The sequence below is a fragment of the Plectropomus leopardus genome, chromosome 21, assembly GCF_026936395.1.
Source record: "Plectropomus leopardus strain MGB_pleo_1.0 chromosome 21, ASM2693639v1, whole genome shotgun sequence".
NCBI lineage: Eukaryota > Metazoa > Chordata > Actinopteri > Perciformes > Serranidae > Plectropomus > Plectropomus leopardus.
Genome location: NC_142196.1, coordinates 1,744,715 through 1,816,803, shown reverse-complemented (window position 1 = coordinate 1,816,803; position 72,089 = coordinate 1,744,715). Strand labels below are relative to the sequence as shown.

At 40.0% G+C, this 72,089-nt stretch overlaps 1 protein-coding gene and 1 long non-coding RNA gene across 2 annotated transcripts; one reads left to right on the top strand and one right to left on the bottom strand.

The window, feature by feature from the left end:
• Positions 1 to 21,730: 21,730 nt before the first annotated feature.
• Positions 21,731 to 24,237, bottom strand: LOC148185976 (uncharacterized). Its single transcript, XR_015775416.1, has 3 exons — positions 23,902 to 24,237; positions 22,057 to 22,195; positions 21,731 to 21,951 (listed from the first exon to the last, which is right to left on the bottom strand). It is a non-coding gene; the product is annotated as an uncharacterized LOC148185976 (long non-coding RNA).
• Positions 24,238 to 25,411: 1,174 nt separating this feature from the next.
• On the top strand, positions 25,412 to 71,888 carry snx7 (sorting nexin 7). Its single transcript, XM_042510254.2, has 9 exons — positions 25,412 to 25,595; positions 34,297 to 34,485; positions 34,626 to 34,736; positions 36,704 to 36,862; positions 39,237 to 39,435; positions 40,191 to 40,390; positions 42,777 to 42,863; positions 49,435 to 49,587; positions 69,671 to 71,888. The coding sequence occupies exons 1-9, from the start codon at positions 25,512 to 25,514 to the stop codon at positions 69,749 to 69,751; spliced, it is 1,263 nt and encodes a 420-aa protein (XP_042366188.2). The 5' UTR covers positions 25,412 to 25,511; the 3' UTR covers positions 69,752 to 71,888.
• Positions 71,889 to 72,089: the final 201 nt, after the last annotated feature.

Here is a 72,089-nt window from a genome sequence, read left to right as displayed (position 1 = left end):
AGACAAAACAACCCGTTTGGCTGTGGCAAGTCACAAGCCACGCTGCAACGCGACACTTCAAAATAAGAGTCTAAACACATTTTTAAGCTGTGTTTAAATAAAAATAAAAATACCATGAATTTACATGTTTTTAATCCTAAATTAAATATTATATCATGAAATATACATTGCTGACGATCTTTATGATTTTTTAACTATGTTAATCTATTTATTGTCTATTTATCACTTGTAATGTATTTCTGATTGGCTGTTTTTATTAACAGGCTTTTATTTAGTGAGGCTTTGTAACCCAGGTTACAGTTGCTCATCAACTCTATGACTTTCTCCAAGATAATAGTTTTTTTCGAGGACTTTCAGCCAGGCTTCAGAGTTCATCATAGTACAGAGACGGCACTTGCAAAAATTAATAACGACTTATTTATCGCTTCTGACACAGGTCTGGTCTCTGTTTTAATCCTATTAGATCTCAGTGCCACATTTGACACCATTGACCATCAAATCTTACTGCACAGACTGGAAAACTTAATTGGCCATAAAGGAACGTCACTAGCCTGGTTTATGTCATACTTATCAGATCGTTCCCAATTTGTTCACATCAACAATCAACCCTCCGCACACACCAAGGTCTGCTTTGGAGTGCCACAGGGTTCTGTGCTTGGACCAAAACATTTTAACTTCATATATGCTTCCTCTAGGCAACATAATTAGAAAACAATCTATAAATTTCCATTGTTATGCTGACGATACGCAATTATATCTATCTATGAAACCAGATGAAACTGATCAGCTATCTAGACTTCAAACATGTTTTAAGGATGTAAAAGCCTGGATGAGCTGTAATTTCCTGATGTTGAATTCAGACAAAACTGAAGTTATTGTTCTTGGCCCCAAACACCTCAGAAGCCCCTTTTCCAACAATGTAATTTCTCTAGATGGCATTACCTTGGCCTCTAGCACAACTGTAAGGAACTTCAGAGTTTTATTTGATCAAGATTTATCTTTTGCCTCCCATATAAAACAAACTTCAAGGACGGCTTTCTTTCACTTGCGTAACATCGTAAAAATTAGACATATCCTGTCCCAAGCAGATGCTGAAAAACTAGTACATGCATTTGTCACCTCTAGGCTGGATTACTGTAACTCCCTATTATTTGGTTGCCCCAACAAATCTCTTAGGTCTCTCCAACTGGTGCAGAACGCTGCTGCTCGTGTTCTAACGGGAAGCAAGAAAAGGGATCATATTTCTCCTGTTTTAGCTTCTTTGCACTGGCTTCCTGTGAAATCCAGGATTGAATTTAAAATCCTCCTCCTTACTTACAAAGCTCTAAATGGTCAGGCTCCATCCTATCTGTCGCAGCTCATAGTTCCTTACCAACCCTCAAAATCACTGCGCTCTGAAAATGCAGGGTTACTTGTGGTTCCCAAAGTTTCAAAAAGTAGGATAGGAACCAGAGCCTTCAGCTACCACGCTCCTCTCCTATGGAAGCATCTTCCAGTTTCGGTCAGGGAGGCAGACACCGTTTCAACTTTTAAGGGTAGACTTAAGAGCTTCCTCTTTGATAAAGCTTATAATTAGGGCTGGCTCAGGTTGCCTGGACCAGCCCATAGTTAGGCTGACATAGGTTTAACCTGCTGGGTGACTTTCTATGATACGCTGAGCTCCTTTTCCTTCTCTCAATGCCGCCATCAGAAAATCATGCATGTCTGTTAACTGCATTGCCATTTGCAAGCTTAGCTTAGCCTCAGTAGTTTAGCTTAGCCTTACATCTGTAATTGCCATGTGGTACTGTCACCACCTGGGGCTCGCGATTACGGAGCCTGGGTCTGTTGGACTGCACTACACTAATCCCGTTGCCTCTCGGGAGCATTCCTCCTCCCTTGTTTCCTAGTTTTCCCGGATCCTGGCCCTAACTGTGTGAACCTTTGGTTGTGCTCGTGCTGTGGCTGTACTGATACTGTGCCCCCCGCTCGCCCTGATCGTGGTCTGGTCCTGGTTGCACCAATGCTGTGATCTTGCCTTTGGGCATCACGTCAACATCATCATGGACTGCAATTAATAGTTTCACACCTATCGTTATTGTAATATGACATGCATCTGTTTCTATTATTGCTGTGCCTCTCTCTTTCTCTTTCCTTTTTGCCATGATTGTATTTCATTTGTTATTTACGACAGCTATTGCTCGTCTGTTCGTCCTGGAAGAGGGATCCCTCATGATTCTCTACCACTCTTCCTGAGGTTTCGTCCTTTTTTTTTCCCCCGTTACAGGGGTTCTTTTTCGGGAGTTTTTCCTTGGGTGATGTGAGGGTCTAAGGGCAGAGGGATGTCGTACACTGTAAAGCCCTCCGAGGCAAACCATGTTTTGTGATAATGGGCTCTATAAATAAAATCGACTTGACTTGACTTAAAATAGCACAGCTTTGTAAGTGTTTTGGTGTCCGCTTTAAACGCTGCTGGATGGTGTCAGATGAAAGCCCCACCAGACAGAACCATAGTATAAATTTAAGATTATGTTACTGCACTGCCTATTTCTCTCCTAAAATAATTTCAGAAACATATTTTAATGCCCTTTTTAGCTGGTCGCCATACTGCTTCCTGCACAGTGAAAACAGCTTAAAAATTTAGATCGATTAAACGATTAAACTAAGCTGTGCTGATCAAATCTAAAAAGTCGGACATTTCCCATCTCAAAATTTTTTCAGAAACATGTCTTAGCTTACTGTTTTACTATAATACTATAGCACTGGCCACCATTGCCTCACACAGACCAGTCCACATTACGTCACCCATCAGCAGGTGCGTTATTTTTGGTCTGGTGCATCTGCACCAGACCAAGTTTTATGTGAATTTTTACATTTGCGAAATGCTTCTTTAAATATGCACTTATCTGATGAGGTAATGATGTGCAGGTGGGACAAGCGGCAAGGGGGTTGGAGGACTGTGGAGTGGCTAGCAGCTAATTCTTGTCTCATGTGATTTTAAACAGAAATAGAGAGCAGGTAAAGGAGGGGCCGCGCAAACGTGTTCTACAATGCACAATGATTTTTTGATTTTTTAATTTCCTTTTCCAGATTTCGGTCTACCCCATCTTTAACACTTTCCCCACCAGAGTGTTTTTATTAAGTGGCCAAGATCCCTAGAATATTTTGTGTTTTTAATTTATCAACGATGAATACACAAAATGAAGAACTGATCTTCTGATTGCATTCTAGCTTATTTCATTCCTTTTTAATCAACTCCTGCCTTTGTGAATTTTTTATTGCCCCCCCCCCCATAATTTTTTTATTACCCCCCCAAATTTTTTTTTTCTTGCCCCCACCCCAAAAAAAATTTTTTTTGCCCCTCCGGGCTTCCGCAGTTGGAGGTATAGTTGAACCATAAAGTGGAACATTACCCAAAATTTCAGCAGAACCGCAATCTTTAGATCAGCTCCTAAGCAAGGGCTTTGTGGCAAACTTTTAAAAAAATGACTAAGAGGCTCTGAAAAGCTGCTAAATACTGATAAAATTGGCAAGTTTATGGAGGAATATTGCTTTATTGTACAACATCCTTAACAGTGCCCCCTACAGTATAACAGTCAAAACACCTCATGTTCATCCTTTTTGTCTATGCATAAAACAGCTAAATAAAAAAAGAAATTATTACTATCTTTCTAAACTTAAATAGCTGCATCAGTCTCAAAAACCCTCTGTAGTTAATAAAATGACACTTTATGGGATAGAATCAAAAACCACATGCAGCCCAGTAAAGCACTAATTTCTTATAGTGAGACAGGTCCAAGAAAATGAGCTGGCGCTGTTTATAAGCCAGCAGAGGATGTGATGTGTTTAATTCAGCAGCTGCAGGCCTGCACCACACAAAGCAACCATTTGGCTGCAGAACACTTTTATTCAGCTTCACACACATTTGATCTATGAATACAATATTTGTCATTTTATTAGCCTTCAAATATTTAAAGTTAGGCTGAACATTATAGTTTTAGTAGGCAAGGCCATATCAGCTGTTTTAAAGGGAGCAACAGAGTCAGCAGAGGGGAAATATTTGGGGATGGAGGGACAAGACATTGAAAAAATGAATAAAGGCCAAGTTGACTGGGGATGATAAAAATCTGCAGGTAATCTAAGTCTACAAAGAGCCCCTGAAAACTGGGAGGAATACAATGCCATTTGAAATATATTTTTTCATGAATTCAAGTCTGATAAATGTTAATTGTGCCCGTAAATAGATTTGAGCTGGAGTGAAGAGACAGAGAAAGCTAAATAGAGAGAGAGAGAGACAGATGGAGACAGTGGGTGGGGGGGTTGAGAAACACGATAAATGAAAGAGAGTGAATGTTAATGTGATGGAGTATTGCTGGGTACACAGGTAGCACGTGGACAAGTGGATTGGCCTTAGATGCTTTCAAGCCCAAAGCTAATGCAAGGACTGGGGTTGGGGAGGGTCTCATCAGGGCAACAACAGTAGAAACACTCCTAATCCCCATGCTGCTGCGCTGCTTTGTTTATTCTTCCTCTGAGCTATAAATGCTCTCACATGTTCTGCAGGTACAGAAACTTTTATTGAGGTGTAAAAAATGAAAAAAGTACTGCATCATCTGGAGCTTTCACAGCAGCTGTTTGGTTGAAGGTTACCGTGTGACTTCAACACGTTCTCATCCCAAACTGTCACATCTTTCTGTTTTATAGTGGACTTCCATGTCTACATATTACATTTTCTGTATCTTTCTGTGTCTGCTGTTAACATTACAGCGTTAGGGTTACTGTGATGTCAACAAATGCACATGGCAACCAATGCCGGGACATCAACAAACGCATATGCCGGCACAAATGGTTATGATCAGGGGAAGGACGCATATGCCAAGGTGTAGAATAAAAACAACATTCAGACAGGAAGTGAACACCGAACTCCTGCATGAAAGTCCAGGTTGTGCTGGACCCATCTACCCATAGGTACCAAGTCCCCAGGAAATGCAACAGGCTCTGATGCAAACATTACATAGTGGCCAAAAGTGGAATTATACCATTCAGGTCGGTCACATGATGCACACTGGCCCAGAATGACTTTTCCCCATTGACTTACACTGGGAAAGAGAAGTCTGTAAACCAGTCAATAGTTTTTTTGAGCGTCAAATCCCTGCAAAACATCCTATGTCACTATCAAGATTTAAACCATCCAGTTCAATAGCATTTAGGAAGTCTAAAAGAGCTGCAGGATTACTTCTTTTAGACAGCTATTCAAGCTAGCGAGGCGTTTAATATGGAAGTCGGTTGCTCTTGCTGCTTCATGAACCAATGAGCAGCTCCCATAAGAATGTATGACGCCCCAACCCCATGGCTGTTTCTTCCTACAATACATCCATGATAGGTACCCTCATGCTCCTTACATTAAATTGTTACCAGCAGCGTTTCAACCTGATGTATTTCATGCAGCACTGACGGCTTGGAATGAGAACGTGTTGCCATCTTCCAGGTCTGGACCCAGGTGATGTCCTATCCAGACTCAGATCTATAGCTGATACTTTACTGATAATTATTACATTTTGACAGAGCAATTATATATATATATATATATATATATATATATATATAGACACACACACACACACACACACACACACACATATATATATATATATATATATATATATATATATATATCATCATTATTAGTCATATGAAAAGTTAACAAATAGCTTTCTACACAGACATGATGCAGGAGAGATGGTGATCTCTGGGGGCGACTGTGGCTCAGAGGTAGAGCGGGTTGTCCTCTAATTGGAAGGTCAGCAGTTCAGTCCCCGGCTCCTCCGGGCAACATGTTGAAGTATCCTTGGGCAAGTAACTGAACCCCAAATTGCTCCCAATGCTACGTCATCAGAGAATGAGTGCGTGTGAATGATTACTGAGTAGCAGGTGGCACCTTGTACGGTAGCCTTGGCCACCAATGTGTGAATGTGTGTGTGAGTGGGTGAATGTGACAATGTAGTGTGAAAGCGCTTTGAGTGATCAATAAGACTAGAAAAGCACTATACAAGTACAATCCATTTACCATTTACCACCTCTGGAGTTCTCTTTCTCTGGAGCCACTGCTGACAGCAGCTGCATGTGGATTCAGCACACTAGCATGTCTTCTTCTTCTTCAGTCTTATCTCAGCACTTCAGCCTTGTATCAAACCTCTCTCTTGATTCTTATGTGTCTTATTTCTTACTCATTGATTAGTAAAGCCCATTTGGGTTTGTCTCTACCAAACAAAATCTTGGATTTAATTTGATTCCACAGGTTACAGGCCAACTCTGTGAGAGCACTTGATAATTATACACACTCTGAAATGATGTGTGTCGTTGAAACTGTTCAGAGTTGTAACAGCAGGTTAAGAATGATTATGTTTCAAGTAGTGGACGACTGCAGTCCCATTTATTAGTGTGTGTTGGCAGCAGTGACATTGGGGTCATTCTAAGTGTCCTGTACCATCTGTCTATCCCAACTTCCAATCCCACGCTGCCCTCAGTTAGATTGATGCACTCTGTATCCGGACATGTCTTTTTACACATACTTAGATATTATTTATTTTTTCCATATTGCTATTACACTTTTACAGTGTGTGTTGGGGGTTTTATGACAGCTGCAAGAAGCTGCAGATCACTGGTCGAGACCAAAAAGTCAATGCTGTTTTTTAACTGGTTTTTCAATTGCCAAGCATTGTTTTTTTTTTGTTTTGTTTTTGTTTTGTTTGTTGGTGTTTTTCCAATAATAATAATTATAATAATAATTATAATAATAATTTTGTGAAACATTTATTACCAAGTTTCTCACAGTCTTTTTACTCCATATAGAAAAATAATAATAATTCATTTATCAATTTTTTTTTTATACAGTTTTTTTCTCATATTTTGATTGATTTCTTGCTAATTTTTGAGTATTTTTTTATTTGTTGCTAATTGCCTTCAGCCCATGTTTTGAAAGAAATCTGTCCAACTCGCTTGGCTTTCAAGGGGCCAAATTGAGCTATTGCATACAGATAAAGCTGAAAAAAAATGGGTTCCTTTGTTTGAAACCAGAGCATCCAGAACTACTACTACTACTACTACTACAACTACACAGTAGTCATTCTAATGAGATATTACCAAAGATCTCTGGTAAGAAATATTTCAATATGTGCAAATCTATTCCATGCCCCCACTCCATAACATGCAGTAAGTGGGCGGCCACACCGGCGGCTCAGAAAAGTCTCTGTTGTCTGACGGATAGACTTCAGTCTGCTGGGTTGTTTCTCAAAGTCAATGTGGTGGGCAGAGCAGAAGTACTGCAAAAAGAAAACACTGATGCCCAGACAGCTGTGCTTACTGCAGAGTTTCAAGGAAAACAATGAAAAGAATAGACCACACATCATAAATTACCATGCACTAAATAAATAAGGCTAACAGCCCTTCTAGTGGCCCATCAAGGCTGCAGTATTCACCATAGGAGCTAAAAGATGGAACAAATGACAGACTCACAATTCTAGAGCTTCATCAATGTAAAGCTAAACATGATGCAAAAAAGATCACAGTCGTTAAATCATGTGCTAAGCTTTTCCCATCAGGAATTAACGCAGTTAAATTTTGACATATTTTGAGTACAGAGTTGGTATTTTACCCGATGGTGATTAGCCTGTGGGTCCCTAGAAACACTTGGGAACATTATCTTGGAACCATGCAAATCAAATTTAAGAAAAATCTGAACTATATGTTGTAGTTCCACATATTCTTATTGCTCACCAACTATGCCGACGCCTCCACAAAGAGAATAGAGTTGGATCAAGAGTTACACCCACCCTTTAGGCAGTGCTGATTGAATATAAATCATGATTACATTTCTGCATATTTCTCTCCTAAAATGTTTCCAGAAACGTATTAAAACCCCCCATTTTGCCATAATGGTGAGATTTTCTTAACAGGAATCTGGCGCCATACTGCTTCTTGCACAGTGAAAACAGCAACCAAAAAAATAGAGATCATTCAAAAAACTAGACAGCGCTGATCAAATACAAACCAATATTCTGTCACTGAATTGAATATTTCTGGCTTCATTTTTTTCACAATTTGGCTAACTGTTTAGCTGCGATAAAAGATCCAGCCCACCACCATTGTTTTACACATACAGGTTTGCGTGACACCAGCCACCAGCAGGAGCGTTTATTGGTCTGATCATGTGCGTAGCATTCCAGTAGTTGTCAGTTTTCTACATTTTGAGCAAAAGCTACCTTTCTCTCTGTTTTCTCAGGTCAAATAGCACCAATTTTAAAAACATTTTACACATTTCAATTTTAAAAGCATCTTTCTACTGCAGAGACGGTATAGTTTCATGTGAGGATCGTCTTTATATTGATGAAATGTTTCTATATGATGACTTTAGATCTGATGGTGATGTGGACCTGGTGTGGAAAAGGTCAAAGGCTAATCATGAGTATCTAGCCCGAAGTCATTTAAAGATCTTGCAAAACTCAAAACTATCCCCTTCTGTCTGTTTTTTTTTTTTTTTTTAAACCCTCTACCACTGAGAGGAGATGCACAGACATATCATTGTACATTTGTGCAATGAAAATACAATGTTCTCCTCTATTCTATTCTTTTACCAACTTTTCAATGTTCTTTTGTGTACTATATAAATGCCCATTCTCTGAGAACAGTCAGATGGTGTCAGCTGAGGACGTGACTGGACAAAACCGGTGGCACTGTCAATATGCGGCAGCAAATGGCCGGACGGCATCGGATGCATCCACCTGCAAACCGCACGGGCAGCACCAACCGGGGAACAGGGTCAGACAGAACCGGTCGTGTGGAGAGGGACAGCATCAGGTAAAAACACTGCCGGTGACAAATAACAATAAGAATATAATGATAAGAATAAGAATAAAAATAAGAATAAGAAGGACCGCAAGTATGCTAATAGGGTGGGTGATTGGGGAGATGGATTGGTCCCACAAACAACAGACTTTCATGCAGGAGCCTATTCCAATGTTTTCAAGTCTGGAGTTCACTTAATGTGAGAATGTGACCATCTGCGACTTTTGCCATTTTTTCACCACACCATACCGGTACCAGCTCTTCACTACTATACTGGTATCGGGTATTTTTCATGGGGTCGTTTTCTGATCCAAGCTCCCCAATTTCAACCATGATACACACAGACTCGCACTCGCTGGATACGCTCGTTGGCCAGCAAGGTGAGGAATGTTTGCACCTCCTCGAGCGACCACGGCGTGATCTTTCTGGTTGCCATTCTGGGAAAAAAAATGATAGCTTAGCTTAGCTGTTTGCGCTGTATTCCATGCGTGCCATGCATTGATGACGCAGTGACGTTTCTCTCTGACCAATCAGTGGTCTGCAGTGTGTCCATGTCACCTTTAGTACCTGGTCAGCTGTTTTTGGAACCTCAGGAGGGCAGGTACTAAAAAGCTGGTACTAGGTACCAGGTACCAGGTACTTTTTCCAATGGAAAACCAAAAAAAGGCAAGTAGAGTAGAGCTAGTACCATGTGGTGGAAAAGTGCTTAGTCCCTATCCGAACCATCATGACCTTTCGTGTTGGTTGCCATGTGCACATGTTGTGTAAACATATGACATCATCCCACCATGTGCATTTCTTGACATGATGGTAACAGCATCCCTGAGGCTAAAGAGCTGATGCACAAGGGTACCTAAAACATCATGAGAAGACACAAAAAGTAACCGACAGAGCAGCACCATGTGATGAGTTAGGATGAGAATGTGCAGGGCTAGACCTATATCAGTCTAACTACGGGCTGGTCCAAGGCAAGCCTGAGCCAGCCCTAACTATAAGCTTTATCAAAGAGGAAAGTCTTAAGTCTACTCTTTAATGTGAAGATAGTGTTTGCCTCCCGGACCGAAACTGGAAGATGATTCCACAGAAGAAGAGCTTGATAGCTGAAGGCTCTGGCTCCCATTCTTCTTTTGGAGATTTTATGAACCACAAGTGACCCTGCATTCTCAGAATGCAGCGTTTTGGATGGATTACACAATACTTTTATGAGGAGCCAATGAGTTGTTGCACAAAAAAAATTGCCATGCCACTATCTTTGCCCAGAATATAAAGATTTCTAGAGTCTGAAACGCAGCTTCAGAAAATTGTACACAGCAGGCTATTGGGATATTGTAAATCCCTGAAATCCAATGCACAGGTGTGCATCGCCTTTATATATACATGATGAGGACATAGCAATGATTCCTTCATTATTCTTTTCATGATTTCATACATGTCGCCCTGGGAATGTGAAGTGCTTTTCCTTCTGCAAAAACAAAACTGACTATGTGAAAGTACATTGCATGAAAATGTTGAGACCCAAGTGTCAAGAATATGATGTTTGTCTGACTGTGGGTATTGCTCTTTGCCATTTCTTTTAAATATGAAACATAGTGGTTAAAACAGTCAAAACAAAGCACCCCATCACTTTGACATGATAGACAACATGGCTGCCACCCAAACTGTCAGCCAAAGAGATGAATCCTCACTTCCTGTCATACAGAATGAAAGTGCTGGATCAGGCTTTTAACATCACACTGAGAGTGCTTTTATTTGTTCCCCTGCAACATTTATGTGTTTGTTGGTAACGTACAAGTACCCAAGGTTGATGCTGTAAGAGACACTGAGTACATTTACATGGACCCAAAATATTCTGTTTTTTGGTCTTAGTTCAAAAAAGAAAGAATATTATTTCCAAGATGTTTATATGGCTAATGAAAAAGAATATTCCTAATACTCTTGTTTACATGCAGCCAGACATACTCTAATTAACGTGTACTAACATGTCAAAAAACACAAAAAAGGAGCAGCTTGTCATTTTGCCTCTTTACATCAAAATAGGATTTTTCACAGTTTCCTAATGGATCATGTGTGCTCAGCCAACACTTTCTCATATCAAGCCATCACATGTTGTATCTTTGCAGTGGACTTCCGCATCCACATGTTATACCCTAGGTTCTGCGTCTGCTATTGACTCTCCGGGATGGGGCTACCGTGATGTCAACACAAGCACATGGTGGGATTACAACGCATATGGTTATGTTCAGACTGTTCTAACTCTGAACCCTTCAAATAGTGCCACTCTATGTGCTTTTGGCTTATGAGTGTGATGCCAAAAGTCCCCTTCTGCATCCAATCCGAATGTGGCTAGACAGCGTCAGAAAGAACCAGCAGCGTCGTTATAATATGCTGTCAGACAGCTGAATGGCACCAGTCACGTGCACATGAAACACTGAAGGACACTGTCAGGTAATAACACTGCCAGTAACCACATAATGTGAGGAGTCTAAGTGTACTCATAAAGTAGGTAGGTGGGGAGGTGGGTGGGAACTGACTTTCGTGTGGGATCCTGAGTTCTCTTCCCATGTGGATTTGTGTGGGGTTTTTTTCTTCACCTTACATGTGTCTCTTTTGCCGAAACCTAACCATCCATGACTTTGTTGCCTAATTCTAAACATTGTGACAGTCCACGCTGTTGTGTTAACATAAGGACTATACTGCTTCATCCCACCATGAGCATTTGTTGACATCACATCAATGGTATCCCAAAGTGTAAACAGCTGATGCAGATAGATACCTAAAATGTCATAAGTAGACGCAGAAGGTCAGTGACAGAGTGGCACCATGTGACGAGTTGTATTATGTCTAGGCAACAAAAGCATGTGTCAACCAAAACTGGGAGGTCACCAAAAGCATATTCTGGCATGAATAGTTAGGTCTAGGGGAAGGAGGCATATGGTAAAATGTAGGAAAAAAAACAAAAACATCACATTCAGACCAGAAGCAAACTCCCGCATGAAAGTCCTGGGTTTGTTGGCTCCATCCATCATTCCGCCTGCCCTATGGAGACTTTCGTGGTCCTTATATTACGTTGTTGCCATCAGCGTTTCAACGGTCCTGTCTTGTATCATGCAAATGCAGGTACCGTCCAGCCATCCGCCAATATAGAATAACACTGCGACCAGCCTCTGTCTTTCATTCCTTCACCTTCTTAAAAAAGTCTGTGTTGTGATATTTGGGTATATTCAAAAACCTGTTGTGTGTTTCTCCGTACAACTAGAAATGTGAGCTTTTTTGCATGCATTTCTACCCAGTTTGAAAAATGTCAGAGTTGGTTTGTTTACAACATAATCACAACAATGCACAGAGCAGACCGTGAATAGACAAGAAGCTGTGTGTCGCAAACTGAAGTAAAAAAAAAACTGTAAACATGCTCTGATAATGCTATCGAAACCTAATAATACTGACATGTCCCACATGTCGTAATTGGAAAATGCTTAATTTGGGAAAAGGTCTGATTTGGAATATTTAAACACAATATGCTGTTTACATGACCCACATCAAATCAAATACTGCCCTATTCAGAATAATGGGGAATATTGGTGTGCATGTAACCATAGCCTCCCTCAGAATAAAGACTGGTCCAATCACTGCACACCTGCTGAGAATCAAAACAAATGTCTCTCCATATGGGAGATATATTTAGGCTTATTGTAGCAGTCCCTGACAGAATAATACACTACTTACCACTGCATTATCATTATGAGGGCATGTAGGCAGAGGATGAAAAACAATGGGATAGTTAGGGGGAAAACATTAACACAAATATGAAACAATGTGTGAGGAGGAAAAAAAAGTGCTGCCCTTCAACAGAAAAGCCCCTCTGGCCTGCATTCGGTCCTAATTAGAAGGCAAAGCTTTTTGACGGTAAATTGATTTTTAATTGTTCAGTCCCTGCATTCATCCAGGTGGCCAAGCTCCCCCATTTAATCTCTTTCTGTGTCTGTCTCTCTCCCTCTCTTTAAGTGGAACACGTTTGGAGCTGCCTGCCACTGTTAGCAGCAATTTCCTGGACGAGAGCGATTCATTCAGCATTAGACAGAGAGGATGGATGGAGAGGAGGGGGAAGAAAAACATTGGTAACTGACAAACACAAGAGTTGGGCCATAATTGTCAGTAATGCTTTTCTACTTTAGTCATCCCGGCCGTGGTGCAGGGCAAACAGTCGCAGTGGATGTTTTCCATTTGCTTTGATTTTTTCGTTGTGTCTTAGCAAGAAGCCACTCAGCCTGTGCGGGCTAATGGCTGTGACAGTGTGTAAAAGCAGTTTGACAGCAGTGATCTACGTAAGCCATTGTTGCAGAAGGCCTGGGGATTGTTGATCTGATTATTATGCTGCTGGTGATCCTGAAACTGTGCCAGTTATCTGCTGAGCAGAGGACAGTGTGTAGCCGGGTTACACTGATACATCCATGTGTCAATACTTGTCTTTTATTAAAAATCAGCTGTGGTCAAATCAAGCTCTCACATAATGAGGTTTCTCTGTCATATCGACAGGTGGTCAATATGTTTATTAATGTTGTATGTCAGAACAAACCGTTTCATCATTTTGCTGTTGAAGGATTCTACTGCTAACAAGTTCACAATTAGCCCCTTTTCACTCTGAACTTGCCATATACGTCCAATCTGGCTTTTGGCATGCAAATATGAAACCAAAAGCCATCTTCCAACTCCAACTGGAACGCAACTGGACGGCGTCAGATCAGAACACGCTTGGACAGAACTGGTGACATTGCTATTTTACAGTGGTGATCGGCCAGATGGCATCTTGTGCGTCCACATAAAACGCCCACAGGCAGCGTCACTGCAGAATGCAGATGGATGAAACCGGCCATGTGTGCATGAAATGCTGAAGGACAGCGTCAGGTAATAACGCTAACAGTAGCAACCTGATATAAGGAGAGTGAGTGGGCCTCTACGGTGGGAGAGTGGGAATGCGGATGGGTCCCACAAACAACTGACTTTCATATGGGAGTCTGGAATATGCTTCACATGTACCTCTATTGCCTAATCCTAACCATTGTGACTTTGTTGCCTAATCCTTACCATCGTGACCGTCCATGTGGGTTGCCATGAGCTGTTGTGCAAACATAAGGACCCTGCTGCATCATGTGCATTTGTTGACATCACAGTAATGACATGCCAGGGGTGTCCTGTGGCTGAGTGGATAAAGCAGGCACCCCATGAATGAAGGCAGTGTCCTTGCCGCAGCAGCCTTGGGTTCAATTCTCATGGCCCTTTGCTGCATGTTGTCTCTCTCCCCCTTTCACACTAATGATCTGCCCTGGCAAATAAAAAGGCTAAAATGCCAAAACAAAATTCTAAAAAAAAAAAGCAACATCCCAGAGCAAAAACAGCTTATATATAAGGATACCGAAAGCATCATAAGTAGACGCAGAAGGTCACTGACAGAGTAGCACCATGGAACAAATTGGGATGAGATTGTGTTGTTTAATCCCAAGTTGTCACATGTTGCCGCTTTGCTTTGCTGTTGATGTTTTGGGATGCAGCTAATGTATTGTGAACACAAGCACATGGTGGGATGAGCAGCAGTGGTTTTGTTTAGTCAACAAAAGTACATGGCAACCAACATCAGAATATCAACAATCGCACATGTTGGCACTGATGGTTCGGATTAGAGGAAGGAGGCACATGCTAAGGTGTAGAAATACTACCCCATCACATTCAGATGGGAAGCAAACACTGGACTCCTGTATGAAAGTCCGGGGTTTGTTGGAACCATCCTCCTCTGCCCCTCGTGCTCACCTTTCACCTAACGCTGTTCTGTGATGCATCATGCAGAGGTGACAGGTTCAATCGACTGTCCACGAATCAGGAGCATAATCGCACCTTGAATGGTTTTGTCCAGCTACGTTCTCATCTGGTGCGTACAGCGGCGTTTCATTGAACATGAAAGGTGGCTTTTGGTGCTGGGATTGTACTACAAAAGCCCGGTCAAAGAACTGGTATTTGACAAGTTCAGAATGGATGCAGGCTGGTTTGCTGGATGCCCCTCACTCACACCCCTATTTTGACCTGATGCGGTCCAGAGGTGTATCATGCAGACACAACATACTCCATCTGGTCACAACTGACATGTCACACTGCTGTGGCAGTTGCCATCTGGCCATCCGGTCGTTTAAAATACCACGCTGTCTGTCCGCCTACATTCTCAGCTTACACCTCAAAGTGGTGTATTATGTAAATATAAAAGGTGGCTTTTGGTGTTGGAATCTTACACTGAAAGCACTGCAAAAGCGATGGTATTTGACGACTTTAGAGTGAGAACAGGCTGGCCACATGGTCCAACAAAATGTAAATTAAACAAATTCAGATTCAGAGTAGAAATGATGAAATCAGTATTTTTGTGCTGAATTCTAGATGTTAAATATCTAAAACTTGTCTAATGAGCCAACCAGGTGTCCTCTCTCTGGGCTCGAGAGCTGCAAATATCAGGCTGCACCACCACAAACACTCCCTCACTTTTTATTACCACCATGTTAAAGCCAGAGCACTGACTAACGTGATGTTCGATTTCCACACCTGCTCAGACAGAGCGCGCAGCTTCTCAGTGAACCCAGACAGAACCCAGCCACCCGCACGCCAACTAGCTCTCGTCATCATCCCCATCAGAGGCATGGAAACTGGACATCGCTCTTCCGGTCTAACACTCACAGAGCTCTAACAACACATCCCCCTCCCCCTACTCCTCCTCCCTCACTCTACCCGCTTTCACTGGGAGAGAAAAAGCAGCCACACAGCGCCTTGGAGGAGGTGAAGCTTTATTTTTAAAAAATCAATCAGACAGACAAACTGGTATGAAATGGCAGGGAGATAATGCAATGGTGTGGCGTGGTGACCTTTAAACACGGCCTGCCGCTACATCCCAACCACCAGAAAACCTGACCTTTGTAGAACCATTACAGAAGCCTCTAATCTGAAAGGTGGGGGACGGGAAGACACACACACATATGTAATTTGCACAGGCACACACACCAAGCATGTATTGCATCTGCTTCATGCATATGTACCAATAAAGACACACTCATACAGCATGCACCCATGTAGATGTATATATTTACACCAATACACACACGCGCATGCATGAAAACAATTAACAGATGCACAAGGTAGAAACATGCAATCAGACTGACACACACACACGCAGCCTTTGCAGCCTTCCTGTTGGCTGCAAAGGCCAGATGTGATAATGGCTTCCTGTATGTTAATGCTGCTGGCTGGAACGCCTCTCTGCGCTCTTCAGTATTCTGCTCAGGCAGCGCTCACATCGCTTTGAATTGCAAAATGCCAAAAGTGGAACGACACATTGTTTGCAATGCCATTGGCACTGTGCATTTAGAGAAAATACAGAAAAAAATATCCTGTGGAGTGTTTGAATAGATAATTATGTGCGGCGCTGTGTGTGTGTGTGTGTATGTGTTTGTGTGTGTGTGTGTGTGTGTGTGTGTGTGTGTGTGTGTGTGTGTGTGTGTGTATGTGTGTGTGTGTGCATATGTTAGTGTGTACGTGCTTTGAGTGCAGACTGAACAATCTGACCCAGGCGGGAGGAAGCCTCGCAGTAATTGTTACTGTAGTGGGGAGAACGGATCGATAAGTATTGATTATCTTCTGTCCATTAGGAATAATTGGTGATGTTTGAGTGAGCAACTTGATGACACATCGACACCAGTGAGCTTAGAGTAAAACATCATCGATTCCAAAGAAAATGCACAATTTGACAGTCAGTTTAGTTGATGCGTCACAACTTGATTATCCATAGCTGGGCTTTATTGGGATCAGTCGATACAAGGGGAGACTCGTTGGGAATTAAACAACCGTGGGCTGTCTTTTTCACTTTTTTAATATTATTTTTCTGTCCTTATTATGTGGCTAATTTTAGGTTTCTTGATATTAGTATCTTCTCTGAAGTTTCAGAAATTTAAACTTTTTGTGAATGAATGCTTAATCCTTTAGCTGTGTTTCTACCAGGTCGTTTCAGTTCAGTTAAGTTCAGTTTTCTGCATTTCTGTTGTGAAAAGTTATGGATGGTGCCAATAGAATCATTCCTTATCATCCCCATTTTTCATCACCCCTCTGTTGGGGCACTAAAAGTTGGAGCTAGAAACACTGCAGTCTGTTGACTGATCAGTGGAAAATCAACACTGTGTGCTCAGGGCTGAGCTGTGGCTGCTTTAACCACTGTTCATACTGTGACATGTTTTTCATACATCAGTAAACTATAGCTGTAAATGAAAGGATGTTTCAGCCTCTAGCAGCAGCAGTAGAATGAGAGTAAATAATTTAATTCACCAGGCTGATGGCCGGCAACTTTTAAGGTGTAATGCGTGTTACTCAGTGCATGAGATGACGACATGAATCCATCAGCACACATTTAATTTCAATATGACAGCTTTAACACTTTTAGTTATGGGTGGATATTCAAGTCTTTAAAAAAATTTGATTAATTGCAACCAGAATAGTCAAGTCAAGTCAATTTAATTTTATTTATGAAGCCCGTTATCACAAAACATGGTTTGGCTTTACAGCATACGACATCCCTCTGTCCTTAGACCCTCACATCACCTAAGGAAAAACTCCCGAAAAAAAAATGGGGGGGGGGCTCAGGAAGAGTGGCAGAGGATGATGAGGGATCCCTCTTCCAGGACGGACAGATGTGCAATAGATGTCTTAAATAACAACTGAATTACAATTAGGACAAAAAGGAAAGAGAATGAGAGAGGGGGACTGATGCACAACAATAATGGATACAGACGCATGTCATATTACAATAACGATAGGTGTAAAATTACTAAATGCACTCTATGATAGCATGTGATATCATGTGCAAATATTGTGGGTGTTGATAAGAGTCCCGTGCGTATATTGATAGAGGAGGCGTGGCTCATAATAATGGCAGTAGAAGGTTGCGTCAAGCACGATCATGGCATAGGTGCAACCAGGACCCACAACACAGGACCACAGCAATGGCAAAACCAAGACCACGATCAGGGCGAGCCATGGGTACAGTGTCAGTGCAGCCACAGCGCAAGCATGACCACAGGCAGGGTCACAGCACCAGCACAGCTATCAACACAATCAGGCGCAACCAAGATTGCAGCCGGGGTCGGGGAAAACTAGGAACCAAGAGGCAACAGAGTTAGCGTAATGCAGTAAACAGACAGGAGCGTTTTCAGATGGAGGGAGCAAGAGGAGGAAAAAGGAGCTCAGTCTAAATCCCCCAGCAGATTAAACAGATTAATACATGCCGCACATATTCTAATCCTCTCCTGGGGAAAAAAAAAAACTTTGTGGAGCGTCTTTCTTGTGCACTTGGGCAGCACTAAATCCCTGCTCTTGCCTGACAAAGGAGTCCATGTACAAACTTACAATTTAGAAATATCCCATTGAGAGAGACTCTCATTGCAGCCTGCTCTTTTTTGTTCTGGAAATTTTGCTGTGCAGCCCCGCTCTGTGGATGATAAAGGGGGTGCAGACTTCACTCTATCACCGGTGAACAAGGAAATACAGCAAGAGCTGCTGGACAGAGCAATGAGTGACAATGACCCCACCCTCATTTGAGAGCACTGTCTGAGGTGGAAACACTATACAGATCAATAGTCTAGGTAGGCATGTTCATAGGGCTTACTTTTCGTTACATAAGTACCTCAGTAATTCAGTGTTGAATGTTTTAAAAGTATTGTTTAAACCACATTTTTTGGTCAATGTTTTCATTGGCAGATGCAAATTTTGAAGATTTTGATGCAAAAGATACAAAAACATGGGAAGAAGGCAATGAGCAACTTCAGAAGAAATGACCAAAAAATTTGCACAAAAAAGTAAAAGAAATTTACTTGAGAAATAGCACTAAAAACACTAAAACAGTAATATCAGAAAGAAAAAAAAAAGCTTATTAATAGAATTTTCCATAAATTAATTTAAATATATAATTCTGATTATTATAATTAAAGACATTTTTCCCTAGCTTTTTTTTTCTTTTATAAAAAAAATTTTTTTCCAAATGTACAACTTTTTGGAATTTGAGGAACATTTCTTGCCAAGTTGCTCATTGCCTTCTCCCCATGTTTTCAAAAGAAATTAAACCAATTTGCTCAGGTTAAAATGTTTAAATACTTATGAAGGCGTCTGAGCACAACTCAAGAAAAGTGATGTTGCTCCAGGGTTCAAATGGTTGATGTGTGGACTTCTGTAGCTGATGGTGAAGTGTTTGTTGCAAAATTGATTTGCTGGTTATTTTTTGATTTGTCTTATATGAGAATGTGTGTATGATACAAGGAAATTGGTTTGTAGCAATGTTTGAATTATTTAATTATTTGTTTGCTTTTATTTTATTTTCTCTGTAATCTCCAAGATTTATTTTCTTTGAAGTTATGGGGCAGGGGCCTAGACTGAGGACAGCATATGAGACTGTTTACATGTTGATGGATGTGTGATGTAATTTTGATCAACACTCACAGTGTTGATGTTTAATCCTTTGAAACTCGAGCAAATTGACTTGATTTCTTTCAAAAACATCTGAGGGTGATGAGCCACTTGACAAGAAGTGGCCCAAAAATTATCAAGAAATAAGTAAAAAGGTACAAGAAAAGTACCAGATAATAAGTAATAAATAACTTTTATTAGGTTTTTTTTTCAAATTACAGGACATTACTTGCTCATTATGTATTTCCTGTGTTTTTGAAGGATATTCTCTCAGGTTTCAGAGATTAAAATGATTGTGAAAGGTGTCTGAATGCAGCACAAAAAAACAATTTCAATCCGGGTACTAAAGAGTTAGAGGGAGAAAACGAATTTAATAAAAAATAAGAGAAAGATCATAAAAAAGTTTTATTTTTCTCTGGGGAATAAATGAAGAAGTGGTGAATCTCTGGCTCCCTGGCTTAGAAAAGCAATTCTCATTCACAGACGAAATAAGGATTGGAAAAAAAGGAGCAGCGTTAGCTGCTGAGTGAAGGAATGGTGAATATGTGCTGATAAATACAGAGAGGAGTGCAGCCTGTGATCGATGAGCAGGATGCATGTTTCGGGGACAGACTGAGGCGTGACATGCAGTATGGCCTGTGCAACAGTGACATCTTTTGGTTGGTCCTGTGCAGGTGGAGCCGAGGCTGTGTGAGTGCAGCCTGCCGCTGCCGGCCAGCCACACTACAGTAAATAAAGATTATGATCACATTATGCAAATTAATGTTCCAACTGTACACAGCTCCTTTGTATTAGCCCACACTCTGGCTTTGTGTTCTGACAGTTATTTGAGTCCTCGAGGCGACAGAGAGTTTGACTGTGCAGCCATGTGTTGACAGGGCTGAAGGTGATAGGAAGTCTTGCTCTGACAAATACGCAGCAATATATATTGTTTCAGGTGCAGTGTGCTGGCTGAGCATGAAATGAGCTTTCAGAGGTGAGCAGTTGGAAATACTCACAGGCTGAGACTTCTAGTCTTCTGCAGTGTTGACGATTTTGACGTTTAATGTGTTAAGCTATGATATAAATATAATTTCAGATGAGAACATGCAGGTTGTCATTACCAGCTTCAAAAACAGGGCTGGTGTTGCTTTCACTCTGTGTGTGTGTGTGTGTGTGTGTGTGTGTGTGTGTGTGTGTGTGTGTGTGTGTGTGTTTGTGTCTCAAAATGTAGTCCAAGAGACAACTATGTAGTCAGAACTACCACAGAAGCTGCTATAAGTATTTTAAGTGTTTATCCGTCCCTCTGTCAATGGGCAGACTTTGTCACCAATATACTGTAGGGTAACAATCATGCGAGATGTAATGACAGAATTTTGCAGGTGTGTAGATTAGATCAAAATGAAGGCAAAGTTTAAATATGGGCATGGTCTGAGTAGAGGGGCAGAGAAAAGGGGTAGCAGGCTACTTCAGCACATGAATTTGAAGTCATGGATTGGAATCGCGGCTGGTGTGATCTCATTGCAGGATGGTTTTCGAGTTAAGCATGACGGCTGGCGATAAGTGCGGATCCACATGACATGCCACAGGAGAGCATCAGGTTAAATCACTGCAGGTAATGATCTAATAAGAAGCATGAGGGCGCCTCTAGGTTGGGCAGGAGGGTTGCTAGATGGATCCAACAAACCCCGGACTTTCATGCAGAAGCGCAGTGTCTTCTTCCCTTCTGAATGTGACGTTTTGTTTTACACCTTACCATGTGCCTCTTGTGATGTCTTTTAAATCAACTTGTCACATCAGGGTTTCACGACACTTGAATCACTTGGACGAGCAGTATGGAGACATCCTATGGTGTTAAGTGATTTGATGTTTGAATCCTGGTCACCATTTGCTTCAGTTGTTTGGGAGATGAGGGCTGCACCTTTTCTCTGTGAAACTCCAGCAGTATTTGGCAGCATATAAGAATTCACACGGCTTTCCATTGGCATGAGGATGAGTGGATAATGACTAAATTTTCATTTTGCGGTGAAATATCCCTTTTAGTGCTCACTCAAACCCACCTCCTGTATTATAAAAACATTCTAATTATAATTCCAACATTTATTAAAATGCAACATCCTACAATAATTTTTGTTGTAGTAGCCTGTCTTTATAACTGCAGTACTTTTATTACCAAAAAGAGAAAAGCCACACGGCTTTCCTCGCAGCCTCTCAGACTGGGGATTTTTTGACTCTTTGTCTGCCCATCCTAGTTATTTCAGACAAATTCAAATGGTTGTTTTGTGTAAATCACATAGCAACAAGTCAATAACAAGCTTTTTGGCTGGGTGATTATACAAACCTCAATTCCAATGAAGTTGGGAAGTTGTGCAAAATGTAAATAAAAACAGAATTGTTATGGTTCTGAGGAACCGTGAGCGTGAGGTGGACCCAAGAGCAAACACAGAGCGAGTTAGGTGAACAATGAACTGAATTTTAATGGAGTTGAGGTTGGGAAGTGAGGGATGGTTGTCGGGGGAAGGGAGCCAGTGATTTCCGAGGTAGTGGGGGCTGGTGAGGCAGGAGATGATGGTGAGGCTGGTGAAGCAGAGGAATGGTGAGGATCCGAGAGGGAGGTGAGGAGCACAAAGGCGAGGGGCTGGGCGGTGAGGCGCTGGAGCTCAATGGGAGGCACTGGAAGCAAAATTACAAAAAGACACAATGAGTTTGAGAAGCTGGAGGCAGAAGAGGTCTCACAAAAACACAGGGAAAATCTCATGAGAGAGATGGCCAGTGTACCACGAGAGTAGTGGAAACAATCTGGAGCTGACGTCGAGTGAAGCAGGAGCTTAAATGCCATTAGGGAGGTGATTACTGATCAGGAGCAGGTGAGGAGAGTGTGCCCTAAGCTTCAGTACCCGGAAGCCACGCCCAGCCCCTGAAACACAGAAGACAAAAAAACCTAACAAGCACTCCAAAATACACAAACCACCACAAGAATACAATGATTTGCAAATCCTTTTCAACCTATATTCACTTGAATAGACTACAAAGACAAGATATTTAATGTTTAAACTTTATTGTTTTAATGCAAACATTCAGTCATTTTAATTTGATTCCAGCAACACCTTCCACCTTTACTTTTAACAACACTCAATAAGCGTTTAGGAACTGAGGACACTAGTTGTTGAAGCTTTGTAGGTGGAATTCTTTCCCATTCTTGCTTGATGTACAAGCATGTTCAGTTGCTCAACAGTCTGGGGTCTCCGTTGTCGTATTTTGCGCTTCATAATGCGCCAAACATTTTTAGGGGGAAACAGGTCTGGACTGCAGGCAGGCCAGTCTAGTACCCGCGCTCTTTTGCTATGAAGCCACGCTGTTGTAACGAGTGAAGAATGTGGCTTGGCATTGTCCTGCTGAAATAAGCAGGGATGTCCCTTAAAAAGACGTTGCTTTGACGTGTATGGACCTGTATGTACCTTTCAGCATTAATGGTTTCTTCACAGATGTGCAAGTTACCTATGCCATGGGCACTAACACATCCACATACCATCACAGGTGCTGGCTTTTGAACTTTGCGCTGATAACAGTCAGGATGGTCCTTTTCCTCCTTGGCCTGGAGGACACCATGTCCATGATTTCCATTTGAAATGTGGACTCTTCAGACCACAGTACACATTTCCACTTTGCGTCAGTCCATCTCAGATGAGCTCGGGCCCAGAGAAGCCGGCAGCGTTTTTGGGTGTTGTTGATGGCTTTTGCTTTGCATGGTGAGTTTTAACTTGCACTTGTAGATGTTGCGACGAACTGTGTTAACTGAAAACCCATTTGTCCGCCTTTACGGCTTTACAGAGTCGCACTCAACTTGTAGTTTATCTGTTTATAATTAATTAATAAAACAATTAATATTTTTCGATTGTGTTTTTACAGGGTTTGTAGTTGTGCATTTAAGTTGTGCAACTGCAATATAGTTTGTATATAGCCTAACAATAGCTTTTTCTTCTGGCAATTTCATTTACACTTCAAAAGGCACAAAAATTGTGTTCATCTGTAAAGATTATCATGCTAACAAAATGTGGAAGTCTCAAAATTGTGTTCATCAGAGAACTTATTTTTGACGATAATCGCAAATCCCATTCAAAAATCCCATAAGGTTTTTGACGAGGGACCAGTGCGATGCCAACTTTCTGGTAGGCCTACAAAAATACGCCATCCCTTCACCACTCTCTTTGCTCACGTAGTTGTTTACAAAGTGGTGAAACTTGCCCCATCCTTGCTTGTGAACGACTGAGCCTTTTTGGGATACTCTTTTTATACCCAATCCTGATACTCACCTGTTTCCACTTAACCTGTTCACCTGTGGAATGTTCCCAACAAGTGTTTTTTTTTGAGCATTCCTCAACTTTCCCAGTCTTTTGTTGGCCCTGTCCTGCTTTTTTGGAACGTGTTGCAGGCATCAAATTTAAAATGAGTGAATATTTGCAAAAAACAATAAAGTTTATTAGTTTGAACATTTAATATCTTGTCTTTACTATCTTATGTTTTACACAATGTCCCAATTTCACTGAAATTGGGTTTTTTTATTTAAAGAGCCCGAGATGTCAAACCCTTTCTTGTCCTTGTTTACCTGATGTCCCACATTACCTGACGTCTCACTGCTGTCACTTTTTATAGCAGGTTTTTATAGTCGGCTATAGTAGGCTGCTTCAGCAGTCATTAAGTGCAGCAGTGGGCCAGTTTGAAGTCCTCTCCTCCCCTGAGGGTAGAAATGTGACCTGCATGCCATTCTTTCTCCTCTTCATTTCACATTGATCATTACATCATTATTAGTTTTTTTAATTAAAGGTGATGTCACAGTACAGAACATCGCCAACATGGTTTTATTTCACTGCTTTGAGTTCTGTGGAAACTTAATGAGCTGCAGAAAGAGACCTACTCTTCCTACTGCAGCTGAACCCCACAGGGGCAGTGTGATTTTTCCTCTGATTCTTCCGCATATGCGCGCTCAACAGGTCAGTTGCGTCAACAATGAAAACGTCCAGCACTATACCGGAAGCTCCCGGATTTTTTGTCAAAATAAAAGCCCCAATTATTTTAGACGGCTGGGTTTTACAAAAACAGAAGCAGTGAAGAAATTTAACAAATATGCATCTGAGGTAGCCTACTTTTACTAAAATGTACAAGTATGCCACTTTATAGGCTATGTTTAGTTCACTACGCTTTAATTATTTTATTTTATTTTTTTACTTTTTTACTCCACGACATTTAACTAAAAGCTTTAGTTGCCAGATCTTTTGCAGATGATGATATTTGCATGAAAATAATATATACGTAGCCTAATATAGTGCTTTCCCCTAAATTAAATTGTAACAGTAAACAGTTCCAAGGATGCCTTGATTTTAAATGATTAGTTGATTAATCAGTTGGCCACTTGACAGGAAATTAATTGCCAACTATAGTTTTCTAGACAATTTTCCTCTGCCTTTCAAAAAAAAAGTTCTCTCCCTGAATTTTCTTGTCACCTTTAATTTGTTATAGTTTGTGGGACATTTCTTGCCAAGTTGTTCATCATGTTTTTCCCATGTTTTCAAATGCAATCTATGTTGATCCAGGTGTTAAAGGGTAAACTTGGCTCTAACCCACTGTCCTAATCCCATGTCTGGAACCCTGTAACGGTTCAGAAAATGTTAAACCCCTCCAAGCCCTCTAAAACACAAAATATGGAGCTGAAAAATCTTGGCCAACAGTTTGAATTTTAATTGAGTCATGCACAGTAGCTGTGTTTGAAATGGTTCATTCAGTCATGGACTCACTGTTCTCTGTGTAGTGCATATTAGATAGTGAATTGTATAAGGAATTACCAAACACTAGAATTTTCTTCCTCCAGAAATACACAGGCCTTGCATTGTGGTATTCAGGAGTAAAATGTAGGGTAGCCTACATAGCATGTACACCATGGTGTACACTCAAATTTGCTGTGTGTTGTGGGTATTTTATAGTGCACTATAAAGTAGATGAAATTAACCACTGAGAATTCGAACACACCATGTAGTGTGCTATTTTCTTGAGTTCTCGACGGGGAACGGTTTCGAACACAGCCAGTGAGCGTAGTATTGGCTTTTATTTTGAAATCCGTCAGAGGAAGTGATGCTGTGGCTCGCGCCCGCTGTCTCTGCCGCTGTGAAGTTGTGTAGGAAGTTTACCTCTTAGGTTTGTCTGATGAGCTCAGTTCGTTTCAACAGTTGGACAGAGACATGAGCGGACAGACAGTCCCTGCGGACTTCTCGGGACACATGTTGGACCTGGACGAGGACGAAGACCTGGAGGTTTTCAGTAAGGTAAAGACACAAAAACAAGGCTCCGGACTCTCTTCACTTCCACTGACTTTCTTGCTACGTGGATTTGACTCTGGCACTGACACAGCAGCTTTAAGTTGAACATGTAGAGGGAAATGTGGTTTTGAAGTGTCCTGCAGTGTGTGCAGAAAGCAGAGAGCACACAGTGTCAGGCAGAGAGGGAGGAAATCAGATGTCCCCGATCAGCTGATGAGCCGACCTTAGGACCCAACTGTCCTGCTGCTCTGCTGTTAGCCTCTATAGGAAAAGTGACGCCAAAGTCTGTGCAGCTGTTGAAGAAGTTAATTCTCCCTGTGCTTGGCTACAAAACTTTGTTCTAGGTTAAAGTATGAATTTTTAATGCCCCCCTCCCCCCTAATTCGGCTTAGTTTTCAAACAAAAATGAACATCCAGTCCAGCAGACTTTTCACCCTCCGCCTTGGTTCACCTGTTGACCCTGCACATTTATTCCCACTTCACGTTTAATTATTCGCAGTTGTTTTTTTTTTTTTTTTATTTTTTTTTTTAATAGAAGCCGAATTAAAAAAAATCCTTCTTTAGAATTCAGAAATGCCCAGAGTTGTGGTCTGTCAGTGATGGTTTCTGCACACAATGAGGCCATGTTTAATATTGGGACATCTCTGTATGCAGTTTGGTACTATGGTCTCTGCACACGAGAAAGGTGCAACTTATTCTTCTGACAGTGGCCTATGTATTAACCCTTTGAAACATGGATCAGCATCACTTGGGTTTTGCTGCTTTCAGACTCCTTTCACAACTATTCAGCCTGTGAACCCGAAACAAATTGGTGCCATTTTTTTCAAAAACATGGAAGAAAGGCAGTGAGCAACTTGGTAAGAAAAAAAAAGTTCCACACATTGGAAAAAATTAGGAAAATAGTAAATTTAGAAAATTGTTTTTAAAAAGCTGGGGAAAATGTCTAAGTGAGGAATATATATATATATATATATATATATATATATATATATATATATATATATATATATATATATCTATAATAATCATAGTGACATATTTAGAATTATGTTACAAAAATATCTAGCTATTTTTGTGGGCCATTTCTTCTTGCATGATTTCTAGCAACTTGGCCAGTTAGCTGTACCTCACCAAAAGGCAGACATGGTACAGTTAAAACTGATGTTTATTGATAATCAAATAAACATAATAAAAAGATCAAATGAATAGGGCTGTGCAATATGGAGAAAATCATATATCACAGTATTTGGATAAATTCAATATCAACATTGTGATAATATTCTAGGGTTGACTGTTGGTGCTCACAAAATATTAGATATAAGATTTTTGATAAATAATCATCAGTAATGTGGATTTGATGAATAAGTGGGTAAATGCAAATAATAGAGCAGCAAGACCAAAAGTTCATAAAATGATGTCACTTAACAGCCTTAAAGGCTTTCAGAAAAATGAAAAGCTTTCATTGCTATGATATCAGAAATCTAAGACGATATAGTTTGATATCATGATTTTGATAAAGTATTGATGTATTGCCCAGCACTAACAATGTATTTTAACCTCTTAAGACCTGGATCAACATGATTTTTCTTGTGTGAAAAGGCAACGAGCAGCTTGGCAATAAATGTCCCGAAAATTGCAAGAAATACCTAAAAGTTAAAGTAAAAGCTTGAAAATGTATTTTAAAAAGAGAGTAAGATTTAAAAATTAACAGAAAACTATATGGATAATTATTTTAACCATGTATTGGAAATTGTACATATTTTTTACTTTTTTTTCCCCAAAATTATTTGAGGTTTTTTTGGGTCATGTTCTTGTTTGTTTTTGTTTTTTACTCTTACTCTACTACTTTTTGCGCTTGTTTTCAGGTATGTTTGTTGTTTTTTTAAAAAATTATTTACTTCTGTTTTTTTGGGCCATGTCGTGTTAAGTTGCTTAATGTTTTCTACCCATGTTTTTGAACAAAGTAAAGCCAATGTGCTTACGTTTTAAAGGGTTAATGGCTGCTTTGAATTATTAAATTCAATTCAAGTATTTAGACTACTATTTAGCCTAACAATGGTGATATTGTCTCATGTGTGAACATGGTGCAGAGATGTAGAAACAGGACAGGATCAGGGTGAAAATGGCTGTAGTCTGTGTTGTGCTCTCACTGAGTTTGTGCTGGCTTGACTTGGGTCAGAACATGAACACAAATCTGGAACAGAACTGCAGCTTTATTCTACTTAGTCACAAATCCACAGTCAGGCTCCTTGAGGCCACAGGGCCACGGTCCTTTTACTCTCAGTGGCCACATTATTAGGAATACCCAAAGATGAAACTTCAGTCTTTATCTACTCACCCTCATGCCGATGGAAATGGTTTGGGAGATGAGTGCAACGCCTTTTCCATGTGAACCTCCGTCAGTGTTTTGTGGACTATGAAACTTCACCTGACTTTCCATTAGCATGAGGGTGAGTCGATCATGACTGAAGTTTCATTTTTGGGTGAACTATCCCTGTAATCTTTTGGTAGCTTACTATTAATTTTGGTAGCTGACTTTTAATCACAATACTCAGCATTTCACTACACACTTTAAATCACAATAATATTATATAAATTTGTGACTTAAATATCCTGATAATATCATACTGTAGGACCCCTGGTGAGTCCCACTCCTAGTAATAAAGTATATCCATGAATTATTGAGTGTACACACAATTACACACGCTCGTATTGCTCTGTGCACAAAATGTACCTCTCAAACTCAAGCTTTAAAAAAATATCATACATTAATATTAATTTCTAATTTCATTGAGTTAATTTCCTTAGCCAACATCAGTCCTAATTATAAATGTCATATATTTGTTGATTTTCAGAATTTTAACCCTTTAAATGCCAGGTTTATATGTGATGCCACTATGTTTTTAGATTAAAAAACAACAAATAAACCAAAAATGACACACACACATTACATGCAAAGTAGACCTTGTTTGTTTGATTATCACAATAAAGGATATGTCAATGATTAGCAGTAACATTGATTTTTATACATTACTATTTTTTGTGCAGTGTTAAACACACACATTCACACTGCTCTGCACACACAATGTCCTTTTCTAAATCACCCTATTACAAATATTATGCATTAATATGAGTTTCTGCTTTCATCGAGTTAATTTTTTAACCAACATCAGTCCTAATCATAAATGTCAAATATTCTTTAATTGTATAGCTTTAATAGCTTTAATTTTAACCCTTTTAATAACAGGATTTTGTCATGATGCACTTTTTTAGATAAAAAAAACACAAAAAATGAATTCTTTTCAGTACACTACATGCAAAGTAGATATGTTCTGATGATGACAGCCTGGGATATGTCAGTATTTAGCAGCAACATCGATTGTGACAATTAATCAAGTGGAAATAGCATGCATTTTCTCCAGATGCCAAATGTGGTAAAAATGAGCACATCAGGTGGAAAATAGTAAAAATGACAAATTCAAAAGCCCAGAATGACACCCTGAAGTAATACAATGCATGTTTTATGCTTTGATAGCTGTGGGATCAAACATTGCAGTTTGAATGGGTTTCAATGGTCCTTTTGTTGTTTTCACTTAAAAGTATGACTATAACAATTAGTGTCCACAGTGTATTTTAGACTTATTGTAGGAGCTGAGCTGGAAATTCCAAGATTAAACAAAAATGCACCATCTTGCCAACATTTATGCCAAAAACATGAACACAGTCAAAATTTGCAAAAAAATTAAGAATGAATGTGTGTAAAATGCACCTAACAGTCCGTAAGGGTTAATAAAAACACAGTTCTTCCTCAGCATGGAGGAGCTGTGTAATATGAACATGTGTGAAGCCATGTGAGATCTGTGGCTTTTCTTCTTAAAACTTGTTGCTATATTTACTGTTTTGGATGACACACCAAAGGTAGAAGCCTTAATGTGCTTATAGCTCAGGCTTCATCTGTTAAACTCACCGGTTTTCATAAAATATCTATCTATCTATTTTTTTCTATCTATCTATCTATCTATCTATCTATCTATATTGTGTAGGCCATTGTTGGCATATACTTATGAATATGATATTTTTCCCAAGTTATTTGATGATTTTTCATTGACTCTGTCTCTCATTCTCTCTCTCTCTCTCTCTGTCTCTCTCTCTCTCTCTGACAACTAATGTCGGTGATGTCGAATATACAGTTTGACCATTTCATGTAATTGATATGACTGGAATAAGTGCGGCTCCAGGCCTTTGCCTCCATGTCTACCGAAACATACTAACACTGTTACTATAACAACCAAGCTGCTACTGACAGGATCCAATGCTGCTTCCTCAGGAACCACTGATCTGATGTACACTCAGATCAGTTTCAGCTGTGGATTCGGCTCAGGTTTGTTTTTAAATGCAGCATATGTGCAGCAGGAGGACACATGGAGGCCATACATCATCACTTTCATTGCCACACTTAACAATGACATATGTAGTACCTGGAAACAGGTAGAGTTTAAAACTTCCTCAGTTACTCAGGCTGTTCCCATAACAACCAGCTCAACAAAACACACATGTTTTTTTGAGGCTTTTTTTGCATATCATTTGGGTTAAATAACCTTGTGTTAGTTTAGACAGCACAATGTGCTGTTTGCAGTTTCTGGGAAAAGAGTCAGAATGAGAACTCCCTGCAGCATATGTATGTATGATAACCAGACTGTCTGGGAGAAACAAGTCATTGTGTTTGTCATCGTTATTTTGTAATGTGGAGCGGGGGGGGGGCTGCTGATCTCAGCAGCCTCTCAGCTGTTGTTACAGGAAACAGATCTGCAGGCTGCACACTCATGGTTCACTGCTGTTTGCATCAAGTGGAACGTTTTGAATGTGACAAGTCCACTCTGCAGAGGTGTTTTTTTCCAACTTTAGTGAAATGATAGAATAATACAGACGCAGACATAACAGAAAGCATAAATAGTCAGAAGTGACACTTGCACGTTTCAGCAAAAATGCTCTGATGAAAGCTTTGTGCTTAAAAACATATACGGCAACGCTTCTTGCAAGAAACGTTAAGCTTTTGTTGCTGTTTGGCCTTTCATACACATGGCAACAGCATTTTGGGGGCCTGAAAATTAAAATTTTTGAAACCGGGGTCCAGACTGAAATCTTTTGTTAACGCCACCCCATCTGTCACAGTGTAAACTGGCAATGAGCAGATCCTGTGAGAATGATGATGCATTTCGCGCAAGCCTGTGACAAACAGAAAAACACCCATGAACATGTTGCAGGACAACAGTAACAACAATGGCGGACTGAGCTGTGTTTGTGTTGCTGACTCTACTGAGTTTATGAAAGTTATGCGCAGGCACGTGGTGTTCTTCTATGGTGTGTCATAACCATAGACTGTAAAAAAAGATGAACGAAGCATTCCACTTTCTCCCGCTGGGTCAGAGTGCGGTCTAAATATTACAGATATGGGCGTTGCCATTTGCAAGGGTGATGTCATTGAGACCCGCCAAAACACATCCAACCAATTGCAGGCTGCTCCATTAAATGAGCTCACTGATTGGCTGTCACAGCTGGAAATCATTGTGGAAAAGCCTGCTTTTGTATTATTTAATAACTTAATAAAACCAAATTTATTATAAAAACAAACACTTGAAAGAATATCAGGGTGATGAGAACTGCCATCAATGACAGAAACCATCTTCAGGGAAAAATGTATTTGGTGTGTAATTTAAGTTTTTATTTTGGCCCATGTCCCATTTGCTAAAATGGAGGGGTGGGCTTTATGACCTATACTGCAGTTAGACACCAGGGGGTGATCCAGATTGAAAGTCCTCTATTTCGTTGTATCAGTACAGTGACAATAAAGACTATTCTATTCTATATGGTCATTACAAAGTAACACAGCCTACTACTGGCCTAGCGTGCATACTACAGCATAGTTTTTGTGGATGTGTATACATGAGGATTATTTTCACAATGTCATATGAATGTGGATTTTTCACGCAAAGGAAATACTTTTCTGTTTTCAGTAGGGCCATTTTCATCTAAATGTGGCCCGAGTCAGTCACTGGAGGTGTTGTCCATCTCCATGATCAGTTGTATGGTAAAGATTGTGCTGTGACTCCTGATCTTTGACGTCTGCTGGCTGCTTGGAATGCACATGTATCTGGTTGAAATCAGCAACAATTCCACTCCATATTACTGACTGTACAGTACACTCTCTGTGTTAGGAAATGGACTAATTGGGGATTAATCCAGTCCAATTTTTTTTTTTTTACCGAACATATTTAGCCTCAATCAGATCTTACCCCATACACCATCTGGATAGGTCTGTATATTGAAAATGTGCCCACAGGGTCCAGATGGCTCCCACAGTTAGCAGTCAAAGACAAACTGGGTGCATTACTGAAAACTTACTGAGAGTCATAACAGCTACAGACTTCTAGTGTGACAATCATCTGCGCCTCAATTTGTGTAAGTTGTCCAGTTGTGTATTTCCATGCTTTAATATGCATTTTGGATATGATCATTACATAATCATCACAAAAGTAGTAAATATTGTGTTCTACTTTGTCATTTCTGCACTGCATTTTATTTTATTGCATACTTCTTTGAGACAAGATTATTACTTGATTCACAAGTTTATGCAACAATGCATTTTTATGTACTGATTCTACAGCATTTATATCAGTAGCATCCAAAAAACAGAAAATTCTCCCTGATCTGCATCAGCAACAGAGAATTGTAGAAAATCTGCTTTGTGTGTACGCGTGTGTGTCCCTTTTTTAATCAATCTGTATCCCCTCTCCAAATTCATAAGGACTTGCTGGTCCATGAATGCAGCGCAGGCAAGACTTGTAATGAGTTCTTTTTTTTTTTCTTCAGCAGCAGTTTGAGTTTCGAGGTGGATAATTAATCTTTCAGTCTGAGCTGATCAGATCACCATGATGTATGAGAACAGCAGCTGCTGTAGAGCGAGTGAAAGCAAATATTTAGACCCAGCAAATGAACGGTTAAGTTTGACTGGTGCTTCGCCTGAAGCTCTGCTTGTCTGTGCCTTGAGTACGCACTGCCCGCCGACAGTGTGGTGCAATGAATAACTGAACAGTATATATATTTCAGTGGCACTAGTATAAATGTCTCAAATGTCACACTGTGAGGCAGGGCACATGCACCATGTGTATAAACAGAGATGTAACGGCGCACACTTTGAGATGATCTCCTTTCAAAGACATTTATGGTGTCGCGCTCTGTTGTTCCCATGAAAAGGTGCAGATAATTGTCCCTGTGAATATTCTAAGTCAAAATGTGTCAAATGCTACTCTCCATTTTTATGCAGATTACCCTTTTTGTATACTGCTGCGCGCCAACTCTCATACAGGCCAATAAAAATGCTTTTGTTTTTGTTCAGCATACACTGAAACTGGATCTGAGTGCAGATAAGACAAAGTTTATGTTGTTTAGGTCACACAGTCTACCTGTGGTGGTCTTGTTGCTGCATCTTTTTCACCTGTGCTGGACTGTGGTGATCTTTTGTACGTGCACGCCTCTGCTCAGTGTCTCGGTACGGTCGATACCGCTCACCACACGTCCTTGATGTTTATTACAAACTGTAAAGCTCTGACTCACCACTGTGAGTTGCACTCTCAGGGAGGAGGTCCCACTCCGGCGACCCGTAGGCTCTTCCATTGGTACACCTTTATATATAAGGCAATTCTTGGTCTCCTCCGACAATACCTCTGTGTTTTCATTACACAGAAAAGTACTGGACAGTAGGGGTCAAGAGATTATTGGCCTTGTCGATTATTGGGGCTGATATTTCTCATTTTGACAATTATCTGTATTTGCATTTTATTTTAATAATCACCGCTAAAATTTTTTATTGAAAAAGTGGAAAGAAAGTGTCAGCATGGGAGGAACTTTTACTATGTAAAACCTCAGGGAGCTATTTTTATGAATTCATTTTTATCTAAATTTTCACTTGACTATTAAAAAAAGTTGCCAGGAAGTTGCTGTGTATGATGTTGATCAATTAGTTTTTATTTAATATTTGCTAAAGGCATTTAGACAAAGTTTTGTGTTTAAATTCAATATATTACAAATTCTAAATACTAACAGAAAGATTAAATTTTTATTGTGGATGCGTATTGGTTCCAAATATCAGTTATCGGTCTCATTAACTACTAATAATCGACATTGGCCCTCAAAAAACAATAGGGGTTGACCCTTACTAGACAGTATTCATTGTGTTCTCGGGACCTCTTTATGGTCTCTGTCCTAAACGCTTGTACAGAGATTGGGAAAAGGGCTTTTGGGTGTTCTGCACCCTCAGCCTGGAATTTGTTGCAGAATAACATGAAACTCAGGGAGCTGGTGTCGTTAAATGTTTTTAAATCCAAAATGAAAGACTGAGAAGCAGATTCTATAGGATGTTGTAGTTTTAGTCTGCCTGGTTGTACAACTGACTCCCAGAAAATTCTCTTTTGACTCACAGATCTCTCTCTTTTAATGCAAATTTTAGTGCTTGTGATTTGTATTTTGTCTCTTGGCCAGGTCTCCCTTAAAAAAAGAGATTGTTGGTCTAAGTGGGACCAACCTGGTTAGATAAAGGTTTAATTTAAAAAAATAAAAATAAATTAAAAAAAAGTGACAGACCTTGTAAAAGTTGTGTTTGCCATGGTTATTACTGTGGGCTAACAGTGGTGTCTTCTCGTTGGTCCAGAACACGTCCCTGGCAGATGGAAGTCCCATGCCCAACTCTCCCAGCTCCATGGTCAACCAGTACACAATGCAGGAGGAGGAAGAGGAGGAGCAGGATGCCAACGCCAAAGACATCTTCATCACCGTGGATAACCCAGAGAGCCAGGTCACCGCCATCGAAACCTTCATCATGTACAGAGTGGTGACCAAGGTGAAGACAAGTTACTGTGCATCTGTGGTGAAATGACCACATTTGTCAAGTTTTTCTCACAGTTGGAGATCAGTGCTAGCTGGCTGAGAACAGTAGAACATTTGGCTGTGTTGGCACTGATCTGTACCCTCTCTCTGTAGACCACGAGGAGCGAGTTTGACTCCTGTGAGTACGAGGTACGCCGGCGCTACCAGGACTTCCTGTGGCTCCGAAGCAGACTGGAAGAAAACCACCCGACGCTCATTGTCCATGTGTGTATCAGCACACCACAGCAGCTGCTCAACACATCTGTGGGCTGTTGCGCTCAGCTTGGACCAAAGCAGAGTCTCAGCTCATTTTCCACAAGTCACACACACTAAACATGACTGTCAGCCTTTTTCCAAGGCTCCCAGTGGAGGTTCAGGGATTTAAAGATATTTTTCTTTCCATCCAGGATTCCTTCGCTTTTTTACATTTATTTTCATACAGTATAAAAATCAGCTTGTACTGACCTGAAGCGTGCATATTTAACTTTGATATATTCTAGAGTTATTAGTACATGTGACAGGGGGTTATCCAAATACAGGTACATAAATCTGATATGCACAGATGATGTACTCTGAACAGACATTAAAAAACTCTGTATTTTTGCAGCAATAATAATTTTTTATGCACGCATACCCTAATTTTCCAAAGAAAAGACATAAGATGTTTTATTTGTTATTGACACAAAGGTATCAAACATTAAATAAAAGCTAGAACATTGAGACAAGATAAAAAAACAAGGTTAAGACCACAAAAAATGAGAAAAAAAATGGTGGCAAATACTTGTAAGAATAAATAATAATAATGATAATACAAAGTGTTTCTCACATGTCAATAAATAAATGGCAGCAGCAGGTATCAACTGCATGTGGCTCAAGTCATTACATGATATAAACTAATGTGCTTTAGTCAGTGCTCAGCAGGTATTGTTCAGTGTGTTATAAAATCATACACGATATATATACAATATATACATACATACATACATACATACATATATGTATATATATATATATATATATATATATATATATATATATATATATATGTGTGTGTATGTATGTATATATATATATATATATATGTATATATATATATATATATATCGCAGCATATTTAATCTCCTTTATAGGGGTTGACAGATTATCGACCTGGCCAATTATTGGGGCTGATATTTGGCATTTTGCCGATTATCTGTATCTGCATTTTATTGTAGTGTTTGCCGATAAAATGTATTTTTCAAAAAGTGCAAAGAAAGTGTTAGCATGGGAGGAACTTTTACTTTGTAAAACATCAGGGGGCTGTTTTTATTTATTCATTTTTAATTTAAATTTTAACTGAACTTTCCTATAAAAGATTGTGGGAACTTGCTGTATTTGTGCTTAAAAGTTTCTGTTTTGATTTAACGTTTGACAAAGGCAAAGTTTTGTGTTTGAATCATTGTTATTATAAATGCATATCAGTTCCAAATTTCAGTAATCAGTCTCATTAACCACTAAAAATCAGTATCAGCCCTGGAAAACTAAAATCGGTCGACCCCTATTCCTTTAAACTAATGTTAACTACTAAAATAAAAAAAAAAAAAATAGATAAAACATGAAAATATTGGATAAACTGCTGTTAAAAAAGTTAAATAAAGTACAATAAAGTTAAATAAAGTAGCTACTGTTAAATAATAAAGTTGTACAATATGACTATAATAACATTTAATAAAATATGGTTATAAGGAAGTTTAATATTGTACTTTTAGAATGAAATTTTAAAATATATTATGATTTAATTAAAATCATTTTAATTTAACAATGCTTGAAATGTTATTATAAAAGTAGTGTATTAAACTTTATTATCTGATAGTAGATATTTTCTTTATTTTTCTTGTAACTGCAGTTTATTCAGTCATACTATATTTTAGTCATTACCATTAGTTTAGAGGAAATTTAAAAATTTTTCAAATAAACATCGTCTATTGCCTTAAAATATATTTTTCGAAATTAATCAATGCACAGAGATCAGACAAAGCCAAACATCAGGTTAGAAAGAAGAACCAAAGATTGTCCAGAAAAAAAATTGCACATATTCTTTTGTGCTTCTCATATTTCTCTGTAACTGCAGTTTTTAATGTTTAAAATGACATGCTACACATGCTACCTCACACACATACAAGGACTGAATTTATGTCTCACTGTGTCCTCAGCCGCTGCCGGAGAAGTTTGTGATGAAAGGAATGGTTGAGCGCTTCAACGACGACTTCATTGAGACCAGGAGGAGAGCTCTGCACCGCTTCCTCAACAAGATCTCCGAGCACCCCATCCTGTCTTACAGCCAGCACTTCAAAGTCTTCCTCACTGCACAGGTCTGTCTGTTTCCCTGTCTCTTTGTCTGTCTCTCTGTTTCTTTGTCTGTCTTTCTGTCTATCTATCTCTCTCTCACACTCTCAAAGACACACACACACACACACACACACACACACACACACACACACAACAACAACAACAAACAAAGACAGTAGGATGTAGTAGTTGGGTTTACAGAGAGCGCTCTTTACTCAGAGTCAGAGTTCATATGGTCTTGAAAAACCTGGGAAAGTTATCCATCCATCCATTTTCTTCCGCTTATCCGGGTGGATACTCTGAACTGCTGTTTGGACCATAGGCACAAACAACAGTCAGGATCCGTCCCCCAACCCGAAGGCGGAGGGAGGCTACCCTCTCATTCACCGGCGTAAACTCCAACGTGCAGGCACCGAGCTGGGGGGCAATAAGTATTGCCACCCCTGCCCGGCGCCTCTCACCAGTGGCAACTCCAGAGTGGAAGAGAGTCCATCCCCTCTCAAGAAGACTGGTTCCGGAGCCCAAGCCATGCGTCGAGGTGAGGCCGACTATATCTAGTCGGAACTTCTCAACCTCGCGCACCAGCTCAGGCTCCTTCCCCACCAGAGAGGTGACATTCCACGTCCCCAGAGCTAGCTTCTGCAGCCGAGGATCGGACCGCCAAGGTCCCCGCCTTCGGCTGCCGCCCAGCTCACATTGCACCCGACCCCTACGGCCCCTCCTATGGGTGGTGAGCCCACGGGAAGGAGGTCCCATGTCACCTCTTCGGGCTGTGCCCGGCCGGGCCCCATGGGTAAAGGCCCGGCCACCAGGCGCCATCGAGCCCCACCCCAGGCCTGGCTCCAGGGGGGCCCGGTGACCAGCGTCCGGGCGGGGAACTCTGGACCATCGGGTTGATGTCATCATAGGGGTCTTGTGAGCTACGCTTTGTCTGGTCCCTCCCTAGGACCTGTTTGCCATGGGTGACCCTACCAGGGGCATGAAGCCCCCGACAACTGAGCTCCTAGGATCACTGGGACACGCAAACCCCTCCACCACGATAAGGTGGTAGCTCAGGGAGGGAAAGTTATGAAATTTGCAAATAGCAATTTTGAGGCCTAGAAAAAGTTTTAGAAAATGAATGTACCCAGAAAGTTTATGATAGCAAGTTTATGATACAATTTCCACACATGATAATGTGTGGAAATTGAAATTTGAAAATCCAAAGAAAATGTCTGTTTTTACAGTTTCTAGCTGTGATAAAGAGTTTCCTGTTTTATGTGATTTTTAAAGGTGAGAAATAGCCAATACTTTTTGGAAAGAAAACATACCAGGGTGCAAGTCTCAAAGACATGCTTTCTTTAAAACTCAACAGAATTTTTAAAAGAAAAAAGAATTACTAATGTTTCCTCTTTAAACATTGCCCAAAATTATTATTTTATTTGTTTCCCTATAAAATAATTTTTTTTTGTAGAAAGAAAGAGTTAAAAGTCAGCCATTTAAACTTGTATACCCCTCCCCTAAAGCCTAAATAAATAACACAGGTCCCTCCCCAGCGCCTAAAACATTATTTGACATGCCTCCCCCTATGTTATATTTAAATCTTCTTATCGTGTTTTGATTGAATTATTTTTATGATGATATATGTTTAAAAAGCTACTATATAGTAATGAAAATGAACCGCTAGAAGTGATGCTGGTCATTTCAGAGAATGTTTTGTCTTGTAAATTTGCCTTAAAGTTCAAATGTCCTGAAAAGGTATTGGTTAAATAATGTATAAACCCTGCAGAGTGCAAAATACTGTGACACGGCAGTTCTTCCACTGCACCTGTTACATAATGAAGCATCTGATACAAACAATTGATAAGAAATGTCTCGCTAAAAATGAATCCAGCGTGTTTCTGCCCTGAAACCAAACACACACTGCTCTCTGCAGTTGTGTTTGTGGACGGATTAAACAAATGAGATGCAGCATGTAAATGAGGGAGCTTTTGAATTGTTGGAACAGTAAACTAATGAACTTTGACCAGAGCCAGGCTGCAGTCGCTGTTTCCTCCTGCTGCCAGTCCTTTAGCTAAGCTAGGCTAACCACATCCCGACTCCAACTCCAGTCTGTTCTGTACGCTACTCAACTGTACTGAACACACGACAGTCATCCTCTCATCTCCCTCTCAGGAAGAAAATCTGTCTTTTCCTCATTGTGTTAAATCAAGTTTTTAAGACGTTTATTTCCTGCTAATCTGCAGGTTTATTGGCTGTTTAATTTCATGGAGTCTTTATTTCTCCAATCAGGCATCTTGTTTACGGTTTCTAAAAAATAATTCCATGTGTAATGCATTGACACCAGTATGAACATTTAGGAGCTGGATCAACGCTGACACACAGCTGAATTAAAGTCCTGGTGTGTGACTCGTGCAGGAGTTGCAGTCTCACAGGAAACAGGGTCCAGGCTTCCTGAGCAGGATGGGGGAGACAGTGAGGGCAGTGGCCAACTCCGTACGAGGCCTGAGGAGCCGGCCGGAGGAGTTCACCGTGATGCAGGAGTATGTGGAGGACTTCAGCAACAAGATCTGCTCTGTGGACAAAGTCACCCAGAGAATCATCAAAGAACAGAGAGGTATTATCCGTAAAATACTTCTTTAACTTTCTGAAACCTAGAGCGACACCACTTTTTTTGTGCTACTTTCAGACCCCTTTTCATAAACCTTTGAACCTTGAGCAAACTGGTGTGGTTTCTTGGCAAATTTTCCACATATTTCGGTGGAATTGGAAACTTATTTTAAAAAGTGGTAGAGAAAAATGTCTAGGGAAAAAGTTAGGGGGAAAACTACATTCATAATGATCATAATTACATATATGATATTATGTAACAAAATGATTATATATTTTTAAGCACTTTCCCCAGGTCATTTCCTTGGGTTACTATAACTTTCTTTCTCTTTCTTTCTTTTTTTGGGTTATTTATTCTTTCATTGCTCATTGCCTTCTACCAGTGTTTTTGAAAAAAGTGTTTTTGAAATAAAGCCAATTGCTCAGGTTTCAAAGGGATATGCATAACTGCTGGTTTTAACTACAATACTTTTGGTTAGTTCCATGGGTTATTTTCTCATCACGTTTTATATGAAAAATCTGTGTGATTAACTCCAGCTGTCGAATCGAGGTAGTTAAAAACAGTGATTCTCTTAGGATTACAAGTTACATGAAATGCAAATACGAGTACCTCAAAAGCAAACGCTTGTAGTTACTCAGCAGCCTGTTCAGGCCCCTGTGAACTTTAAGATGAAGGATAATGGGAAAACAGATCACAAGTTCATCGTTCTTGTTGAATTCATCCAGCTGCTGTGTTTTCACACGTGTGTTCTGTGCCTCCAGAGTACGTGGATGAGCTGAAGCAGTACATCCCCACCTACACCCAGTGGGCGAGCTACGAGGAGGAGCTGGCCGAGCCGCTGAAGGGCGTGGCCAGCTGTGTGGAGCGGTGCAGTAAAGAAACAGAGGAGCAGATCCACCATCTGTCTGAGGTCCTCGTCCCTGCTCTGCACGAGTACGTCCTCTGTGCTGAGACGCTGAAGGTGAGACACCATTGCTCACACTCTCTGCACTTCTGGGTTCATACACATTTTTACCAATAAATTTCAATGATTTTTTCCAGGACTTTGAGGCAAATTTGCAAAATCAAACATCCTCAGAAATGAGCATTGATACTCTTTATCCTTAACCTTCTTGCAGGTTTGGAAGGCATGTTTCCTTTAAAAATGAGCAGTAAATAAATACAATACAGTTATTTAAAGTTGTATGTCCCTCGCCTAAGCCAAAATAAAAAACCCCTCCCTTAAAAAAATATTCGACATGTCTCCACCTTTTTGTGCCAGCCCCCTCCCCTCTCATAACCAATGGTCCCAATATCCAGGCCTGGAAAACTTTTGGAAAACTAAATATATCCTGAGAGTTTTGCAAAAAGTGGAATGGCATTTTGTTTCACAGACCTGTATAATAACACATGATGTGTTCAAGGACTGTCAGAAATGTGAAAATCCAAAGATAATTTCTATTTTTACAGTTTCTGGCTGTGATAAATGGTGTCATTTATGGTGACCTTTTTAAAAGATAAAAAATAGCATTTTTTTTTTTAAAGAAAACAAGCCTTCAAAACTTGCAGGTCTAGAAGGCATGTTTCCTTTAAAAATCACCAAAAATTGTAAAGAAAAAAAGAATTTCCAAACGTTGTTCTTTAAAAATTGCCAAAATGTTTTAAATGCAAAAAAAAAAAAAGAATTACTAACAATGTTTTCTGTAAAAACTGCCCAAATTATTTATAGAAAACATTCCTTCCAAACCTGTGGGCCTGTGATTCAAAATTGGCTGTAAAATAAATATAAAATACAGCCATAAAGTTGTATGTGCCTCCCCTAAAGCCAAATTAACAAACACAGATCCTCCACTAGTGCAAAAATAATGATTTGACATGCCTCCCCCTATATTATATCTAAATCTTCTTATCCTGCTCTGAATTCATTATTTTTTTAAATAATACATATCTTTAAAAAATCTGTCATTTTGTAATGCAGTAGGACTGATAAGGAGCATCAGTGGTCATTTCAGAGAATGTATGGCCTCAAAGTCATGGAAAAGTCATGGAAATTAATTCGGAAAAAATGAACCCTGTTTTTAATATTAGGTGGGATGTCTCCACTCTCATATATATTATGTGACACATGCTGCTGAGGGGAAACATCATAAATTGTACAAACATTTGTGCAGATTAATCCAATAGTTGGATTAAACTATTGGATTTCAGTTTGGACCATAGTGGTAGACTGACTGGCATTACCATCACCAGAGCCTGGCCACCAGTGGGGCTGGAAGAAGTGAAATACAGAGCTAGTTTAAGTGTGGAGACAGATGCTCTGGACTGTTCACCATCTCTCCAGCTCTGCTTGACTCCTTCACATCAATAACAGCACTGGTGACTGTGTTGTTATTCATCAGGTGCAAAAATGAGTTGTTACCAACAGCGATGATCAATGAGATCTTCTGTGCTGCTGGGGGGGAATATGTGTGTGAAGCATCCATGTTTTCATAGACATGGATTTAAATTTAAGAGCAACTTGCTGTTGTGAAGAGGCATACAACCATGCGGCGGTATTTCTAGCTTCATGAGTCGCTGGTTTGAGTTGTCTAATCCTTCAGATGCTACAGGAACACCAACAAAATATGTAAAACTGAAGTTTAATCTTGATGATGGAGTTAATTTCCTTACACTTGGCGGGTTTCCATTAACCCTAAAATTTTGTAAATTGCAATTGCAAATATAAAATATGCCCAATGGAAACACATCAATTTTGAAAAATGGCAATTTATTGCAAAACATTAAAAAAATATGCTTGGCACTAGGAACCGGTTCCCTCATGATGCAAAAGCCACAAGAGGTGTTGAGCAAGTTGAGCAGATCATCCGCAAGTCTTGAATTTACAGTTCCGCTATGAAAATTGTGGACTATCACCTCCCAGAAATCCCTCATACATGGCCGCTCACACGTATAAGGGGCTTGCCTTCCCATTAATGCTCTATAACACGGCTACGTGGCCTTGGATTGGAAATAATAACAGCTAGTGCTGTGGCTGCAATAGAAATAAACCTGCTAATGTTTTGAACATCGATCACCATGTTTCTTAGAGTGTTATCACCAGAGGAGAAGTCACATATCACTCGGTGGAAACACAGTCATCTCGCGATTGTGTTTTATCGACATTTGCGCAAAACTAATGCGATATTTTGGAAATCTGTAATGGAAACCTGCCTATGTTTGGTACAAAGGTATGTTGGCTGCAGGTTCTATTGTCGCTTTTTTTTCATTATGTGAATGTCTTCACACTTTGACACATTATCTCCTGTCATCTGTAGAATCACACTCGAAAACACTCACCAAGATGAATTGTTGTGGTGTACCTGTCTTAGGCTGTGATGAGACGGAGAGACAACATCCAAGCCGAGTTTGAAGCCAAGAGCGAGGCGCTGGCATCCAGGAAAGTCGACCAAGAAGCAGTGAGTGCAATTTCACATCCACACACACAGACGGAAAATCAGTCACTCACACTCCTCTCATCCCTGCGTGCATCCCTCTGAGCCGCTCGATGTGTTTGTGTGTCCTGCTCTCATCTTCCCAGAGATTAGGTGCAATAAAGTGAAGCATGGAGTGGGGCCTCTCCCACGGGGCCCGCCTCAGCTCATATTGGGGAGAAAAGAGGGCTTCCTGGGAGGATTATCTAAATATCCAGGCCTGTCACCTGGAAGTCAGTCCTGAGCTCAGTGGAAATAAGAGCTGTCAATATTATTTCACACTGTAAGCCCAGCAGCTAATCGCAGCATAATGAAAATTCCCATATCCTGTATGGATGGAGACTCACTTCAAAATGTCACGAGACAAAGAATCAAGATGCAAAGTTAGGCAAGCAAAGGACACAGCTATTTTTAGTCATTTTACTTGAGGTGTTTGCATCTGTGAGCATGTTGTGTATGAGTGTGTGTGTGTGTGTAGATTTGCAGGTGTGTATCCCACTCACCCAGTTGATATCAAAATCCATCTGTGAGATTTTAATTAAGAAGCAGGACTGAGATTTTCCCCCACAGACCTGTATTGTGCCCCTGCTTGAATTAGCAGAGAGAGGGAGAGAGAGAGAGAGAGCGAGCTTTAAAACCTGTGATGCAGCCTTTAGACCACGGAGGGCATCAAATACATATGTTTTCCCAGATTATGTATTATTTATTTAGGTTTTTTTTCTCTCTTAGGAAGATTGGTTGTCATTTACAAAATATCTCTATTAGCAATGACACTATGAAACCCTTTGAAACATTTTCTCAAAAACATTACAAGAAAATCGGAAATTTAGCAAATGCAAGAGAAGAAAAACAGTGAAAGAAAAGGTAAAAAACAATAAACAAAAATATATAAATACCTAGGTTATAGAACAACAAAAACAACAAACAGGGAAAAACAACAACTGTGAAAAACAAAACATATAATAATAAGTAAAAACATGAGTGAATGAATGAATTAATAAATTAATTAATAAATAATATTGATCATTGTAATAGTAACAGGTACATGTATTTAAGTTCATATGAAAAAGAAATTCCATTAGATATAACTTACTAAGAACTAATGAATTTAAGTCAGATGGCTGACATGACAACAGATACCATAAACACACACATGCATTTCCCTATTTTTTATTCATTATTAGCGCATAATAACTTCATTCTCACTTTACTTTTTAATTTTCAAGTCATTCTTTCTTGCCACAATCTAATAATTTCATGCAATCTGTGGGACATCTCTCAACAAGTTGCTCATTGCCTTTTTGGCCAAGTTTTCAAAGTAAATTAAAACAATTTGCACAGGTTTCAAAGGTTTAAATATTTGTGAAAGGCGTCTGAAAGCAGCACAAAAAAAAAGTGACTTGAGAAACCTACGAGACAAAGGGCACAGAGGCTCTGGAGCAGAAGCCGAGTTTGTTTTATGCAGTTATAGGGCATAAATGTTTGCAAATGAAAGTGAGAGGATTTCACTGTATCATGGGAAGACCCCCGACAGACTAGACCTGTTTCTTTTTTTCGGCTTTTATAGGTCACATGATACTTTGGCTATGTACCTGCCTAACTAGGGGCTGGTCCAAGAAAAGCCTGAGCCAGCCCTAACTATAAGCTTTATTAAAGAGGAAAGTCTTAAGTCTACTCCTAAATGTGGAGATGGTGTCTGCCTCCAGGATCCAAAGTGGAAGATGGTTCCGGAAACCACAAGTAACACTGTATTCTCACAGTGTGGTGTTCAGGGGGGATTGCTGGGCACTTTGAGCTCTGACAAACATGACAGAGCCTCACCATTTAGGGCTTTGTAAGTGAGAAGATATTTGAATCCAGTATGACCATTAATGTAAAGTAGTAATATAACTAAACTTAGGCATTCATTTTTATAAGTCACTAACACATTCTCAGCCTAGATGACAATTCAAGGTATGCTCACTTCTAATTGGATTTTTTTCTTTTTACAGCCATGACAAATATCTATCAGCACAATCCATTTCAGCAGCAAAATTCAATTTACACCTCTGGGCTGGATTTGGGTGCCAGGTGGCCCACTGGCAATTTTCTAATACACAATCAAAATTCACACTGTGATTTTTTTTTGTGTGTGAACTGTAAAGGTAGATAAGGCTCCAGAGTGCATAAAAAAAGCTTTAAAATAGATTGTGTATAAGTTTTAAAAGTTTCACTTTGAGCCGGAGGGAAGAAGCTCTGTTTATTGTGAAACTGTGCGTCTGTATGTTGGGTTTGGGCGGGTTTGGTAGGTGACAGCACAGAGGCTGCGAGCTGGCCTTTTGATCTGAATTCTCTCCCTCTCATGTGATACAGATCATGTTTCCTAACGTGACCAACAAACAGGACTTGTATTTTTAGATGTTGTCTGAAAGGCTGGCTCGGCTGAAGCGGTGTCAGCACAGAGAACACTGAAACACACACAGCAGAGCACAGCTGATCTGTCTGTTCAGTGATAACTGAAGGCACATTCCATTACTGAGTGGCCTGAAATTAAACAAGGGATGTCTTATCACTGTATGTGCCAGTATGTGTCTGCAGAACACTACTGTCAGTTCAGAGTGCTATCTGATCTGGACTACAGACAGAAAAAGACAGGAACAGTCATTCAGTCATGTCAGGTATGTACATTAGGTCTAAACTGTACTGACCAACATGATGAGAATTTCTCTGTACTTCTAACTACACAGAATCAAACCCCTCCCTCCTGTAAACATGGATTTCCTTTATTGGAAATAAATTCCTGAGCTTTTCTGATGAATCAGCCTCTCCAGAGACAAACCAGATGTGTTTCTGTGACTCGGCCAGGAGGGGGCAGTGTCACTCCAATACAACAGCACACCATTAGGAATCAGCTGTGTTTCATTAAAGCATGTCCAACTATTTTTATTGAGCTAAGTCTATAAATGTTATTAATTTTCTCAACATTAGAATGTTGTTTTTTTAATGTTAGAATACTTTTGTAATTCTATTTGTTTGTTTATAATGCAGGACTTTTTGGGTGACCAGTATCTCACTTAGAGCAAGAACCCTATGTAAAAAGACTCTTTGCCTCCCTCTCCCCCTCTCACACTATCTGTCCTACCAAATAAAGTGAAACCTCCCCCAAAGTTTACACTTTTTATCTACACATACTACCCATATTGTTTTGATACAAAGCTGGTTGAAAATCATCAAAGTATCCTTTAAAATGGGGACAGGGGCATAATCCTGAAGCCACGATATGTCTACATGCATGGAACATAAACAGGATCATAACTAGGATACTGGTGTGCATCAAAATGGGCTCAGTGAGGCTGTGCAGAGAACTTATAAGTCAGTGTTTTTATGTGATAACACTTAACATTCATAGAGTGATGCAATGTCTGCTTTCAACAATTTACACACTGCTACTACACAGATCAAGCTTTCATTGGTAACGACTGGAAACTTTGTTAGGAGACACACACAAACACACACCTCTGTCACATAGTCTTGACAAAAACGGCTGGTTCGATATCACTGCAGTAACAAGCAGACCACTGAGAGCCCCACTGTGTGTTTGTGTGTGTGTATGGGTGGATATAAGCCCATATTAAGCATGCATTGCTGATAGAACTTGAGTGAAGGCTGTTGTCGGTCTAAATGTCAGACAGCTAATCCTGCTCAGTGTCTGTGAATCCAGCTGCATGATACCATCTGATGATGCGAGGAGAGCTAATCTGATGTGGACTTCAGGGTCGTCACACAGTCTGCTTAAATTTACTGTTAATGTATTTATGTTGGTATACACCAATTAATAGGTATTACCAAATAATAATGCTAATTTATGATGAAACTAACTCATTAATCTGAAACAAAGGCAGGTTGATGCAGTGGCTGTTTGTTCAGCGTCTCCAGTAATCCTGTAATGGATATCAAATGTGGTTTAGAGGCCACTAATTTATGAGCCATTACAACAATGTCCACCAACTCCCCAATTTCCTCCTCTTCTTCAGCTGCAGTGTAAAATAACTTTATGCTTAGAATAAGGAGCCACACCAACTGGAATGGAACATTTTTTAAAAATAGTCCAACAAGTTAAGTACACATCATTGCCCGCCAACCATACACCACCGTCACCACATACACAAGGAGTGCAGAGCTGATCAAGAGACACAGCCGCCCCTCCCTCTCCCCCTCAAACTCTGACTGAAATGAGTTCAATCAAACTTTAACACTCAGCAGTGCTGATTTAATATTTCAGAAACAAATTTTAGTGCCCCATTTGGATGTGGTAGTTTGTGAACAGGAAGTGGGCGCCATACTGCCTCCTGCACAGTGAAAACAGAGGCCAAAAAAACAGATCAAATACTAAAATTAAGCAGCTCTGATCAAATATAAAAAAAAAAATTGTTAATGAGTTGCCCTTTTCTCTTTCCAAATATTTTCAGAAACATGTTTTAGCTTACTGTTTAAGTGAAACATGAAATTTGGCCTGCAGCCATTGTGTTGAGGGGATGAGGTCACATGTCACCCGCCAGCAGGATTTATTGATCCGATGCATTGTGGTAGTTGTAGGTTTTTTACCTCCATGTGAAAACTCTCTTTATATCACTGAAATTCCTCTTTAAGGACTAGTCCCTCATGAAGTCATAATTGATGGGGTACCTTTTCATTTATATTTCTATGGCATTTATATCCTACTGTGTGTGCTTTGTATTGTGTTGAGCTGTGCGTATTTGTACCAAAGCCCATCTAGAAACAGGCAAAGCAAACTATTTCAGGCTCTAAATGCTGTGGTTTATGGCACTGCTCCACACACACATCAAATATTTAACATTTCCTCTCATTTTGTCGTCTAGATTTATTTGAGAAATTAAGCGCTGGTATTAGAGCAAAATGCTGACGCAACAACGTTCTTAAAAGCTTAATGTGAAGTCAGCCTAACAACATAAATAAATAAATGAACAGATAAGCACTGAAATAAATAAATAATCAAAAATCAAGCTTGGGCAGTGTCCTCAATAGGAGAAAAAGGCTGTTCAGGTTGTTGGGAGTCTTATTCTTGCAGTGTTTGATGTTAACACCCTTTTGCAGTGTAAAGCAGTACCTATAACTGTTTGTTGTTATCTGTGATCAGGCCCAGCAAAGCTGTGTCATCAGCAAACTTGAGTGTGTAAGAGTCCAAAGAGTCTGCACAGTCGCGTTTGTACAGGGATAGAAACGGGGAACTCAGAACCTTGCCCTGGGGTGCGCCGTTTTCGGGATGGAGGTGGAAGAGGTGTGTCCACCCACTCCTTGAGCTTTGTGACCAGCCTGGAAGGACAAAAAGTATATCACAGTGGACAACAATAGATGTTGCATCTGCCTCAAGAGACTAGGGTGTCAAAATATTTCATGACAAATCTCACATGTTCCATGACGCTGACCAATAGTAGTACAGAGTGCACTTCTGCCTGCAACTGTAAACATGGCAAAGCTTCAGAGGTGTGATGTAAGGGCTGTTGGTTGTGAAACACAGGAAAGGTTAAAGTTATTATTTATGCCTCCACGCCAGCGATAGCCAAGGCCAGAGGCACTATGTTTTTTGGGTTGTCTGAACATGATATATCAAGAGCAGCATGAAGGAATTTCTTTATTACAAACATCCACTTGAACTCAATAATAGGCTAATTTGATGGCCATAGGTCAAAGGCCAATGTCACTGTTACCACCAGTGTCATTCTTGTGAATATAATATAACATCTTTAGAATTTTTTTCTCAAATTTGGTACAAATGCTGACTTTGGTATCAGGATGAACCATTCAGATTCTGGTGATCACAAGTCAAGGTCACTCTGTATTTGGTGGTCAAAGGTCCAAGGTCAAAATCACTGTGACCTTGTTTTTGAAAATGCAGTATATTAAGAACACCTTGAATATTTTTTTTTTCAAATATGACACAAATATTTGAGTGGAGCCAGGGATGAACTGGTTAGATTTTGGTGGTCAAATTTCAAGGTCGCACTGGCCTTGCATTCGTCTCATTCTTGCGAACGCAATATTTTTCTATTTTATATCTTTTTTTTAAGGCTTCTTCATGCACACTGCTTTAGACACCGTTATTTATTCTGTATTATCATTATTTATTCTTTAATATTATTCTTTTTTTTCCCCAGAACTTGGTCCCTAGACTCTTTTATCTAATCAATCAGTCAATTTATTTGTCACATGAAATCCTGTAAGATAAAATTGTGAAAGATGGGGAGCTATGATTGGTTGGGGAACAACATTTAGTCTGACATTGCTCAGAAACATTTCATGTCAAGAATTCTCTCAGTCTATAATTGCCTAATCTGACACAGTGATCATCATAAAACAAAATATTGTGTATTCTGAACCCCATAACAATCATATTAGCCACCAGAATACCCGTGAATAAATAACAGGGTCACCCTAAATATTCTGATGCAAAGCACATGAAAGGCACATCTGCTTCTGCATTCCCACAGACAAATATTCTGGAAAATGTTCAGGTTGTCTGAAGTGTTTAGTCCTTGTTTGTGCGTTTGACTTGCAGCTGCAGGAGGAGGTGGACGGTCTGGCGGACCGTGTGGAGCTGGCCAACAATGCCCTGAAGGGAGACTGGTCTCGCTGGCAGAGCAGCATGAGAACTGACCTCAAATCAGCCTTTCTAGCCACTGCTGAGAAGAACATGCTATACTACGAGAAGGTGAGTTCAAAATTTCAACCAAAGAAAATGCTTTATAGACAGTCACACTGTAAGACCACAGAACAGTAAAACTCTGCTCTAAAACTTAGGGTAAATAATTCAGGTTAGACTTGGGTTCATGACGCCAGCAGTATATTGATTTAGCACACAGGAGCTATTAGCATTGACTCAGTTTGGAGCCGATTCCTTATTATCCCTCAAGGTTCAATTCTTGGTCCTCTCGTATTCAACTTTTATATGATCCCACTGAGCTAAATTATGCTAAAGAACAAAATTGCTTACCACAACCATGCAGACTATTCTGGTATACATAGCTCTGTCAACAAGTGACTATGCTCCTACCGAATCATTGTGTCTGAACAAACACAAAGCACAAAACTGATCGCAGAAAGTGGGCACAGAGTGGTCTTGCCTCTGAGCCTGGAACAGAGGCAGTAACAGCACCAAAATGAGGTCTGTGTGAAAGTGAAGCGGGAAAGACATGACCATAGGTGCAGCAGGTGTGACCTTTTGATGACATGTTTTGCATGCCTCCTGTGGCGGGAGATTTAAAGAAGAACAGCAGCCATAAATGTCCACAAATTAGGAAAACAGTGAGATTTGGGTGCTCCTTACCCTCCAAACAGAGAACGAGATCAGCCGCCACGTAACAGGGACAGTATATGGTTGTTATTGACATATTATGCCATCGTCATTGTTTAGATGCTGCCAATTTGTATGTTTTAAGTCAAACAAGAAGCCATAAGGTTAACTGACAAGCTTGTCATGCCTCTTTTGGTCGTGCGATGCTGGAAGCAATTGAAAATCAAATGTTGGAGCGGAATATTACAGCCATTGTTTGGTTCTGTGTAAAAATGCAAAGTAGGAAGAAAAGAAGGGACCTAGTAACAGCTCTAGAGTGCCATCTCTGTGGTAAAAATTGCTTTTAATCAAAGTTTTAAATCTCACATTAAGTCTATAACAAAACCAGCCTGTTATCTTTTGTATCTTATAGTAAGAATTAGAAAACAAAGAAAAAACAATTCATGTTGCCATTTGTAGTAGGTCAGACTACTATAATAGTCTTTTCTCAGGCCTTTCCACAAAACCACTCGGGCAGCAACAGCTCATTCCAAATGCTGCACGTAATGGTTTAGGGCCAGAGTTTATCTCTGACCTGTTTCCACACTATGAACCCTCTAGACCTCTGAGTTCATCAGGGACCAGTCTGTTCCTTGGATTTAAACAAAACAGAAGCTAAATATAATTATTATGCCACACATAGCTGGTATAAACTTCAAGATCTTGGATGTGACCCAACTCTGTGTACTTCGAAAAAATGTGAAAGACCTTTATGTTCACCTTGCTGTTAATTGCGACTCTTACGTTTTTTGGTTTTTTTTTTTTATGTATTCATCTTAATGCTTTTATTTCTTTACTCATCTATTTATGTAAAACAGTTTGAATTGCCTCTGTGTATGAAATGTGCTATATTGTGTTGCCTTATTACAGCTTACGCATAAGAAAAAGCATTTGAGAAAGTAATGAAGAAAAATTGTAACACATTAAGTGAACTAAACATTTCTCAATTATTCTCAGTTATTCAGCAAACATGGAATCAAGCATACATTGCATTACGCTGCATGTGCTAAGTAAAAGAAAGGAAAGGACCTGTGGCCTTCGACAGTGCTGTGGTGGTTCTGAATGTGATGGGGGGTGGAGCAGCAGTGGTCTGAGCAGAGTCTGTGATAGCAACACTGAAAGTTAGAGCTAGATAAAAATGATAGAAGTAGAAGTTCATTTGATTTCCTCTGGCTGTCCACACCTTGCAGGTACACAAAAGGACATGTCTGTGACAGCCAATCACATGTCAAAGGAATGCACCACATTTAGCAACAGGGTCAACCACTCCTTCTCACTAAGATCAAAGTTTCTGCCCCGTCCTTGTTCAGAGTTGCTCTGAAAATGTTTCTTAGAATGTTTGTGAATACTGCCCCCTGTTGTTATAACCAATCAAAGTATGGAACTTTGGTTACATAATGATAACTGAGCAAACACTATCCACTGATGAAGACCATGAGATAGTCAAGTCAAGTCAAGTCAGTTTTATTTATATAGCCCATTATCACAAAACATGGTTTGCCTCAGAGGGCTTTACAGTGTACGACATCCCTCTGCCCTTAGACCCTCACATCACCCAAGGAAAAACTCCCCAAAAAGACCCCCTGTAACGGGGAAAAAAAGAGGAAGAAACCTCAGGAAGAGCGGTAGAGGATAGTGAGGGATCCCTCTTCCAGGACGGACAGACGAGCAATAGCTGTCGTAAATAGCAAATGAAATACAATCATGGCAAAAAGGAAAGAGAAAGAGAGGGGGGGGGGGGGGCACAGCAATAATAGAAACAGATGCATGTCATATTACAATAATGGTAGGTGTGAAATTAGTAATTGCTCTCTATGATGATGTTGAGAGAGATGATAACAGTCTCATGCATATGTTGAAAGGGAGTTGTCCAAAGGCAAGATCACAGCATCGGCGCGACCAGGACCAGACCACGATCAGGGTGAGCGGCAGATACAGTAGAAAGCCCCAGAATAAGTTGCTAAGTGGGCCTTGAGCTATGTCAGATTCTCAAAGCAAGTCACAATATTTCTCTGTCATTAGTTTTCAAGATTGAACATTGACTGCCAGCGATGTTGAGAATCAGCACAAAATGATGGCAACAAAGAACCTTGCTGGTTTTATTTCTTCTGATGGGAGAGGATTTAACCTTGGAGAAGAGGATGGTGATATTCGATAGAGGCAAGTAGGAGAGTGAAACAGAGAAAAAAATTCAGAAGAAACCATCCAATATCCAGATTAGCGAGCAGGCAGCCCAGCAGAGACAGCGAGGAATTAGACATTGAAAAAGAACAATGGACCTAGTTGGAAGAAGAGAGCATCACAGCAGGAGAAGAAAGAGACGATGAAGCTGTTACGGTAACAATCATTTACTCGTTTATAGGTTTTGTTAGTCATGCTGGAGTCTAAGCATAGAGTTAGGATGGAAATATGCTTCAGTCTGCTTTGGATCTATTTTGTTCCTGGATCTCTGCCAGCAGAGGGTAGTGGCACTTCAGATATAGTCCTCCTCAAACAATTGGCACATAAAAGGGCTGTCAGGTCTTACACTGTATTTCCTGTGGAAGCTTTTAAAGATATTTTAGAGTACTGATTACCAACAACACTAATTAGATGTGTTAATGTGTCATGATTTCTCAAAGCCACAAGGGATATGTTTGAATTTATTCTTTTGTCTGACCAATCGTCCAAAATCTACAGACGTATGGGACAAGAAAACATGCAAGTATTATAGTAATTATGAGATATGAATGTGGTTATTGTTGATTTAATAGAATCCTTGACAGAGTTTTACCTCTGCTTCAGACACCAAAATTTAAGATGAACAATTTGAATTTGAACATCCAACCTATCAAGTATAAGCTGAATGTCAGGTCAGTTTTTACTTGCTTTGATTAAGGCCTCTTCATTTCTAAGTACAGTAGGTAATTGTTAATGTTGCGTACAATGATATTTTTTACAATTTTTCCATAAGGAAATGGTATTCCCAGTTTGGTGTAGAAGAAGTCAACTGGTTTACAGAGTGACCTGTCTCCATCCAACACCTTTGGTCACTTTTAAAGACAAAGTCAACTTTAATGTGAATTCTGCCATATGTACAAGACATAGACGGGATTGACATGCCGTCTCTCTCAGACCCCTGATGTACACATGCAAGTACCCACACAAAAGAATATAAAAAAAGTATTAAAAGTAGTTTATTTTAATGGTTTTAAGCTTGTTTTATTACCAGCATATATATTCTGCAAATATATTCTCATAGAATGGTTAGTATGATATTATACAACACATACATCAATTAGCACCTCATTCATCATGATATTAAGTCCTTAACGTACAGTAACATAATTAACATAAAGTCACAGACGGATTTTTTATAGAGACTACGGGATGAACACACTGACTGGAATGTTATCAACATACTTTGACCGTCCATGCACTTTTGGCCATGTCATGTAAAACAGAGATGTTTCATTTTTACTACTAAATATTTGTGTTCTTAAAAAGCAGCATTTTGGTTCAGTCAGCCTTTCTTGTTTCACAGTGTGTAGTGGTGGTAACACATCACAACAGAATGGTGTTTGGTAGACTTCATAACAATTGTGTGTGTGCTTGCGTGTGTGTGTGTGTTCCTCGTGTGTGTGTGTGTGTGTGTGTGTGTGTGTGTGTGTGTGTGTGTGTGTGCGTGCGTGTGTGTGTGTGTTCCTCGTGTGTGTGTGTGTGTGTGTGTGTGTCCTTGTCATATTTGGGTGTTCTCTCCAGTGTCTTTGTCTGCAGGGGCAGGCCATCTCTCCTGGCCTCTCCCTGCAGCAGCCCTGACAAAAACACTCATCACCAAGTCACAGTGGCCCCCGGCAAGCAAATGTAACACAACAAATGAGTGCTGGTGTGTGTGCACATGTCTGACTGTGTGTGTGAAAACGTGTATGGAGAAGCAGCTAAAGGGCACTCGGTGCTGCATGTGGAAGCGTTTTTTAATACAGCCAGTGAAACTATTTGTTAGAAACTGAGCTTTGAAACATCGATTTTGTGTGATCTGTGGATGGGGCCATGGCCATGCACAACAATAAAGACTCAGGAGGCTGTTTTTGCATATTTATGAGTTGCACCACACATAAATTTAGCTCTTACTTTTGAATATTTCGAAAATGAAATATTAATGATTCTCTGAGGTTCTCAATTTGAGCATTCGGAAGTTAAGAACACATCTGTGTGTATTAATGCTGCATGAATAGCTTTCCTTTTTTTTGATGAATAACAGGATAATAATGATGGAAAATAAACAGAACGACTATTTCAAAGCATTTGACCACAACAGGGCTTGGAGCTGTAAAAGTTGTTGAGAGGAACCTTTTTGTTTCCCCACGTTAGTGTGCATGTTTTGTAGGGTTGTGACTTATTTTTTTTGAAATCCAAAAACATAACGTTAAAGTTAATAATAAAAAAATGATTAAAAAAAAACAATGAATAAGGCATCTTTTTAATCTACCAAGATATAAGATGCTAATGTTAGCGTTCTGGAGAAATTTGCTTACCACCTATAGGAGTACCTTAGTATTTAATTTGTTCATAAAGTACTACAATACCAGGGCTACCTGATATTTTGCATAAATGTGTAGCTTTAGCCTCATTCTCTTGCTTGATATCATTTTTGTAGCCAGTGTGCTAGTAAGCCAGCATGCAGAAGACCTAATAATGCCTGGGGGGTGTACTCAACTCAGAATTATGTCAATAGAAACAGATTTAGCCGTTCAAATTTGACATTCATTTCTTTTTTATTTAGAGTTTAGGAGTTTGAATGGGGTTTAGAGGGATGCTCAGGGTCACAGTGACATTCATGTAATATAGTAAACAAGCCAAGTTAGCTCTCTGAGCTAATGCATGCTAATTATACTAATACTGGGTCACACATGCAGCGACTTTTTTTGACAACACTAGATATGAAACAAAAGTCAGAGATTTCATATTAAGTTACCGTGAGCTGTGAATTCACCATTTCTATGCAGAAGCCAGAGGATATTGTGTCTTGGAGCCAGACTGGAGCCTCGGTTTCTGCAGGCAGCAACCTCTGGCTCACTCAGTCTCACCCAGTTGCATGAGGGGTCTCTTGACTTCCAGACGGCCCTAATAACTCCTTATGAAGTTGTTATGTAGAATAAGCCAGGTTCAGATGAAAATAGTGGGATAAGACCAAACTGTTTTAGAACATTGCAGGGAAAAGTTGCACCATGGTGAAGAGGCCCGTCTCAGCTTGACTCGGCTGGTTTTAGAGTATAAGGCACATCACCTGTTTCAACAGCAAATCAAATTTGAGCGCAGCTGAGTTGGCTCCAAACTGTCAGCAGACAGCGTGTTCACTTGCTGTACCAGACAACAGTCCTCCATCCCCGCCGAGCCCAAGTCCACCATCTCTGCGGCTGTTAACACATATGTCATTCTCAGTACTCGTGCTGGTTTACTGCTGCTGTCGTAGCTTTAGTGCATGCCATGCACACATTCTCATTGGCTGACTAATTGGTGCTGGTTACATAAATTATTATGGCAAAATGTTGTCTGTTACGAATGCCATTGATCTAAAGCTCAAGTCAGTTTGTTTGTATTTTTGGCGTTTAATCACTAGAAAAACAACTTTAGCAAGTATCTCATTATCACTATCCTTACCTTTAAAGGGCTACAAATTATATTCAGCAACAAAATAAGCCTGAAAAGCTGATCTGAACTAAAGCACAGAGTTCTTTCTATGGAGACGATAAAACGTCTCATCTAGTTGCATTGGTGTAAACTGTCTGAACTTTATTTTATTGCCAAAATCAGATAAGAAATAGTTTCAGATTATAGTTCTATATGATGCACACTTGCATGCTTAATATAGGATTGTGTAAAGAAGGGCTGATGAACTCACAGTGGTCAGCTGTATTGTTACAGTACCTTTGTTCTGCCCGTTTGCCTTTTGTTCCTCAGTGTGTATGTCTGTGTGTATGTGTTTTTGTGTGGGTGTGCATGTGTGTGTGTGCATGTGTGTGTGTGTAAATGACTAGTAAATTCTGTACTCAATGATTCCTGATTAGCTAACAGCTTCTTGGAAACCAGATGCTTGTTTTTCCAAGTGTATTGTCACTCCTCTTGTTTCTGCCAAACAGCGCAGACTGTTAATCAATCCACCATTCAAAGAAAAAAAAATAATTAAAAAATAAATAAAACACAAAGTTTAGAGTGTGCTTCGATGGCAGATAAAATCTATCTTCCATTTTCTCTTTGTACTACCTGAGAGCTGTGCAGGGATTTTGATGAAGCCGCTCTGAGAGACTAGTTTGGCTTCATGCAAGCAAAACAACTTGGGGCGAGGTGGACGCAGACGATGTTCCATGACTCACATTATTAGATGTTTGTTCTGCCAAGTCAATACATCAATTTGACACAGCTCAGCCACTCACTTGTAGAGAACATAGTGCTAACAAGACATTTATTAGCAGCTGTGGCCTCTCCAGGAGGACTGCTCTGTCACTGGGAGCAGACAGAAAGTCCATTACAATTATACATGTACAGGTGATAACCTCTCAGCACTAAATGGTAACAAGCAAGCAACTTTTTCTGCTTTGGCATTGCCCTTTATAAAGGATACATAAAGAATATGCATAGCCTTTAGTGAAATTAAATGTTTGACATATGATTTATGTCTTGTCCAGCACTGCAGCTTGTTTGACATTCTTCAAACACCCACTGGGCGTAAGAGTGCACTGCTGAAGTTTGCGGGCTAGATAGCTAATGAGCTTTGCAGTCATAGCTCACTGAAAAGGTTAAAAAAAACTTGCCTGCATTGTCAACATCAGCCTGTCAAGACCGTTTGGTCCTAACACACCTCTCACACTTATTGACTCAAACTCTTAAGGGGATACTTTGCCAATTTTCAACCAGCTTGCCTCAGAACAATGTGGTTTAATATGCATAGATGATCTGGGGTAAACTTCCCTCCATCTAACCAGTGCCTAGATATCCATTTTCCCCCCAGGGTGAGATTCTGCTTGCTCTGGCAGATTGTTGCTGGTTCTTGGGGCTGTTGCTCGAACTACAGGGTGTACTTCCGCATTTTCGTATTGCCTGACAACCATGCCTCCACCATGGACACAGAGAGTATAGAGCTAGATCAGGTCACTTACCTGCCTCTCTCACTCTCTCAAACTTGGACCAAAATCTGATCAAACGGTAAAACTAGGCAGTGCTGATTGAATTTAAAACAAGATTATGTTACTGCACTGCCTGTTTCTCTACTAACATGTTCTTAGAACCATATTCTAACTGTAATAGAGAGAATTTGTAAACAGGAAGTGGGTGCCATACTGCTTCCTGCCCAGTGCAAACGGAAACCGAAAATGCTGAGTTCAAACAATTAAACTGGTCTGTGCTGATCAAATATAAACCAAGATTCTGTTACAGCATTGCCTTTTTCTCACCCCAAATGTTTTTAAGAATCATATTTTACAATATGGATGTAGCACGGGATTGTTTGTTTACCTGCTGGCTGCTATTGTTTCACACAGACCAGTCCACAATATGTCACTCGACAGCTGGGGTGTTTATTGGTCTAGTATGTCACGTTGCTTTCTGGGAATTTTATGTTTTCTATCTTTTGAACAAAATAAATGGCACAGTCCTTTTTCTCTGCATCCTCTGGAACTTATTGATAAATCAGTCAGTTTGGTAGAATGGGCGGATTCCAGATGTTGCCTTGTGATTCTACTGGGCCTGAATCTGGTTTGAATATGGTTAAATCAGTACAGTGGTAAGATAGAGCAGGCGTGCTCAGCCAAGCTTTGGTCGAAAATATTCTGGTTAAGTGTAAAATCAGTACATGGAGGATAAAGTCATGCCTTATCTAGAGCAGAGTTCTACTAGATTATGGTACTGAACAGACTTTTCAATGATAGTGGATTGGCTATTTTCAGTGACAGAATACTTTACTGTGGTATCTCCAATGTGAATAACCTACAATAAATGCTATTTTGTACAAATCTTTGGTGAGAATGGATTGTTATTGAGTTCAAATTTCAAGCCCTATTTGGACGGGATTCAGTTATATATGGTTGGTAGGATGTTCTGAATATTGCATAATCAGAGATCTCTATCCCATTCAGAGTGGTGTGTGTGTGTGTGTGTGTGTGTGTGTGTGTGTGTGTGTGCGTGTGCGTGTGCGTGTGCGTGCGTGCATGTGCGTGCGTGTGTTTGTGTGTGTAGGATTTTCCGCCCCGTTCTCCAGTATTAATTACAGCCCCAAATACCTGCTGTGTCTTGGCACACTTGTGGGTCCTCTGAGAGTTTATTCCATCTGGATAATACCTGATGTTTTCAAATGTATTCAGAAGTTTTGCATATGAAAAGCTGCAATTCATGATATTGAGTTTCGTCTAACATTCCATATCTACATAGACAGAGGGTGCATGTGTCTTTGATTATGTCATCTGCCCATGTCCAAGAAGCTCTCAGTATATATATAAATATATACTGTATAGAGCACATACACTAAATGCTGACTCTACAGTATGAATGTGTCCAACCATGCAACCAACCGCTGAGTTATTGTGCCACAAAAATCCTGTACATCCAGCATTGCCATGAAAGAGTCCTACTTATAATTTGCATTGTTCTAAGTGCTATATGTTTGACAACTGGACTTACTGGAGTTCCTTAAAGACGTTTCCCCTTTCATCTGAGAGGCTTCTTCAGTTTTAGCAATTAGTCTGGGTCGAACTGAACAAGCCTCTGAGATGAGAGGTGAAAGGTCTTTCAGAAACTCAAGCAAGTCCAGTTGCCAGAGATATAGCACTTACAATTACCATGATCTGGATGACTGAGAATCTTAGCCAACATTTCACTGTAATGGGCCCGTATACAGAGAGATATTCAGAGGATAGCTGCCTTTGTACAAATGCAACAGAAAGAATCTTAGCTGAAGGTATTCTGCCTCCCAGAACTAATTTAGACCCCACAATTTGGAGTTTTCTTGAAAGATAACCTTGTTCAGTTAACATTCAGTGTTTCAATACATATATTCTGAGAAACGTGTTTAATGTATATTCCTTGTTCATCAGATAGTTCAGAGTAGAAGCAGAATGTGATGTTGCTCAGTCAAATTGGAACACACACACCCACACATACGCATGCATAAATGTTTAGATTCTGAGGTCACCTCCAATGTGTACTGCAAATATACAGCCATAAATCCACTTGGAAGTCACAGAAAAAAGATGCTGCTTGTTACTCAAGAACTTGCCTGGGAATCATCACATTTTGAAGTTTAGGCAATGCAGTGATAATATATATGCTTCCTGTTTATATCTCCCAAAGCAAAATGGAAACTGTTACATTTTTGGGAACAATGAGAATGGAGCTATTGTCTGAGGAAAGCCAGCCCTACAGTAATAGGCTGCCCTCTTATAACCCAATTAATAAGCATCGTCGAGTCTAGTTACCAGTGAGCATGGTGAATATTTTCTCACTCACACCTCAATTAAGAATGTGCTTCTTTTCCAAATTGGGCTTTAGACTGCTTCATTAAAACAATTGATAACCACACCAAATTTATTTCCTCCCAGTGACTCACTTAGCAGATGTCTTAAGTTAAACTCTATACAGCAAACCGGTGTCAGTGAATTTAAAATGCATTCAACCTTTTTATCCTCCTGACATTCCATAGCACACAGCGAACAAACAATAACTCTACTGAGAGTGATCCCAAAGGACGACATAGCTCTCTGCTGTGTGCTGATATTGTTATTCAGGTGCAGGTGTGGGCTAGTGTAGCCATGGGGCCCGTGAATGATTTATTGGAGTGGAGCACCGAGAGGCGGCCTATGAGGATCTAATAAGACACTTGCACCTGGGAGGGTTTAATACCACCTATGTGGGGTGTAGAGGAATACTGGGGGATGGAGAGGGACAATAAATGAGGGGAGATGGAGTGATTAAGGAAAATAGCAAGGTTTCAGGAAAAAGACATAAACAGCACAAAGAAGGCATAATGTGGGAGAAGTGTTGAGAAGGACGGCGGAGACTTAAATGGACAGTTCACCCCAATATTAAAAGTCCACAGTTTTCTTGCCACAGCACGGTGGCCGCGTGGTTAGCACTGTTGCCTCACAGCAAGAGGGTCCAGAGTTTGCATGTTCTCCCCGTGTCCGCATGTGTTCTCACTGAGGTCTCTGGCTTCCTCCCACATTCTAAGCCATGCAGGTCAGGTTGATTGGTGACTCTAAATTGCCATTAAGTGTGACTGTGGGTGTGAAAGGTTGTCTGTCTATAAGTGTCAGCCCTGCAATATTCTGGCGACCTCTAGGGTCTAGGGTGTACCCTGCCTTCCGCCCGATAACAGCTGGGTTTGGCTCCAGCCTCCCCACAACCCTTATGAGGACAAGGAATGAATGAACATTCCTGGATAACGAAAACAGCTATGTGCAGCACTCCTGTCAACAAAGAACTTTGGTCATGACATCTTGAGGGATTTAGACTTTTTCAGTGCTTGAACGCCACCAATTCATCACTTTAACTGTCAAGTCCTTCTGACAGTTATTCCCAAATGACGTGCATGCACCATTAACACACAGTGACAGAGGAGCAGGCAGGGGAGGGCGGGTGTGAAGTGGGTGACAAACACAAACTTAGCCTTACCTTACATGACCATTTTCTCTTTTGGTGTTGCTGCTTTGGCTAGGTACACTGGACATGAAACAATACAAGACAAGAAACATTAACAGCCACTTCCTCATAGTAGCCATCAATGGCTTCCACCTCATCTGAGATCTGGTACCAGTAGATAACTTATATCAAATTTAATTGTTCCAGCATCTGCAGCTTCACTTAATGATGATCAGTGAGTTGATCAGTAACATCAACTCACACTGCAAGCTAGTGAATAGGTAGGTAAGTGGCCAGTCCTCGATACATGTGTTTACTTGAAGTTTGAAGGGAGCCTAGACCATGGTCTACAGGAAGTACCCTTACACAGACCAGTGTCTCAATGTGAACTCTAACTCGACTTACACTAGTCGGTGATGAGGAGCCTCCAATACAGTGCACAGCTTCTATCAGCGGGGAGTATAGAGAAGGGAGCTGCAGCAGGCACAGGGGCACTCAGAGCTGGCAGGTACAATAAGTTGATGATTAGAACCCCACCTTAACTCAACAGGAGCCACCCAGTGGGACTCCATACGTTGCTGGACTGTCATAACTAGAGTTGGGTTGATTTCTGGTTAGGCTGGTCCAGTCCAGTGTTCAAGCCAGTCTGATTTATGCAAACTTGACTGAACCTGCATTTATCATCATGTCACATTCTGGCTATTTTAGAAATAGCCTTAGTCATAGTACGAAGTCCAACTCAAATTACATCTGTAATATTTTCATCTCTCAGCTCTCAGAAAAAAATGCCAAATTTGCAGCACACTGCTCAGAATAGACACTAAGTGCCTTCTCAAGCTACTGGCGTTTCTTATATAGCATAAATACGTGGTGCTCCCATTTTAAAGAATTAAAGAAATACACTGGCCCAAGAAAAATGCTTTATTTGCCTCTTAATGAGAAATAACCACCATCATTTACCAGGAGAGTTATTTTCCTCTTATGTAGGCACAGAATGTATGTGGTAGTTGGCTTTTGGCTGCAATCTTGGCTGTGTATTTTTAGTGCATCTTATTGTCTGTGATACAGGCAAAGTGAGGTGACGAAAAATTTGTCCAGAAACCCTAGAAAAGAGACTGAGTGAACTCCAGAAACAGACATCAGCTGTCTCAACACCAAACCAAAACTCTCCACAGCATCCACTGGCGCAAGGCAGTCGTCCTACCATACTGTAACTGAGTTGGTAAAGATGGATGAATGAATAAAGACAAATGCATCACTTTTCAAATATTTCATAGTTCAAGTCCTGTCAGAAGTTCATCCTGTTTGTTTGCCCGTCAGAGCAGCAACAGGCAGTAAGTTGCACCTTTGTTGTGCAGAGTTAGTTTTTATGTCCACCTAGCATAAGTGGGTAGAGGCGTGGGGTTGATGGCTGCTGTGTGCTTGCATGGAGATGCAAGGATTTAGTGGCGATGAAAGGGCGACCCAGGATTTACATGAGAGAAAGTGTTAAAGGAGCATAGTGAGCTGTTTAAATGTTGCATGAACACCCTGTGGGGGTGCCAGGTTGAAGATAGTTTAGTGGCATCTATTCCACCCCAACCTGGTGCACCAGTGTCTTACCATAGGTGGATGAGGAAGGTGAGACAGTGTCTTAGAAAAAACATCAATGCAACATGTGGGGAAAATTAGGAGAATTTAGCCATTTTGTGCAGGTGTAGCACAGTAGTGTGGACCGGAAACCAGAGCTTTTCAAATAGTCAGATATGCTGTGTGAATGTTAATTTGTCACTTGTTCATAAGGGTTTGACTGGTAAATTGAATTCATTGAATTTTGGATAATGCAGTTAATTACTAAAAGTCATTTATCGAACAAAACTGCAAAACGTGTTATGGTCTCAGCTGCTTCAAAATGATGATTTTATGCTTTTCACTGTGTATCATATCATGATGCTCACAAACAGAACATTTTGGGATTTGGATCATTGATCACAAAACATGATATTTGAAAATATCTTTTCTTGGAGGGATTTTACAGGTTAAGAGAATAATTTATAAAATAACAGATAATAGAAGTTACAAAAACAAAGAATGAATCATCAAAAGATTGACATACAGTATGATGAAAACTGGACAGCCAACATCGGTATTGGAGCCCATTTGGATACGGGCCCATCTGTGGCCCATTTGGGTTTACCCAAGTGGGCCACAGATAAATTGCCCATTTTGGGTCCGTACTTGGTCTCCCCCCCGCCCGCTTCCACTCTTTATGCTAACCTAAGCTAGTTGTCTTCTTGCTCCAGTACCATACTTATCAGTCCCTCCAGGATTTCACGATGTTGCGATTGCAGCAAATTACACACAAATTCAGTCCCTGTGAATTCTGCACGGCCTTACAATCATGTACCTTCACTGTAATTTTACTGCAAATATGACGTTCTAAGTTGTCTTCAAGAAACTCAGGCAAGTCCAGTTGCATACGATGTAGCACATCAGTTTGGTTTTCTTTTTGTTTTTATTTCCATGAATTTATTCATCAATCTTGGATTCGTCTCCTGACTATAGCAGATTCTGGCCAGTAGATGGTGCTGTTGACTGCTATCAGGGAAAGAAAATGAAAGAGATAAGTCCATAGTGTTGATTAAAAAATATCACCTTAATATGATGATTTATAGGCTACAGAACACATTTTGAATTTAGATCCACATCCTCCTAATTTAAAGTGTTCAGTTTGAGTATCATCAGTACATTCCAGGGACATTTTTTCTACAATATAAAGTTTCAGGAGTGCTTACAATATTGGCCTCTTAACTGTAGCTTATCTCTTTCATTTAGGATTTAGACACAAGATTTAACATGGTTTAATCACTCAATCATGGCTATGAACATCTATATAACATATTATTGGGCTGCCGATGACACAAACATGTAATTTGAGCTGAGTCATGCAGCCAAACGCTCTATGGCATTGACAGGGTCTCTGAAGTTGGTTTTGTCTTTACTGATGTCCTCTTTTACCATTGTCACAATGTCAGCAAAGTCATGTTGACTCATACCAAAGGGTGAATGAAACTTGTCTTCAAAAGATGGCAGCTCTCATAATAGTGTTTGATTCTCCTAATTCCTGTCATTTTAGCAGAATTTGGTGAACCCTTATCCTTCTAGTTTTGTTTCTTTCTCTTCAGCCTCCTCGCAGCGTACAGCAGCAGCAGCTCACCAACATTTTCATGGAGTGTGTTGCGAGTGCTCTGCAACGCTGTTTACAGAACGTTATAGTTATAGATATAATGCTTGATGTGGTGTTGCCCTTTAGCATACAAACATCATTATAGATAGATAGATAGATAGATAGATAGATAGATGACATTTTTACTTTTTTGAATTGTATCTAATAATTTGCCTACCTTTTCCTTATGGTTTCAAAAGAAACCAATTTATTGATCTATGTTTATTTTTTTTTCAAGTTCCATACATTTTAAATGCTTGTTAAAGATGTCTGAATGTAGCAAAATAAAGCTGATGTGGATCCAGGCTCTAAAGGTTTTGGTTTGGTTTGATTTAATTTAGTAAGTGCCATTATATGCACATGTTGTGGCTCACGTTGCTTGACTGAGTTAATTCAATTATTGTCAAAAAGTTTAAATCAGAAAAGGCACAGGGGAAGAAAAGACTTGACTCTTTGCTTTGTTTCAAACATAAGCCCCAATTGACTAGGACAGACAGAATATATTCTGTATATATAATACACATAAATTAGTAAAATATGTAATAATTAATGAGACAGAATAATTGATGAAAACCTTTTGAACCAACTTGTCAGCTGTTGGCTTCCAAACATGATGAATCTTTGTGTTTCTGAATCCAGCAGTTATTGAAGACACATTGCTCATCATTCAGATGAGCTGAGTGCTCTGCCCTCACCATGGATGGAAGAGGCAGAGCCTCGTCAGCATTGCCATGGTTACCCCATAGCAACAGGGACTCTGCTTGGGGACTGGTATAAATATAAAAGGATGTTGCTTACATTTCAGGATTATTTTTACTGTTTTCATGATTTAGCTGTTGCAGGGCGATTCTGGTGTTTATGGTATGAAGGTGTCAACAGCTGTGGCGCAATGTTGCAAAATGACCATTTAGATGCCAAATATAGACAAGTATCTCTCCAAATTGTGGATTTGTGAGATGAAAAAAAAAAAAACATGAACATGAAAACCAATAAATGAAATAACTTTTTATTAGCTTCCTTTCTTTGCTTCCTGCCCCTCCTGGTGCTGCCACCAACCGTTCAGTGTATCAGTGTAACCCCAGTGGCCATGCAGAGGTGTTCATCAAGCTTATGTGTAACTTCCACAGTGCTTATGACTGCATTTAATTTGAGTTAGACATATTGGTTGTCTGATGTCAGGAAATATGAATGTTGTATTGACAAATCAATTAAATATTTTTTTTTTCCTGATAAGATCACATATCAACATGCATTTCTAAATTTTCTTAGCTAATGTAGCAGTGTTTTGATATCATTTATCCTTTACAATACCATATTGTCAAAATGGACAAACTCGCATTATGTCACCAAACAGCAGGAAAGTTTATTGGCCTGGTGAGGTGCAGTCCAATCTGGTAGTTGTAGGTTTTATACCTCTTGAGCAAAAGCAAACCTACATCCCTTTCCCTCTGTTTTCTCTGGTCATGTAACACTAATTCCAAATTGGTTTGCATATTTCTACTGCAGAGATGGCCCAGTTTTATGAGCAGACCATCTTTCCAGCAGTAAAACACTTCTGTAGTAGAGAATTTTGTGTGTGTGTGTGCGTGCGCGCGCGCGTGTGTGTGTGTGCGCGCGCGCGCGCGTGCGTGCATGTGTGCGTGTGTGTGTGTGTGTGTGTGAGGTGGCATTACGTCCCTATGCCATCTGTGTGTGTTTGTACTGATTGTCTGTGTTTACCTGTTCAGCTCCAGTGGAGCCTGGAGGATAGCTGTCGGCTGCTCAGACCTCTGCTCTCCTAATGAACCCTGTAATTACAGACCCTGTGTGTGTGCGTGTGTGTGGGTGTGTGTGTCTGCTGTGTATTTAATTAATAGGTGCATATATTTAGTGTATCTGTTCTGTGTATCATGCAGTACATCCATATGTGTCTTATTGATTTTCATAGTGTATCAAGGCCAGCTACTATACTAGTTTAAACTGATGAATTTGTCTAACCACTAATATACCACCTTATTACCACTTGGGTCTTATTAAAGGGATAGTTTGGGATTGTTTTTGTGAAATAATAGTAGTTGGGTTTCCATTAAAGATTTGCGCAAAACTTAAGCAATATTTTCGAAATTTAGATAAAACACAATTGCACATTGATTGCGTTTCCATTGAGTGATATTATGCAACTTCTCTCGCAATGTTACACAACTTTCATCTTGCAGTAACAGTCCAGTAACCATGGCGATGGATGTCCAAAATATTGGCAGGTTTATTTCAATGGCAGCCACTCAATAAAGCCAATCTGATATTACTGTAATTTCTTTGTCTTGTATAAGAATTAGGATGTTCTCGTCTCTTCCATCTACACATACCGAGTCATGTGTTGAAGAATGTCATGTGACTTGGTTGTACTTTTTCTTCTTCTTTGGATTTATTTGCAGTTGGCATCCATACAGTCGCATTCCCGCCCCCCAGTGTTACACATCTGATGAGCTATAAAAGCGATATGTGCCTTTTAATATGCATTTTGCAAAATATGCCTTTTTCAAATAGCCTGAAATACCATTTCATCAACATATAATAATTATCACATAAATCCCGTCCTGTCTTTGGATTTGTTATTTCAACCAATGTCATCATCAGGTATTCACAAATGTTCTGAGAATACTGCCAGAGAGCTCCTAAGTGAGCCTAAAAACATTCTAACAAGGAGTTCTTTTTTTAGAAAAGTTCTAAGAGCGACTCTGAGCAGGAAGGGACCGAAACTTTGACTTTAGTGAGGAGGTGTGGTTGACCCGGTTGCTAGGTGTCTCAAATTATTTCAAGAGATGCGATTGGTTGTCACAGACATGCCTTTTCGTGAGCCTGCAAGCTGTGGACACCCAGTGGATCTAAAATGAACTGCGTCACAGTGAGCTGTTTGTGTGATCACACAGCTGCACTGTTGCATTTTTCAAGTGTACAAATACCTTATTCTTGTGATCACTACATTTTTTTAATATTATTAAGTGCTTCTAATAATTATACATATAGGGTTTTTTTTTTACATTTTTTCTCTTAACTAATTTTCAGGTAATTTGTCGTCACTTTTTACTAGCTTCTTGCTATTTGTTGGAAATTGTTTGCGAAGTTACTCAACTTGTGAAAGGCAATTTCAACACAGCACAAGAAAAATGATGGCAATCCAGGTTTCAAGGGGTTAAGCACAAGACTGTTCACAACAGTTGCATTAACAAAAATGAAACTTTTTCCATTTCACCAAAATAACTTCAGTCTCAAGTTTCTCTCTCTCTCTCTCTCTCTCTCTCTCTCTCTCTCTCTCTCTCTCTCACTCTCTCTGTATATCTTTCTTTCTTTCTTTGCAGCATGTTTGCAGGTGGACACGATGCAGACATCCATACTAATGATCACCTCTTGATATGATACTCACTGGATGTTGATGGGCGTGGATGTCTGTTAATTGTTGACTAATGGGAGCACGCTGTCAATTTAAGATTGTTTGGCCTTCATGAACATACATGTGAGCCTACGATCAAATCTTAGTTCCCCATAGCGTTCATGAATCCGGTGTAGGTTCTCAGTACCTAGGTGTCTTCTGTACAAATCTGCTCACAGATTTACTAACATTTCATGAATTAGATTCAATATTTTAAGAAAATAAGCAGAGAAATGGTTGTTTGTTTGTTAGTTTTTATGTAGGGGTTCTGTTAAATTTTGGATAAGTTGGTACGAGATGTGACACTGGTCTTCATATTTTAGTAGCATTAGCTCTAGGCTTAGCATTAGCTTTTCTCCATCTCAGCTCTCCTTTTCATCAGACCTTCAGTCTCCTCCATTTGTGCTTTAACTTGACCGATGACATTTCCTTCTCCTGAACTCATTCCTCTGACCACAGCTCCAGGCTGCACCGCCACAGAGCGACCGAGGTGCTGCGGCTGCTCCGCAGAGAAATTGGCTGTTAAATGGAGAGTTGACGGGCCAAGGCTTTGACTTACTGCCGCCTCTAAACAAACTGCTATTACCTTGGAAAAACTGACTGCACTTTATTGATGCCTGCTGACAGAGTGGAACCCAAGTTCATAGATTGGCTTTGGAGTGTGTCTGTTGGTGTGTGTGCATGTCATTTTCACTTTCTGGTTGCATGGCTTCCTGCCTCTGCTATCTAGATAACTGCTTTTATGCCATAAAAGTGTGATTCGCATTGTCAAGTCCTTTGCAACACACACACATCCACAATGGGGCTCTCTGAGCGCCCCTGTCGCTGCAATAATGTGCCTTCATTGATGAGATGGTGAGGGAGTTAGAGAAAGGAAGAGGAAAGAGGCAAATGATCAGAAAGAGGGGAGACAATTGCTGGGGTAGACATTTGGGACAGCTCTTCAGACACTCACACATCACTCTTTCACATCTCTGAGTGCTGCTCCGAAACCATCATGGTAAAAGTGGAACATTGGTAATGTATCAGAATGAAACAAATACTGTCCAGGATGATTCTCACTTGTAAACATTCACAAAGCTTGTTTTTTTGTCAACTGAATAGGGAATAGGTGATCTCAAGTATGCCAGACAGCCTTTAACAAATAAATCTGAACAAAGTCAATATCAGTCAGAGAGCATCAGACACCTAAAGGATGGAGTATTGGGTGCAGCTAATTTAAAGTTATTATGTCCAGGTTATTAAAGGTCTGAATTTAGTTTAATTATAGATGATAAAAAGAACAATGTAATTGGCCTGATGTTATTCATATTCACAAATTCATGCAGGGAAGTGCCATGGATGTGAGGCGATAGACGCAAAGACGCTTACCCAGGTGGCCCCTAACCATTTTCTATTTCACAATAAAAATCACACTGGACATTGTCTTTGTGCTTCTAGTGTATATAAGTGACCAGAGAGCATAAAACAGCATCAAAATAAAGCACAGGTATCAATAACAGTGCCAGTGAAGGATCCCTGCACCCCCAAACATTGGTCTTAGCTAAACCTCTAATGTCCTAAAATCCTAGAAATGTTATGGGTCCTAGAAATGTACAAGAATTAAAGAAATTTTCTAAAATCCAACAAACATCCTAAAATCTTGGAAACATTTTTTTAATCTAGAAACATCCTAAAATCCTAGAAATGATCTGAAATTCTAGAAACATCCATAAATCGAATAAATGTCCTAAAATCCTTCAAAATCTCCTAAAATAAAAGAAAGGCCTAAAATCCTAGAGACACACAATGCACTTTTTTAAACAAGGCAAGCTAGTCATTGCTTTTTTAATGTAGCTGTACATGTGTTTTTATTGATCTGTTGAACTGTTGAACTGTTGTGTGACTTTTTGTGGGGCTTTTTTGAGTCTCATGGGTATGGATGCTTTTTCATGTTGGTGGAGCCCCCTAACGAAGGCAATTTTCTGTCACTACGTCATAGATTTTTGAATCTTGAATCTCTGAAACATGTATGGGGCTTCTGCAAGTGGCCCCTGGTCTAATTGTCATTTTGCAAAAGTGGCCCTCAAGCAAAGACAGTTGAGTTTCCGCGCATTTGATGAAGTGCAAGCTCAAGTGTTTTTCAGACACCGTAAAACAACTGACATAAACTATATCTCAAACATACTGCAGACATACACTCAAAGGAAACCACCAGATCCTTTGCTGCTTTGGCACTGATGGTTGGTCTTTTCTTTCAGTGCCTGGCTGTGTGGGAGTCCTTCCTCCTGTCTCAGAGAGCGGAACCCAGCGAGCAGAAAGACGGGGACGACGTCTCTTAAAGGGTGGAGATGATGAAACGTCTCTACAGCACACACTGTCGTCTCTCTGACACACCCAAAGAAAGACTTTGAACCGATGTCAACTCTCTCAAAAATGCATCAAGTACGAAACAAACACGCTGTGCCTCTGTCTCTCTCTCTTTCTGTCAGGCCAAAGAAGTTAGTCTCAGCTCAGCATTCCAGTGATGACTGTGCAGCACTCAGACCAACACTGTGATTCAATTATTCGACATATTGGTGTTTACACTCCTCCTGAGCAATTCCAAAAGTTTAAAGAAGGCTCCTGGCCCCTTAGCTGCACCCTGCTGCTTTTCTGTGCATCATTGTTCACAGTTACACTAATGGTACTCTGTGTGGACAACATAGGGACAGTTGAATATTCATATCTTCCACTGTGGCTGGAGAACAGCTGCATCCCATTTCAAAGCACACCTCCTTGAAAGGTTGCTGCATGATAACACTATGCTCACACTGCAGGCCCAAGTAGCCCAAATCTGATGTTTTCCCCCATGTGACCCAGACATGATTGTATGATGACTGTGTGAACAACACAAATCATATGGAATCTGATCTTTTCAAATGAGATTTGGGCCACTTTCACATGTGGTTTTAAATCAGTACAGATCAGATTTTTTTTTTAAATGTGACCTCAGTCTGAACAGCCGTGTGACCCATATTAGAGTTCAGTGCAACTTTTAAGTCACTCTAGATTGATAAAGCAAAAAATCGTCTCTAAAAAAAAAATACAAATTGAGCACTAAGGCTTGCAGTGTGAAGATTAATTTAAGTTGTGGTCTCATCTTTACTTCAAATCCAACCAAACTAATGACTCATTCAGGTGGCACTCTTGACTCCAGTTGATGGAAGTTTCCAACTTTACCACCAGGAAGTTGTACTCGACTGACAGCATAAGAGTGGTAAACCATATTACAAGTTCCACGATAAAGGAGTCTAAAAGTATTGTGACTCTTTTTTTCTTTTTTTTTGTATTTGAAACGTGAGGAATGGAAGAGAAAAGTAAGGCTGTTTGCTGCCTTTTAAAAATGCTGCTGACTCACAATTTTACCAGAACAAATATGGACTGAGTTGTTAGCTGGCCCCTCAGCACAGGAAGCCATTGTGCAGAAACAGAACATCAGGGATTTCTGGGAGCTGACAGTCCACAATTTCACAGAGGAATTGTGGATTCAGAACTCGCAGATGATCCGCTCAACTTTTGAAGAGTTATGTGATGCAATAACAGCTCTTGTAGCTCCTGCTGCAATATGAGGGAGCCAGTTCCTACTGACAAGCACATAGCCATAGCATCATGTTACCTAGAAAAGCCAAAAAAAAGTTTCCATTGCAGTTTGGCAAAATATGGCTTTTTTTGCAATAGATGTTATTTTTTAACTTGACCTTTCCATTAGGAGCATCTCATTTTTGCAATTTCCGCAATTTGAGGGTTAATGGAAACCCACCTAATGAAGTCAGCCAATCACCTGAGATGAGCTCTGGTTGGTCAGAGTCCAACATGAGGCCTGTCATCTCCTTCAGCCAAGTCACAGCAACAAGTTCTGCTCACCTTATGCGACACAGTGGTCTTGTCAGTTATCTGGTCTGATCCTGGCACAAGTACATCCTCACACTCTCTTTAACAATAAAATAATGCTGCAAACATTTGACTGAAAGCAGATTTTCTGTCTAAAATGTTTTTTCTCATTAAGTTACCTAAGAGGAATCCACCAGTGCACATTTATGCAAAGACACACACTAAAAAGTCAGAATTATAAAATTTCATAACAAAATAGCTCAAGAAATGCATTGATCACGCTACAGTTAGCGTTTTTCTTTCGGCTAACGTAACACACAGCACTGTCCATCTCCTGTTCAACACTGAGCAGAAAGCCTTAAATGTTTAATGAAATTCTCTTCAGAACGTTTGTTTTTGTGCCGATCGAGATTTCACGTTTACATGTGTGATGAAGAGGAGCTAAATATCTGCCATGTCTTTGTAACACAATGCTTTAGTAATCTTTTTATACTGATATAATTTTTTTTCTCTTTATTGCTTTTATCATTATTGAATATGTAAAAAATGATGATTAAAATTGATTTTGTGATTTTGAGATAATAATAAAGACAAGAGCTCACAGTATTAACTGTTGTGTTTGGAGACTGTAGAGGCAGCAGCAGGGATGAGTGTGTGTTGATGCGTCTCTCAGTTATCCAGACTCAGAGTCACTATCAGCTGGAAAAAAAATGTGTTTTGCAGGCTGTTTATTCACAGTGTCAAAGTGTCTTACAAAGTTCTGCAGGGCTCATCCTGAATACAGCAGCTTTGTTCAACTCTTTTTCA

What these genes read in the sequence shown, in the direction of transcription:
- snx7 (XM_042510254.2), top strand. Translation starts at nt 25,512, where the DNA reads ATGAGCGGACAGACAGTCCCTGCGGACTTCTCGGGACACATGTTGGAC. An exon ending in TCTGTGCTGAGACGCTGAAG is followed by an intron (nt 40,391 to 42,776) that starts GTGAGACACCAT and finishes TACCTGTCTTAG; the next exon opens with GCTGTGATGAGACGGAGAGA. An exon ending in GGAAAGTCGACCAAGAAGCA is followed by an intron (nt 42,864 to 49,434) that starts GTGAGTGCAATT and finishes TTTGACTTGCAG; the next exon opens with CTGCAGGAGGAGGTGGACGG.